The following is a 72089-nucleotide window of genomic DNA, read 5'->3' on the forward strand; positions in this document are numbered from 1 at the left end:
CCTCCTACTCCTCTTGCTCTCTGTCCATTGTTGGCATCCATTGTTCAAAACAGGTAATCTGACCTTTGACCTATTTATAGAACCATACTACAGTAAAGCAGTGATTGGTTAGTGATCAGTTAAGCTATTAGTGTTTCCACATGTGAGGAGTGTGTGTGTGTGACCTGGTGAATAAGTGTAGCATTTTGATTGGTTGTGTTTGGAAAAGGAAAGCAAGTCACTTCCTGTTAGATTTTTGTGTTTTAGGTAGAGAATTGTGTGTAGTGTTTTGAAAAAAGTGTTTTATGCAGTTGACAACTGAGTCAAAGGCTGAGAAATAGCTTATGGTTTTGGATATTTGGTGTGTAGTTTTGCACTTTGAGTGAGAGGTTTCAAAAATCGTGTGACATGAAAAGATTTTGTGTGTAAGCAGTTGGAAAAAACTGTAAGTCGGTTAGGACATCTACTTTGTGCATGACACAAGTCATTTTTCCAACAATTGTTTACAGACAGATTATTTCACTTATAAATTCACTGTATCACAATTCCACTGGGTCAGAAGTTTACATACATTAAGTTGACTGTGCCTTTAAACAGCTTGGAAAATTCCAGAAAATTATGTCATGGCTTTAGAAGCTTCTGATAGGCTAATTGACATAATTTGAGTCAATTGGAAATGTACCTGTGGATGTATTTCAAGGCCTACCTTCAAACTCAGTGCCTCTTTGCTTGACATCATGGGAAAATCAAAAGAAATCAGCCAAGACCTCAGAAAAAAAGTTGTAGACCTCCACAAGTCTGGTTCATCCTTGGGAGCAATTTCCAAATGCCTGAAGTTACCACGTTCATCTGTACAAACAATAGTATGCATGTATAAACACCATGGGACCACACAGCCGTCATACCGCTCATGAAGGAGACATGTTCTGTCTCCTAGAGATGAACGTACTTTGGTGCAAAAAGTGAAAACCAGAACAACAGCAACAGACCTTGTGAAGATACTGGAGGAAACAGGTACAAAAGTATTTTTATCCACAGTAAAACGAGTCCTATATCAACATAACCTGGAAGGCTGCTCAGCAAGGAAGAAGCAACTGCTCCAAAACCACCGTATAGAAGCCAGACTACGGTTTGCAACTGCACATGGGGACAAAGACCGTACTTTTTGGAGAAATGTCCTCTGGTCTGATAAAAGAAAAATAGAACTGTTTGGACATAATGACCATCATTATGTTTGGAGGAAAAAGGGGGAGGCTTGCAAGCTGAAGAACCCCATCCCAACCGTGAAGCACGGGGGTGGCAGCCTCATGTTGTGGGGGTGCTTTGCTGCAGGAGGGACTGGTGCACTTCACAAAATAGATGGCATCATGAGGAGGGGAAATGATGTGGATATATTGAAGCAACATCTCAAGACATCAGTGAGGAAGTTAAAGCTTGGTCACAAATGGGTCTTCCAAATCAACAATGACCCCAAGTTTACCCCAAGTTGTTTCAAAATAGCTTAAGGACAAAAACTCAGTTTTTCACAATTCCTTACACTTAATTCCGACACTTAATCCTAGTAAAAATTCCCTGTCTTAGGTCAGTTAGGATCACCACTTTATTTTAAGAATGTGAAATGTCAGAATAATAGTCGAGAGAATTATTTATTTCAGATTTTATATCTTTCATCACATTCCCAGTGGGTCAGAAGTTTACATACACTCAATTAGTATTTGGTAGCGTTGCCTTTAAATTGTTTAACATGGGTCAAACGTTTTGGGTAGCCTTCCACAAGCTTCCCACAATAAGTTGGGTGAATTTTGGCCCATTCCTCCTGACAGAGCTGGTGTAACCGAGTCAGGTTTGTAAGGCCTCCTTGCTCACACACTTTTCAAGTCCTGCACAAATTTTCTACAGGATTGAGGTCAGGGCTTTGTGATGGCCACTCCAATACCTTGACTTTGTTGTCCTTAAGCCATTTTGCTACAACTTTGGAAGTATGCTTGGGGTCATTGTCCATTTGGAAGACCCATTTGCGACCAAGCTTTAACTTCCTGACTGATGTCTTGAGATGTTGCTTCAATATATCCACATAATTTTCCTACCTCATGATGCCAACTATTTTTTGAAGTGCACCAGTCCCTCCTACAGCAAAGCACCCCCACAACATGATTCTGCTATCCCCGTGCTTCACGGTTGGGATGGTGTTCTTCGGCTTGCAAGCCTCCCCCTTTTCGCTCCAAACATAATGATGGTCATTATGGCCAAACGGTTCTATTTTTCTTTCATCAGACCAGAGGACATTTCTCCAAAAAGTACGGTCTTTGTCCCCATGTGCAGTTGCAAACCGTAGTCTGGCTTTTTTTATGGCGGTTTTGGAGCAGTGGCTTCTTCCTTACTGAGCAGCCTTTCAGGTTATGTCGATATAGGACTTGTTTTACTGTGGATATAGATACTTTTGTACCTGTTTCCTCCAGCATCTTCACAAGGTCCGTTGCTGTTGTTCTGGGATTGATTTTCACTTTTTGCACCAAAGTACGTTCATCTCTAGGAGACAGAACGCATCTCCTTCCTGAGCGGTATGACGGCTGTGTGGTCCCATGGTGTTTATACATGCGTACTATTGTTTGTACAGATGAACGTGGTACCTTCAGGTGTTTGGAAATTGCTCCCAAGGATGAACCAGACTTGTGGAGGTCTACAATTGTTTTTCTGAGGTCTTGGCTGATTTCTTTAGATTTTCCCATGATGTCAAACAAAGAGGCACTGAGTTTGAAGGTAGGACTTGAAATACATCCACAGGTACACCACCAATTGACGCAAATGATGTAAATTAGCCTATCAGAAGCTTCGAAAGCCATGACATCATTTTCTGGAATTTTCCAAGCTGTTTAAAGGCACAGTCAACTTAGCCTATGTAAACTTCTGACCCAGTGGAATTGTGATACACTGAATTATAAGTGAAATAATCTGTCTGTAAACAATTTTTGGAAAAATTACTTGTGTCATGCACAAAGTAGATGTCCTAACCGACTTGCCAAAACTATAGTTTGTTAACAAGAAATTTGTGGTGGTTGAAAAACAAGTTTTAATGACTCCAACCTAAGTATATGTAAACTTCCGACTTTAGCTGTAAGTGTCCACAGTGGTCTGTGTGTGGGGACTATGAGGAGTACTGCGTCTCAGCTGGAGGAGACACTTAATAAAGAGATGGAGAAGTGATGCTGAGCTGAAGAGGATGCAGCAGTGTGCAGTGGATGTGACTCTGGACCTGATAAAGCACATCCATTCCTCATCTTGGCCTCGGACAGGAAACAAGTGAGATATGGAGACAAAAAGCAGAATCTCCCTGCTAACCCAGAGTGGTTTGGAGATGCAACCCATGTTTAAGGGAGGGAGGGGTTCTCCTCAGGGAGTTTCTACTATGAGGTGCACGTGAAAGGGAAGACTGTGTGGGTTTTAGGAGTGGCTAAAGAGTCCATCAACAGAAACTCTACTAAGACAATGTGCCCTGAAAATGGATACTGGACTGTGGAGCTGATAAATGGGAATTATTTTCCTAATGCTGAGCTTCATGTCCCCCTCTCCCCGAGAGAGAAGCCCCAGCAGGTGGGGGTGTTTGTGGATTATGAGGAGGGTGAGGTCTCCTTTTACAATGTGGAGGCCAGGTCTCATATCTACTCTTTCACTGGCTGTGCCTTTACTGAGAAACTCTATCCACTCTTCTCTACAGGAAATAATTATTCTGGTGATAACTCAGCTCCACTTGTCATTTCTCCCATCAAGTCGGACAGAGTTTAGTGAACAGGGAATACAGTCACAAGGAAGCCCAAAAAAACCTGTAAATTTGAATTTGTTGATATGTTTAACTTTAATAGAGAATAAGCTGACATACTGTCATTGATAAGATTTTACAATGTCAAATGTTAATATTCTATGATGTTGACCAAATTGGTCCCACTTTAAATCACGTTCAGCTTATAAAGGTTTCATAAAACCTTCAAAATGCCTTCATAAGCGCTAAATACATGTGTTACAAAGCATCTATAACTGTATGTCATGCTTTATAAAGGGTTCATAAATGTGTCATAACTGTGAAATAATCACCAATGTCAAATGTGACATAAATATGTGCTTTATAAAGGGTGACATGTTGTGCTGAAGGATGGCATACGCTCTAAAGTGAAGTCATGTTAGTCACATTACATCTAATCTCATTCCCAGACACTTCCGCCCAAATGAACGGAAGGTCTGGTGGATCAACGCATCAAACTTTGCCATCATTAGTTAGGGTTAGGTTTATCACATTTTAATTACATCAGTAAAACAGACCAAAGAACCAAGACCGAAAATCTCTGAAATCAGTCATTCTATCTTTGAATAAATAAATAATTATATTGTTTAATTTCTCAGTGTGAACAATATAGCAAAACACTGTTTTATGATGTCAACCCATATCAGACAATCTCTTTACTTTCTCTCTACTCACCTCAGCGTCTGTTGACGCTGTTCTTTCTCTTCCTCTGATCAGAAAAAGGCTCCAGTGACTGGAGACTACAGTAGGTAACAGTATAGCTGTATAGGTAGATTCTTTAAAGTGTGAAAGTTCGATCCTGTTCATAACATTCAGGTTTTCAGTTAAGTTTCACTTCAGCAAAGTAACATTCATAAGCTCCTCCCTACCCTGTACTGTTTACTGTGAGAGAGAGACAGAGAGACAGAGAGAGACAGAGAAAATCCACTACATTCTTAGATTTTTTCCAGACCTCAAAAGTTATCCCCTGATGTGGTTTAAGCATTGTCAGGAACACATCAAATCTAATTTAAATAAAATCAAATCAAATGTTATTTGTCACATGCGCCGAATACAACAGGTTTTCACCTTATAGTGAAATACTGAATACAACAGGTTTTCACCTTATAGTGAAATACTGAATACAACAGGTTTTCACCTTATAGTGAAATACTGAATACAACAGGTTTTCACCTTATAGTGAAATACTGAATACAACAGGTGTAGACCTTACAGTAAATGCTGAATACAACAGGTACAGTGAAATGTTACTTACAAGCCCCTGACCAACAGTGCAGTTTGAAGACAAATACCTAAAAAAATAAGAAATAAAGTAACATATAATTAAAGAGCAGTAAAGTAACAATACTGAGGCTATATACAGGGGGTACCGGTACAGAGTCAATGTGGAGGCTATATACAGGGGGTACCTGTGCAGAGTCAATGTGGAGGCTATATACAGGGGGTACCGGTACAGAGTCAATGTGGAGGCTATATACAGGGGGTGCCTGTACAGAGTCAATGTGGAGGCTATATACAGGGGGTACCAGTACAGTCAATGTGCGGGGGCACCGGTGTCCAGGTAATTGAGGTAATATGTACATGTGGGTAGAGTTATTAAAGTGACTTATGCATAGATAATAACAGAGTAGCAGAAGCATAAAAGGGGGGGGTGCAAATAGTCTGTGTAGCCATTTGATTAGATGTTCAGGAGTCTTATGGCTTGGGGGTAGAAGCTGTTTAGAAGCCTCTTGGACCTAGACTTGGCGCTCCGGTACCGCTTGCCATGCGGTTCGTTTTTCTATTTAAAATAGTGTGGAAGAAGGTGTGAAAACCCCCAAAATGGGGAAATCCGAAACATGGAAAAACAAAACGGAGAAAATGACGTTTGGTGAAAAAACAGAAGTAAAACTGATTCTAAAACGTCCTACCAGCGTTTTTTGCTGTGCATGACTGCACTTTAGAGTGTGTGTCATCCTGCAGCACAGCATTCTGGGGAAGGTTGAGGTCAGGTCCAATATTGACTATGCACCCAAGAGGGGAAGAGGTTTGGCCATCCAATAAATGTTTTAGAGTAATATAATATATACAATTTAGCAGATGCTTTTATCCAAAGCGACTTAGTCATGCGTGAATACATTTTTACATATGGGTGGTCCTGGGAATCTAACCCACTATCCTGGCGTTGCAATGCTCTACCAAGATGCATGACAGGTTTATAAATGCTTTGTGAAGCATCAATTCAATAGGATTTAAAAGGCCTTTATTAAGTGGTGCTTATGTCACCCTTTATAAAGCACAGGTTTGTGTCATATTTGACATAGTGGGTTATGTCACATTTGACATTGGTGATTATGTCACACAGTTATGCCACATTTATGAACACTTTATAAAGCATGACACAGTTATAGAGGATTTGTAACATGTATGTAGTGTTTATTAAGACTTTATGAAGACTTTACAAGCTGCACTTCATTTAAAGTGGGGACCTTTTGTTTTGACTGTGACCATGTGCTGCTTTTTTTGTTTCCTGCAGGATTTATAGCTACTCATACAGAACCCTTATTCTTCCTCACATTCTGTAGATGTCACGACTCCTACCGAAGGTGGATCCCCTTCCTGTTCGGGTAGCGCTCGGCGGTCGTCGTCACCAGCCTACTAGCTGCCACTTTCCCCCTTTGTTTATTGGTTTCACCTGTTTTGTGTGTAGGCTGATTAGTCGGGCTATGTTAGCCAGTAGGCCCGCCTGCTCTTTGTGCGGGATTGTTTTGTGTTGCTCTGAGCACGTTCGATGTTGACGTGTTTCGTGGGTGGGTTTTTCTCCGGACTGTTTGAGTCCCCCTGTTTGGGGCATTTGTTTTGTGTGCGCCCTGTGTTTCGTGGGGTGGCTTATGTTCGCTGGTGTGCAATAAATAGCACTAGCCTGTACTCTCTGCGCCTGACTTCGCACCCACTACGCCCAGAGCGTTACAGTAGAGCACATTTGATTTCAACACAAACAGAGGGAGAAGGTTGTATATGTGATACTGATAATGACCCATTACAGAGAACACTACTTGGACTTTGGAATACATTTCATTCAAGGTTCCATAAAGTCCAATAAAGTTATGAACTAACGTATTGAATAGATCATTTCAAAAGTATGTATTTACACGGTAAGACCAGTACATGAACAGCTCACAGTGTGTTATAGAGAAGATAGACCGAATGGGTGAGCCAAGCTGTTAAATATGGACACTATTCCTTTAAGAGCAGAGTATCAGCCCTGCGCTCAGTAAACAGTAGGGAGGGAAGGGCTTATGAACTTCATTTTGCAGAAGCGAAACACTAAACTAGAAACCTGAATGTTAAATAGGATCGATTTATTACACATTATATAATTCATCCACACAGCTACAACTTCAGTAGTTTCCAGTCAATGAACATTTTCCTGATCGTAAGTAGAGAACAAACAGTCAACACACTGAGGTGAGTAGAGTGTAAGAATTATACTAGAACTTTCTTTTCTAAAAGCTTGATGTGTAGTAGGCCTAGTCCCATTTAGAATCAGAGTGGAAGACATAGGCTATGTTCACACAGGCTGCCCGATCTTTTTTCACTAATTCATCTTTTGAACAATCAGATCGGCTCTGACAAAGATCTGATGTGAAAAGATCTGATGTGATAGGTCAAAAGACCAAATGGTGAAACAAATATCAGACCTGGGCTCCCTGTGTGAATGCAGACTCTCCTCTCTAACACGTTGGCTCAACATTTCCAAACAGTCCCATTACAACTCAGAATGTTGAATACATTTAATTTGGATTTACTTTACCTGTAGTCAACTGATTGTGTCCTTATGTCAGAGGTAATCTGGAGACTAAATATCCACAGGGAAATGTTACTAGCCCAACTTTCAGTACGCTGGTCGGTATGGTTCTGTCAGAGGTTTGTAGTTTCAATACTGACACAATTCGTACACAACGTAAACACTTGCACAATATGTGAACAATGGCTGAGCGCAACAGAACCACAGACTGAACGTTGATGACTTCCAGCTGATTGCGAGGAAACAATGTTCGGTAGACTACGTTCCGGTACGTTCAGCTATTGTTAACATATTGTGCATCACGTGCAATGCATCAGGAGATTGAGAATGCATACAGACCGGCTCCCTGTAACGGCAGCCTTCCTCCTCTTCGTCTGAAGAGGAGGTGTAGCAGGGATCGGACCAAGACGCAGCGTAGCTCGTGTTCAACATGATTTAATAGACGAGACGAAAACGTGAACACTTACAAATAACAAAATAGGCAAACCGATACAGTCCTAGCTGGTGCAGCAAAACACAACGACAGGAAACAACCACCCACAATCCCCAACACAAAACAAGCCACCTAAATATGATTCCCAATCAGAGACAACACAAAACACCTGCTTCTGATTGGGAACCATATTAGGCCAAACATAGAAACAGACAAACTAGACACACAACATAGAATGCCCACCCAGCTCACGTCCTGACCAACACTAAAACAAGCAAAACACACAAGAACTATGGTCAGAACGTGACACTCCCCATAAAGCTGGGTTAATAACACTTTCCTGTGGACATTTTATCTCATCCCCTACCATCAAAAGGACCAACAGAATGGACAACCGTTAAAGTACGTTTTAAATATAGTTTTATTCAACATTCTTCTCATTTAACATTCTGGATTGTAGAGACTCTTGCATATTTTTTAGTGCGATTTCATTCAGACTGAATAGCCATGGGGTAACCATGGTAACAGTCGATGTTTTAGGCAAGATGTGAGGTGATAAACAGTGTATAGAAATTGTTTTATATCAGGTATTCATATAAACACTCAGAAGACATTTTTGTTTAATAAATAAATAACAGATAAAGAAAACAATATATTTTTATTACATTTTTTATTCAGAGAGACCATCAATCATATATTTATATTTTGGTCTGTTTCCAGCTATGGCTTCCTCCAGCATTGTCCTGTCTGAAGAGCAGTTCCAGTGCTCTATCTGTCTGGATGTGTTCACTGAGCCAGTCTCCATCCCATGTGGACACAACTACTGCAAGGCCTGTATCAGAGGATACTGGGACAGCACTGACCTGTGCCAGTGTCCAATGTGTAAAAAGACATTTGATAAGAGACCTGATCTCTTTGTTAATACTTTCATTTCTGAAATGGCTGCTCAGCTCAAGAAGTTGGCTCCAGTTATGATCACACCCACCACCCCAGGAAAAGCTCAAACCACAACCCTCGCCAAACCTGGAGAAGTACCATGTGATGTCTGTACTGGGGGGGAGCACAATGCCCTGAAGTCCTGTCTGGTGTGTCTGGCCTCTTACTGTGAGACTCACCTGGAGCCTCATCAGAGAGTTGCTTCTTTAAAGAAACACAAGCTGATCGACCCTGTGGAGAACCTGGAAGACAGGGTGTGTAAGAAGCATGAGAGACCCCTGGAGCTGTTCTGTAGGAGAGACCAGATGTGTGTGTGTCAGTTCTGCACTGAGACAGACCACAAGACTCACAAGACTGTCCCCATAGAGGAAGAGTATAGAGAGAGGAAGACTCAGATGAGGAAGACTAAGAGTAAAGTTCAGGAGATGATCCAGGAGAGACTGCTGAAGGTTAAGGAGATCAAACATGCAGTAGAGCTCAGCAAGAGTAATGCAGAAAAACAGATAGCAGACAGTGTGGAGGTCTTCACGGTTTTAGTGCGCTGTATTGAGAGAAGCCAGGCTGAGCTCATAGAGGTGGTTGAGGAGAAGCAGAAAGTATCAGAGAAGCGGGCAGAAAGGTTCGTTGAAGAGCTGGAGCAGGAAATAACTGAGTTAAAGAGAAGAACCCCTGAGATAGAGCACATTTTAGATATTAAAGATCTCCTCCTGCTCCTCCAGACCTCCCCATCTAGCTGCACTCTTCCACCTACCAAGAACTGGTCTGAGGTCACTGTTCAAAGCGGTCTTGGTGTGGGGACTCTGAGGAGAGCTGTGTCTCAGGTGGAGGAGACATTAAATAAAATTAGGGAGAAGTTGTGTGATGCTGAGCTGAAGAGGATGCAGCAGTGTGCAGTGGATGTGACTCTGGACCCTGATACAGCACATCCAGGCCTCATCTTGGCTGCGGACAGGAAACAAGTGAGATATGGAGACATAATGGAGATTCTCCATGACAACCAAAAGAGATTTGTTAATAATCCCCGTGTTTTAGGGAGGGAGGGGTTCTCCTCAGGAAGATTCTACTATGAGGTGCAGGTGGAGGGGAAGTCTAGGTGGGTTTTAGGAGTGGCTAGAGAGTCCATCAACAGGAAGGATTGTGATGTATCACCGAGTCCTGTAGATGGATACTGGACTGTGGGGCAGTGGAATATGAATCAATACAAGGCTTACGCTGGGCCTTGGGTCAACCTCTCCCTGAGAGAGAAGCCCCAGCAGGTGGGGGTGTTTGTGGATTATGAGGAGGGTGAGGTCTCCTTTTATGATGTGGAGGCCAGGTCTCATATCTACTCTTTCACTGACTGCACCTTCACTGAGAGACTCTACCCATTCTTCTCTACAGGTTCAAATACCTCTGGTGATAACTCAGCTCCACTTATCATCTTTACAATGAAGTCTGACTGAGCTTAGTGAAGATGGAACTCAGTCACAGGGATTCCCAGCAATATGCCTCATTTAATGTGTTGACATTTCTTCTTGCGATAGAGAATTTGAGTGTTACTACTTATCAGTTGATCAGATTTTATAATGAAGAATGGATCTCTTATGTCCTAGTACTATATTACAATGTACATTAAAAAACTATTTCCTGTGAGTCTTTGTACTGTTTTTTTAAAAATAACTACTCCTACAGACCACTTATTCCTCCTCTCACTTTCAGTGAGATCACATTTCAAACACCCACAGCATACACAGATGAAGAGGGAGTTTCAAATGGTGCAGTGATACTGATAATGACTCCAAGCTAAAAGTACAATGCTTCTTGGACTTAACCTATCCAACCTCTAGGATAACCTAGAAAGTCCCATACAGTGATCCATAAAGTAATAACTCTCTCTGTCTTCTCCTCTTCCCCCTCTCTCACCCCTCTCTCTCTCTCTCTCTCTCTCTCTCTCTCTCTCTCTCTCTCTCTCTCTCTCTCTCTCTCTCTCTCTCTCTCTCTCTCTCTCTCTCTCTCTCTCTCTCTCTCTCTCTCTCTCTCTCTCTCTCTCTCTCTCTCTCTCTCTCTCTCTCTCTCTCTCTCTCTCTCTCTCAGTGGGATGAGGTCAGTGTCCTGGATGACCGGGGGAGACTCATCCGGACCTTTGAGGTCTGCAACGTCAATCAGAACCCCCGTCTCCAGGACAACTGGCTGGCCACGCCCTTCCTCTTCCGCTTCTCGGCACCACGAGTCTTTGTGACGCTGCGTTTCTCCATGCGGGACTGTGCCAGCCTGCGCTCGCCCTCACCCTCCTGCCGCGAGACACTCACCCTCTACTACAAACAGGCCGACTCACAGAGAGAGCTGGAGAGGACATGGGCTGCAGAGGTAGGGCAGAAAGACTACACTTCCCGTCATGCCATTAATACCCCACCTTCTTATTGTAGGTGTAATGCCACATTCACATGCTCGTCTGAACATCCTTTCCCCTAGTTGTGATGTCAGAAACACCACTTTGTTTCATTCATGTGTTTTTTGGTCGGAACAATGATTCAACCAGATAAGATTTTAGCCAACTTGATAAGCTGACGTTGCTAAAGTAAAGTTAGCTAGCTCGCTTAACATTGACACTATGGTCAATAGTAGTTACATTATCCATATTGATAAGGTTGTAGTTGTAGTTATGACATAACAACCATTCCTGGACTTGAATCAGAAAGCGAGCCACCGCTGGACGGTACCAGAAAAGATGTTCTATAGATTGTGTTTCCTCGTGTCTACACAAGGCTGACTGTTCAATGCCCCATATATTGAACATTCTTTTGTAGCAAGTATTTTATAATAGTTTACATTAAAATGAACAAATGTATGTGTCGATTGTTGTTGTATATATCAGTTCCTAGACCCGATGCCAAGGTATTGGGACATGAAAAACGGACTTGAATTTTATATGATATTGCTGTCAAACCTTTTAACTTTAAGTGAAACTGATTCATTTTTCGATTTATACTAATCATTAATCATTTAAGCCATTTACTTCCCGTGGTATTTATAGTTTCTAAGAACATCTGTTAAGACGTTGAGCATAAAGACTACATTTCCCAATATCCCATTTTGGTAATATGTAGTTCCGCATACTCCACAAAACGGGCTCCAAAAACGAGGAAATAATGTTGCTTTGGTTTGCCATAACATTCCTCTCATTCTCATCCCCCTCAATATCATAAAATAATCTACATTTCCCATCACACATCAGTACTTTGTAGTTCCTACCCTCAGGGCTTGTGGTTTCCAGTGGAGAGCAGTTACAGAGCTGTTTTCGATAGAGTGCTGAGCTCTTGTTGCGTCAGCGTGTCGTGTGCTGCTCTCACAGAGGGAAGGATGCAGTATTTGTGGATGAATACATTTCTCCTTGGGGAAAGTTAGATACTGTTTAAAAATGCAAATAAGATGAGTGAAGTGTAGAGGAACGTAGAGTGTGGAGCAGTAGGAAGGCCAGGAGTCTGAGTCTCTGGGGAAAGTTAGCATGGTTATCTTGAAACTGGGGAGAATTAGATTAGATTAAAACACAGACTGTCACTGGTCCGCGACTGTTTATTTTTGACTAAATGTGTACCCTCAGAGCTAACTGTTGCATACTCTTAAATACTTTAATCAACTGTTACATGCTCTTTATCTTATCCTTCTCCCTAATCCCTTGCGTTTTCATTTCCACAAGGAAATTGATTACATGATCCCTCTCTCTCATCCCTCTCTCCTCCCTCTCTTACTCCCATCCCCCTTTCCCATCGCTGTCCAGCCGTCCAGTGGAGAGAAGGACACGAGGGAGGGCTGGGTGAAGATTGACACCATAGCAGCAGATAAGAGTTTCACCAAGGTGGAGCCCAGCCTGCCTCACCAGTACCAACCAGACCGCTACCGTCGGGTCAACATCAAGACCCGCAGCTTCGCTCCACTCACACGCAATGGGTACTGTACGAGAACATTTGAAACAAATTCATGAAAAATTCCCATATACAAACCATGCTCATCACTTGTGAAAAAAAGTCATTTTCCACCTTGTAGGCAATAGTGTATGGTAACTAACTCACCTAAACCCACACTGTCATCTATCTAGTGGTCCTTCAAGCCTGATAATAAGTTAACATGTTATGACCCTTGACCCCGGTTTCAGATTCGTCCTGGCCATCGTCGACAGCGGCGCATGCGTCTCTTTGATGGGTGTGTCCATCTTCTACCGCCGCTGCCCAGCAACCAACCGCTATCTTGCTTCCTATCTGGCCACACCCTCAGGGGCGGAGCCTACCGCCCTGGTCCCTGTGACTGGGACTTGTGTTCCCCACAGCCAAGCACAGGGAGGCTCCGCCCCCCGCATGCACTGCAACGCAGAAGGTGAATGGATGGTGCCGGTGGGTGGGTGCATCTGTGAAGAGGGATATGAGCCCAATCAAAACGGATCTGCCTGCTTAGGTGAGTTCAACAAGTCTGGTATACGTTTTAAAACTTAAAACACACACACTTAAATATCAAACAATATTTAACAATATCTAAAGTTTTCGCCTTCCTGTCAGTTTCGCTTTCCCCTGTCCTGTCAGTTCTCCTGTCCCCCTCCTGTCAATTGTCCTGTCCCCCCCTGCTGTCAGTTCTCCTGTCTCCTGTCCTGTCAGTTCTCCTGTCCCCCTCCTGTCAATTCTCCTGTCCCCCCTCCTGTCAGTTTTCCTGTCCCCTGTCCTGTCAGTTCTCCTGTCCCCTGTCCTGTCAGTTCTCCTGTCCCCTGTCCTGTCAGTTCTCCTGTCCCCTGTCCTGTCAGTTCTCCTGTCCCTGTCCTGTCAGTTCTCTTGTCCACGCTCCTGTCAGTTTTCCTGTCCCATCTCCTGTCAATTTTCCTGTCCCCTGTTCTGTCAGTTCTCCTGTCCCCCCTCCTGTCAATTCTCCTGTCCCCCGTCCTGTCAGTTCTCCTTTCCCCTGTCCTGTCAGTTCTCCTGTCCCCCCTCCGGTCAGTTGTCCTGTCCCCCCTCCTGTCAGTTCTCCTGTCCCCTGTCCTGTCAGTTCTCCTGTCCCAGTCCTGTCAGTTCTCTTCTCCACCCTCCTGTCAGTTCTCCTGTCCCCTGTCCTGTCAGTTCTCCTGTCCCCCTTCCTGTCAGTTCTCCTGTCCCCTGTCCTATCAATTCTCCTGTCCCCTTTCCTGTCAGTTCTCCTGTCCCAGTCCTGTCAGTTCTCTTCTCCACCCTCCTGTCAGTTCTCCTGTCCCCCTTCCTGTCAGTTCTCCTGTCCCCTGTCCTGTCAGTTCTCCTGTCCCCTGTCCTGTCAGTTCTCCTGTCCCCCTTCCTGTCAGTTCTCCTGTCCCCCCTCCTGTCAGTTCTCCTGTCTCCTGTCCTGTCAGTTCTCCTGTCCCCTGTCCTGTCAGTTCTCCTGTCCCCCCTCCTGTCAGTTCTCCTGTCCCCTGTCCTGTCAGTTCTCCTGTCCCCCTTCCTGTCAGTTCTCCTGTCCCCCCTCCTGTCAGTTCTCCTGTCTCCTGTCCTGTCAGTTCTCCTGTCCCCTGTCCTGTCAGTTCTCCTGTCCCCTGTCCTGTCAGTTCTCCTGTCCCCCCTCCTGTCAGTTCTCCTGTCCCCTGTCCTGTCAGTTCTCCTGTCACCCTTCCTGTCAGTTCTCCTGTCACCCTTCCTGTCAGTTCTCCTGTCCCCTGTCCTGTCAGTTCTCCTGTCCCCCCTCCTGTCAGTTCTCCTGTCTCCTGTCCTGTCAGTTCTCCTGTCCCCTGTCCTGTCAGTTCTCCTGTCCCCTGTCCTGTCAGTTCTCCTGTCCCCCCTCCTGTCAGTTCTCCTGTCCCCTGTCCTGTCAGTTCTCCTGTCCCCCTTCCTGTCAGTTCTCCTGTCCCCTGTCCTGTCAGTTCTCCTGTCCCCCTCCTGTCAATTCTCCTGTCCCCCCTCCTGTCAGTTCTCCTGTCCCCTGTCCTGTCAGTTCTCCTGTCCCCTGTCCTGTCAGTTCTCCTGTCCCCTGTCCTGTCAGTTCTCCTGTCCCCTGTCCTGTCAGTTCTCCTGTCCCCTGTCCTGTCAGTTATCCTGTCCCCCTTCCTGTCAGTTCTCCTGTCCCCCCTCCTGTCAGTTCTCCTGTCCCCCTCCTGTCAATTCTCCTGTCCCCCCTCCTGTCAGTTCTCCTGTCCCCTGTCCTGTCAGTTCTCCTGTCCCCTGTCCTGTCAGTTATCCTGTCCCCCTTCCTGTCAGTTCTCCTGTCCCCCCTCCTGTCAGTTCTCCTGTCCCCCTCCTGTCAATTCTCCTGTCCCCCCTCCTGTCAGTTCTCCTGTCCCCTGTCCTGTCAGTTCTCCTGTCCCCCTTCCTGTCAGTTCTCCTGTCTCCCCTCCTGTCAGTTCTCCTGTCCCCCTTCCTGTCAGTTCTCCTGTCCCCCTTCCTGTCAGTTCTCCTGTCTCCTGTCCTGTCAGTTCTCCTGTCCCCCTGTCCTGTCAGTTCTCCTGTCCCCCTGTCCTGTCAGTTCTCCTGTCTCCCCTCCTGTCAGTTCTCCTGTCCCCCTTCCTGTCAGTTCTCCTGTCCCCCTTCCTGTCAGTTCTCCTGTCCCCCTTCCTGTCAGTTCTCCTGTCTCCCCTCCGGTCAGTTCTCCTGTCCTGTCAGTTCTCCTGTCCTGTCAGTTCTCCTGTCCCCTGACCTGTCAGTTCTCCTGTCCCACTTCCTGTCAGTTCTCTTGTCCCCTGACCTGTCAGTTCTCTTGTCCCCCTTCCTGTCAGTTCTCTTGTCCCCTGACCTGTCAGTTCTCTTGTCCCCCTTCCTGTCAGTTCTCTTGTCCCCTGTCCTGTCAGTTCTCCTGTCTCCCCTGACCTGTCAGTTCTCCTGTCTCCCCTGACCTGTCAGTTCTCCTGTCTCCCCTGACCTGTCAGTTCTCCTGTCTCCCCTGACCTGTCAGTTCTCCTATCTCCCCTGACCTGTCAGTTCTCCTGTCTCCCCTCCTGTCAGTTCTCCTGTCTCCTGTGTCACTAACTGTCTGGATCAATATGGGATGGAACTGCTGCCGTCACTCTGATCACTGGCCCAGCTTGACTGAGAGGACGGGGGAGGAGGGCAGGGATGGACAATGGCCCTGTGCTGTGTGTGTGTGTTCGTTGGGGGGGGGTTATGGGCAAATGTTTTATGAGACTGTGTCGACAACATCCTACATAAATGAAAAGGTGTTTATGTCTGGGAGCATAAGTAGGAGATGAGGGCTTTGTGTTGTGGTCTCTGTGTTGGTGGTGTTTTAACTGAAGAAGCAGGAAGGGAGCAGAACTCAGGGGAATAAGAGACAGCTTGTCAGACCAAGAGCTCAACTACTGCTTCAACAAGCCTCACTTGACCCAGTGTGTTAGCACAGAGGAGGAAAGGAACACACACACACACACACACACACACACACACACACACACACACACACACACACACACACACACACACACACACACACACACACACACACACACACACACACACACACACACACACACACACACACACACACACACACACACACTACTACAGGGACATGGACACTACACCACAGTCTGGGTCAGTGTGCCTCCTGAAGAAGTAAAGTGTTCAATCTTCACCAGGTGGGGGTCAACGAGAAAGATATGTTTTGGAGAAATCTCAAGAAAGACACCGTGGAAAATCGAGAGGGAGGAGGGAAAGAGAGAGGGAGGGAGGGATGTGACACATTTAGGTCATAGTGATGTAATGGCCACTCGTCTGTGAACAAGTGACAGAAACCACAGCGGGAGAGAGAGAGAGAGGGAAAGAGAGAGGGAAAGAGAGAGGGAGAGAGGGGATAAGTGGACACAAGTTAATGACTGAAGGAATTGAGCAAGCAGAAAGTCTGAGGAAAGTAAGGACACAGAGAGAGGGGGAAGGGGTATTGACTGAGATGTGGAGAGCGGGAGCCTGTGTGGTGCTGTGTGTGTGTGCTTGTATGTTTGTTTGTTCCTACACCCTTAGATAAACGGGTTCCAAAAGGGTTTTCGGCTGTCCCCATAGGAGAACCCTTTTTGTTTCAAGGGAGAAACCTTTTTGGTTCCACGTAGAACCATTTTCGGTTCCATGTAGAACCCTCTGTGGAAAGGGTCCTACATGGAACCCTAAAGGGTTCTACCTGGAACCAAAGGTCTCTACTTGCAACCAATCAGGGTTCTTCAAAGGGTTCTCCTATGAGGACAGCCAAATAACCATTTTGGGGTTTTCTAAGTGTGTGTGTGTGTGTGTGTGTGTGTGTGTGTGTGTGTGTGTGTGTGTGTGTGTGTGTGTGTGTGTGTGTGTGTGTGTGTGTGTGTGTGTGTGTGTGTGTGTGTGTGTGTGTGTGTGTGTGTGTGTGTGTGTGTGTGCGTGCGTGCTATCCCTGGACTGTTGACAGTTGAAGGTAAAGGTCCAGTCCAGCAGTTCTCTGTGGGGCTATCTGTTACCCTCTCCTCCACAGGCCAGTGCTGGTCAGGGGCCTCCCAGTCCCAAGCTAGCTAACAGCTTCGTTAATACTGCCGCTCTGAACCAAGTCAACTGCAAAATGTCTTCATGCTCTAATGGCTTACATCTGGGCTCTCCCCACCACTCACATGGTTTATCCCACTTGGATTGATATTTACTGAGAAATAACCACTCTGTGGCTCTGTGGCTTGGCCTCCCAGATGGGGCTAAACAGATCATAAGGAGTGGGAGCCCCACCCACACAGGGATTTTTGTGTTCTAATTATTCTGTGATTATGTTTATTTGATCAGGTCATTGACTAATGATGTGGATGTGACATCATGCCATTGTTGTCCCTGTTTGGTTGTTTGGATGAAAAAAACTAATAGCTGAGATGGTTGCTGAGCCGTGGTCGCCGTGGTCGCTGAGGGTTTTTATTCTACATTGTCTCTGAGGCTCCGGTATAAATATCTGTGTAGACACCAAGAACTCAGCTGTGCGGCTCTAAGTGGGTTCCAGGCACATTCAAGATCGGAAATGATGAATGATATGTTCATTCAGCAAACTCTGTAATCCAAATGGATTTGCAGTTCAGCTATTCATTAGTAGTGACCTGTGCTGGAATTAAACCCATAACCGCTTGGAGTTACAAGCACCATCCACGCTCTAACCAGCTCAGCCATCAGAACCACTAACTCCTCTCAGATCCTCTAGTGATGACAGGGAACAGAGCAGGAGAATGAGAGAGGAGGAGGAGAGGAGGAGAATGAGTTAATAATAAACACACATTAACAAAGCAGTGGACACTGACATCATCCCACTGAGAGAGAGAGAGAGAGAGAGAGAGAGAGAGAGAGAGAGAGAGAGAGAGAGAGAGAGAGAGAGAGAGAGAGAGAGAGAGAGAGAGAGAGAGAGAGAGAGAGAGAGAGAGAGAGAGAGACAGAGAGAGACAGAGAGAGAGAGAGAGAGAGAGAGAGAGAGAGAGAGAGAGAGAGAGAGAGAGAGAGAGAGAGAGAGAGAGAGAGAGAGAATGCTCAGCAGAAGCACGACTGAGCATGAGACACAGTTACACCTGTTCACCCAGACATGAAACAGCCATTTTACATCATGGGGCTCATCAGTTTCACGTCAAACAGTTCCTTTAACAATGATGATATATATTCCTTAAGACAGTTCCCTTAAGGGGAGCACGTGATGCCGCGGAGCTGAGCAGACGTTGACAAACCGAGCTCTTCAAAGTTATTATATTATTACCTAAATAACAATGTTGAAACAATATTCTAACATCGGCTGATAAATTGTCAATTACTTACCTTCCCAAAGAGCCATGGACCTCCGACCGAGAGGCAAGAAGGACGACCAAAACGTTGTTGATTCCCAAGATAACGATAACGCTACAGCTAGCAAGATTAGCATTAGCCCTCATAACTCAGACGACAGTTCCAGACTGTTGCTCTCGGCAGGCTCGCAACATGCTGGCTACTCTCCTCCGGGAAATTCAGGATGGTAACAAAGGTCTTTCTATGAAAATTGATAAGAAAACGGCTGAACTCCATTCTTCCATTGACGACCTGAAATCCTCCATGAATGATCTCCTTTTGAGAACGACTGAGGCTGAGTTGCGCATTAGCACAGTTGAAGATACCATCCCTCGACATGACCAGGTTCTGATACAACTGCAGAAGGACAATGTCTACCTCAAAAACAAGGTAGACCAGATGGAGAACCAGAGTAGACGTAGTAATATCCGTGTGGTGGGATTGAAAGAGGACAGCGAGGGCCGTGACCCGGTCCGTTTCTTCACTCAATGGATCCCGGATGTCCTAGGCATAACCAACTTCACCAAGCCACTGGAAATCGAACGCGCCCACAGAACATCAGCGCCGAAACTCCGGCCAGATGAGCCCCCACGGGCCGTCCTGATCAGGTTCCTCCGTTTCCAAGACAGAGAGAATATACTGCAACTCGCAAGAGCCAAAGGGGACATCACCATCGATGGCAAGAGGTTCAGCCTTTTCCCGGATATGAGCGCGGATCTCGCTAGACGTTGCAAGCAGTTCAGACCTGCCGCCAAAGCACTGAAGGAGAAGAACATCACCGGCTACCTCATCCACCCTGCGCGGATGAAAGTTCAGTACAAAGGCCGAAGCCATCTCTTCAACACACCGGAGAAGTGTTCACTTTTCTCAAAGAACTGAACAACGTCTGAGCCAGGACGGTCTCTCTGGGGGATAAGATGCAGTTTGTTTGTTTTCTCTTATCCGGACTGAACCGCTGATATCCTCCGGTCGCTATAATTGATTTGTACATTTTCAACTAACCGTATCTTTCCGGGGTGAGTTCTATTACATTTACAGGAGAGTATATTTTGGTTTAGTCCATATCCACTGGGCAAAGCAAATAAGTGGGTTTAGGCCCACTGCTTTCCCCCTCATTTATGTTAATCTTTCAAAAAGAGACTCAAGCAGCCGGCAGTAAATATTCAACCATAAATGTCTATTCACAACGTTTGTTTTCAATTTAGAGAGCTCGCAGGTTTTAGTTTACTCCAAGGTTTAGCTAGTAAGAGCAAGATGGAAAGCGAGCAGCAACGTATCTCTACAAGTGTATTCATGTTTGATTGTTGGGATTGTTGTTTTAGTCTGACAATCGGGGTGGGTGGGATTCATTATTTTTCCCCCTTTTTTTTATGTTTATTGTTTCCTTCCTAAAGAGACACATAGGTCACTTCTGTGTTCAAACCAAAGTTGAAACATTTCCTAACTATCTACATATGATAGATTTCCATTCAGTTACATATTTGAAACCCAACCTATGCTTAATCCACTAAAATATGTCACATTCAACTTAAAAGGTCTTAACAGCCCGATTAAAAGGAAAAGAGTCTATACATACCTTAAGAAAGTAAAGGCTGACATTGTGTTTTTACAAGAAACACATCTTACAGCCAGTGAACACAAGAAATTGAAGAGGGAATGGGTAGGACAAGTTTTTGCGTCCTCTTTTAACTCCAAAGCAAGAGGAACTGCAATTTTGATAAGTAGACACATCCGCTTCTGCGTCAACAACACCATCTCTGATCCCTCTGGCAGGTTTGTTTTGGTGCAGGGGCATATGTTTTCAGAGTCTTGGATCCTATTGAATATTTATGCTCCTAACTTCGATGACCATATGTTTATTCAGAATGTCTTCCTTCAGGTTGCTCAAGCACCACCAGGATGGCTACTGGTTGGAGGAGATTTTAATTTTTGTTTAGATACAGCTCTTGATAGGTCCTCTGAAAAACCCTCACTTCTTACCAAAGCCGGCAAGCTCACCATGTCATTCATGAAAGATCTCAATTTACTAGACATCTGGAGACAGTTGCACCCACAGGATAGGGACTACTCTTTTTATTCACACCCACACAAGACACACACACACGCATAGATAACTTTTTACTATCGACACAGCTGTTTCATAGAGTGTTAGATGTCGAGTATCTCCCCAGATTGCTTAGTGACCATTCTCCTCTGGTATTATCAATCTCCATTCCTACTAAGGTAAATGGAGCATATAGATGGAGACTAAATTCTACACTCCTAAAGCAACCTGAATTTTGTGCATTCATCAAGAGGCAGATCAATATTTTTACTTGACAAACAAACCTCCGCTCCTGACTGTTTCATTCTTTGGGACACTTGAAGGCCTATCTGAGGGGACAGATCATTTCCTATACTAAAGGGCTGAAGAGAAAACACAGTGCGGAACTGAGTGCCCTTGAATCTGAAATCTCCGAGCTAGAGAAAACCTCCCAAAGAGGCCCGACTAAAGATCTATACAGGCTTTTGGTAAATAAAAAACTGAATATAATATTCTGAACACATATCAAGCAGGCCATCACTAAATCAAAACAGCGTTATTACGAGCTTGGAGAGAAAGCTCACAAAGTATTGGCATGGCAACTGAAAGCAGAGGAAAGTAAGAGGACAATTAATGCTATAAAACTCTTACTAATGAGATATCTTTCGACCCTACTGAAATTAATAATACTTTTAAGAAATACTATGAAGACCTCTACACTTCCCAATCAAGCGATGATCTATCAGAGATCGACTCCTTCTCTCCTCTCTCAACCTCCCATGCCTGTCAGGGGAAGAAGCGAGCACCTGAGTGAACACTTCTCAGTTCCTGAATTGTTGGAGGCCATTAATCCTTCCTTCAATAAATCTCCTGGGGAGGATGCTTCCCTCCAGAGTTCTATAAGAATTTAGGGAGCGTTGGTCCCCTACCTTATGAGGTACTTAAAAAAGCCAGGGAAGACAACTGCTTTCCAGAGTCTTTCTCTCAAGCAGTGATTACTGTAATCCACAAGAAGGAAAAACCCACTAAAGTGCGCCTCCTATAGACCAATTTCTCTCCTTAACACAGATTGTAAACTGGTCACCAAGATGCTATCTAAGAGACTGGAGTCATGTCTTCCCCTGTTGGTCAACCCAGATCAGACTGGCTTCATAATTTAGATTGTCCTCCAATAATCTCAGAAGGTTCTTTGATATAATCACCTTGCTAACGAAAACAAAATACCTAGTTGTCGCAGTCTCCCTCGACGCTGAAAAGGCCTTTGTTAGGGTTGAATGGCCATACCTCTTTCGCGTCTTGGAAAAGTTTGGTTTAGGTACCGTGTTTGTAAATTTGATAAAATCACTCTACAAATCTCCTAAAGCTAGGATTGATACCAATGGGATTACTTCCTCCTCTTTCCCTCTCTATAGGGGAACAGACAAAGGTTGCCCAATCAGCCCCCACTCTTTGCTCGCCATCGAACCGTTGGCTGAGGCTATTAGAACGTGCCTTGACATACATGGCTTTGAGGTGGGCCCCCATACCCATAAATTATCCCTCTTTGCGGAAGACCTTATCTTATTTCTAACAAACCCAGAACACTCCCTCTCTCACTTGCAGATCCTACTACAGTGTTATAGTTCTTTCTCTGGATATAAGGTCAATTTTGATAAAGCGAAATCTTACCGTTGTCTGTCTTTGACCATCATACCATCACACAAGTTTCCTTTTAAATGGTCGCCTATGGGCTTCACATAATTGGGCATAATGGTGGATAGTAATCTGAACAACCTCTTAAACTCAATCTGGCCAGTTTTGTTGCAAAAGGTGGAGGGTGACCTTTGTAAATGGATGGACTTGCCTCTCACTCTACTGGGTAAAATCAATGTAATTAAAATGAATGTCCTGCCCAGATTTCTATATCTGTTTCAATCTCTCCCTATCCCTGTGCCCGCGCATTCTTTTCCTCTCCGACAAGCAGACCAACGGTTTATCTGGCACGGCAAAACCCCTAGGGTTGGCCTGGATAACATGACCCTTGATTACAGTCAAGGGGGCTTAAACCTCCCCAATTTTAGAATGTACTACTGGGCAGCACAGTCTAGGTTTCTGGCTCAGAGGTTTGACAAGGGTCCCTCTCCCTCATGGTTGAACATTGAAAAGCTTGAGGTAAATGATGACACTGGGGCAGATTGTTTTACAAATGGGACAGAAATCTATAAAAACCATCACAACAACCTTTAATCATACATTCTGTCCTGCATGGTGCAAACTGCATGAGCTGTTCGGACGAGGGGGATTCCTTTCCCCTAAAACCCCTTTATGGAACAATAGATTGATTCCTATGTTTTTCCAGAATAGTAACTTTAGACCTGGTCTGATAAGGGGATCACTCTTCTGGAACATTGTTACGAGGGGAGTTCTTATGTCTTTTGATCAGCTGAAACAGAAATACCACTGCCTAACGGACTTCTTTAGCTACCTACAACTACGAAACTTTATTAGGGTGTCTCTCAAGGGAAAATGGAACCTACCTAAGATGTCACCTATTGAACAACTCTGCACGCAGACCAACCACTGTTCAGACCATTTCCCGTGTTTACGATGCTCTTATGTCAGGACTAACACTGCCTGGGCTAGATAAACCCTGACTTAGATGGGAAAAGATCTGGGTATTGATCTTGATGAGGGTCTATGGATGTGACCTATGCAGGGATGGTGTTACATCCACATTGAACTCCAGATACAGACTGATCCAGTTTAATTTCCTCCATCAGCTCTATATCACCCCATCTAGACTGCACAAGTTCAACCCTGATATCTCCTCCCTATGTTTGATGTGGCTCAGATGAAGGAACATTCTCTATCCACTTGGCAGTGTTCAAAACTACACGTTTTCTGGCAGGGGGTATGCGATACCATATCACATTCACGGGTTGCATTCCCTTTAGACCGGGAGGTCTGTCTACAGGGCAACTTTACTAACACCAATCTTAGGCAAAGCCATACTATAAGCTAACAGAAATATTGCTAGCTATTGCCAAGAAATGTTTGCCTTGAAATGGAAATTGGATTCCTCCCTGCCAGTTGCAATGTGGCTATCAGAAGTTAATAGTTGTATCCACTGGAGAAAATTACTTACGCTTGAGGAATAAGTTAAAGACATTTTACAGAATTTGGCAACCTTTTATTGACTATATGGAGAACTCCCCCACATCACATTGAATGAATCTCTATATTTCCATATAATGTTTCACACGTAATGTATAATATGTAGCCTACGGCAGGTGACCATATGATCCAATGTCTCATTTTGTAGCCTACGGCAGGTGACCATATGATCCAATGTCTCATTTCTTTTTTATTGTATGTTTCTATATATAATTATAATTTGTTTTATTTTTTCTTTCTTTGTTACGCTCGTCTGTTACTGTCACTTTGTCCTATTGTTGTCTAATATCTTTTCACTTTTGTCTTGAATGTTGTTATTTGGAAAATGCAAAAAAAAAAAAAAAAAAAAGACAGTTCCCTTAACACTGATGATATATATTCCTTAACACTGATGATATATATTCCTTAACACAGTTCCCTTAACACTGATGATATACTGTATATTCCTTAACACTGATGATATATATTCCTTAACACAGTTCCCTTAACACTGATGATATACTGTATATTCCTTAACACTGATGATATATATTCCTTAACACTGATGATATATATTCCTTAAGACAGTTCCCTTAACAATGATGATATATATTCCTTAACACAGTTCCCTCAACACTGATGGTATACTTTATATTCCTTAACACTGATGATATATATTCCTTAACACTGATGATATATAATCCTTAAGACAGTTCCCTTAACACTGATGATATACACTGCTCAAAAAATAAAGGGAACACTTAAACAACACAATGTAACTCCAAGTCAATCACACTTCTGTGAAATCAAACTGTCCACTTAGGAAGCAACACTGATTGACAATAAATTTCACATGCTGTTGTGCAAATGGAATAGACAACAGGTGGAAATTATAGCCAATTAGCAAGACACCCCCATAAAGGAGTGGTTCTGCAGGTGGTGACCACAGACCACTTCTGAGTTCCTATGCTTCCTGGCTGATGTTTTGGTCACTTTTGAATGCTGGCGGTGCTTTCACTCTAGTGGTAGACATAGACGGAGTCTACAACCCACACAAGTGGCTCAGGTAGTGCAGCTCATCCAGGATGGCACATCAATGCGAGCTGTGGCAAGAAGGTTTGCTGTGTCTGTCACGTAGTGTCCAGAGCATGGAGGCGCTACCAGGAGACAGGCCAGTACATCAGGAGACGTGGAGGAGGCCGTAGGAGGGCAACAACCCAGCAGCAGGACCGCTACCTCCGCCTTTGTGCAAGGAGGAGCAGGAGGAGCACTGCCAGAGCCCTGCAAAATGACTCCACAGGCCACAAATGTGCATGTGTCTGCTCAAACGGTCAGAACAGACTCCATGGGGGTGGTATGAGGGCCCGACGTCCACAGGTGGGGGTTGTGCTTACAGCCCAACACCGTGCAGGACGTTGACATTTGCCAGAGAACACCAAGATGGCAAATTCCCACTGGCGCCCTGTGCTCTTCACAGATGAAGCAGGTTCACACTGAGCATGTGACAGACTTGACAGAGTCTGGAGACGCGTGGAGAACGTTCTGCTGCCGCAACATCCTCCAGCTGACCGTTTTGCGGTGGGTCAGTCATGGTGTGGGGTGGCATTTCTTTGGGGGGCCGCACAGCCCTTCATGTGCTCGCCAGAGGTAGCCTGACTGCCATTAGGTACCGAGATGAGATCCTCAGACCCCTTGTGAGACCATATGCTGGTGCGGTTGGCCCTGGGTTCCTCCTAAATGCTAGACCTCATGTGGCTGGAATGTGTCAGCAGTTCCTGCAAGAGGAAGGCATTGATGCTATGGACTGGCCCGCCCGTTCCCCAGACCTGAATCCAATTGAGCACATCTGGGACATCAGTCTCGCTCCATCCACCAACGCCACGTTCACCACAGACTGTCCAGGAGTTGGCGGATGCTTTAGTCCAGGTCTGGGAGGAGATCCCTTAGGAGACCATCCGCCACCTCATCAGGAGCATGCCAGCGTTGTAGGGAGGTCATACAGGCACGTGGAGGCCACACACACTATGAGCCTCATTTGACTTGTTTTAAGGACATTACATCAAAGTTGGATCAGCCTGTAGTGTGGTTTCCCACTTATGACTCCAAATCCAGACCTCCATGGGTTGATAAATTTGATTTCCATTGATAATTTTTGTGTGATTTTGTTGTCAGCACATCAACTATGTAAAAAAAAGTATTTAATACGAATATTTCATTCATTCAGATCTAGGATGTGTTATTTTAGTGTTCCCTTTATTTTTTTGAGCAGTGTATATTCCTTAAGACAGTTCCCTTAATAATGATGATATATATTCCTTAACACAGTTCCCTTAACACTGATGATATATATTCCTTAACACAGTTCCCTTAACACTGATGATATATATTCCTCAACACAGTTCCCTTAACAATGATGATATATTTCTTTCATCACATTCCCAGTGGGTCAGAAGTTTGCATACACTCAGTTAGTATTTGGTAGCATTGCCTTTAAATTGTTTAACTTGGGTCAAGCGTTTCGGGTAGCCTTCCACAAGCTTCCCACAATAAGTTGGGTGAATTTGTCCCATTCCTCCTGACAGAGCTGTGTAACTGAGTCAGTTGTAGGCCTGCTTGCTCGCACATGCTTTTTCAGTTCTGCCCACACATTTTCTCTAGGATTGAGGTCAGGGCTTTGTGATGGCCACTCCGATACCTTGACTTTGTTGTCCTTAAGCCATTTTGACACAACTTTGGATGTATGCTTGGGGTCATTGTCCCTTTGGAAGACTCATTTGCGACCAAGCTTTAACTTCCTGACTGATGTCTTGAGATGTTGCTTCAATATATCCACATAATTTTCCTGCCTAATGAAGCCATCTATTTTGTAAAGTGCACCAGTCCCTCCTGCAGCAAAGCACCCTCACATCATGATGCTGCCACCCCCATGCTTCACAATTGGAATGGTGTTCTTCAGCTTGCAAGCATCCCCCTTTTTCCTCCAAACATAAGGATGGCCAAACAGTTATATTTTTGTTTCTTTAGACCAGAGGATATTTCTCCAAAAAGTACAATCTTCCCCATGTGCAGTTGCAACCGTAGTCTGGCTTTTTTTTGGCGGTTTTAGAGCAGTGGCTTCTTCCTTGCTGAGCGGCCTTTCAGGTTATGTCGATATAGGACTCGTTTTACTGTGGATATAGATACTTTTGTACCTGTTTCCTCCATCTTCACAAGGTCCTTTGCTGTTGTTCTGGGATTGATTTGCACTTTTTGCACCAAAGTACGTGCATCTCAAGGAGACAGAACACTTCTCCTTCTTGAGCGGCATGACGGCTGCGTGGTGCCATGGTGTTTATACTTGCGTACTATTGTTTGTACAGATGAATGTGGTACCTTCAGGCATTTGAAAATTGCTCCCAAGGATGAACCAGACTTGGAGGAGGTCTACAATTGTTTTTCTGAGATCTTGGCTGATTTCTTTAGATTTTCCCATGATGTCAAGCAAAGAGGCACTGAGTTTAAAGGTAGGCATTGAAATACATCCACAGGTACACCTCCAATTGACTCAAATGATGTCAATTAGCCTATCCGAAACTTCTAAAGCTATTACGTAATTTTCTGGAATTTTCCAAGCTGTTTAAAGGCACAGTCAACTTAGTGTATGTAAACTTCTGACCCACTGGAATTGTGGTTCCATGTAAAACCTTTTCCACGGAGGGTTCTATATGGAACCTAAAAGGGTTCTACCTGGAACCAAAGAGGGTTCTACCTGGAACCAAAAAGGCTTCTCCTATGGGTACAGCCGAAGAACCCTTTTGGAACCCTTTTTTCTAAGAGTGTACCTTAGCTGTTTGATCTGCGTTATGTTACATCTATTTTTTTTCTTTTTAAAATGTATTCTTTACTTAACTCGTCAAGTCAGTTAAGAAGGAGAGAGGGAGAGAGGGAGGAGAGGATAGAGATAGACAGACGGGAGAGAGAGAGGAGAGGATAGAGAGTAGAAGAGAGAGGAGGAGAGGATAGAGAGAGACAGACGGGAGAGAGGGGGAGGATAGAGATAGAATGAGAGAGGGAGGAGAGGATAGAGATAGACGACGGAGAGAGGGATGAGAGAAAGAGATAGAAGATGGGATGAGATGGGAGAATGGATAGAGATAGACAGATGGAGAGAGGATGAGAGGATAGAGATAGACAGATGGATAGAGGGAGTGAGAGGATAAGAGAGAGAGGAAGGAAGAAGGGAGGGAGGAGGATGAAATAGACAAAGGGAAGAGGGAGGAGAGATAAGAAGAGACAGACGGGAGTAGAGGGAGAAGGATAGAGATAGACAGGGAGAGAGAGAGACGATAGAAAGAGAAAGGGAGAGATGAAGGATAAGAGAGACAGAAGGGAGAGAGAGAGGAGAGGATAGAAAGAGACAGAAGGGAGAGAGAGAGGAGAGGATAGAAAGAGAGAAGGGAGAGAGAGGAGAGGATAGAAATACGAGGAAGAGGAGGAGAGGATAAGAAGAAGACAGAACGGGAAGAGGGAGGAGAGGATGAGATAGAAGAGAGAAGAGAGGATGAGGATAGAAAGAGAGAAGGGGATAGAGGAGGATAGAGAGAGACAGAAGGAGAAGAGAGGGAGATAGAAAGAGACAGAAGGGAGAGAGGGAGGAGAGGATAGAGAGAGACAGAGGGAGAGGGAGGAGGATAGAGATAGACGACGGGACAGAGGTAGTGAGATGGATAGAGAAGACAGAAGGTATAGAGGGAGAGAGGATAGAGAGAGACAGAAGGGAGAGAGGGGGAGATGATAGAGAGAGACAGACGGGAGAGAGAGAGAGAGGATAGAGAGAGACAGAAGGGAGAGAGGGAGAGGGATATAGAGAGACAGACGGAGAGAGGGGGGGAGGAGACAGAGAGAGAAGAAGGGAGAGATGAGAGGAGAGGATGGAGAAGAACAGACAGGAGAGAGGAGGAGAGGATAGAGATAACAGACGGGAGAGAGAGAGAGAGAGGGAGAAGAGATGAGATATACAGACGGAGAGAGAGGAGAGGATAGAGAGACAGAAGGGAAGAGAGAGGAGGGATGAAGAGAGAAGGGAGAGAGAGGATGATTACGAGAGAGACAGAAGGGAGAGAGAGAGGAGAGGATAGAAAGAGACAGAAGGAGAAGAGAGAGAGATAGAAAGAGAGAAGGAGAGATGGAGAATAGAGAGAGACAGAAGGGAGAGAAGAGATAGAAGATGAGAGACAGAAGGAGAAGGGAGGAGACGGATAGAAGAGACAGAGGAGAGAGGGATGAGAGGATAGAAAGAGACAGAAGGGAGAGAGAGGAGAGATAGAAATAAGAGAAGGGATAGAGAGAAGAGGTAGGATAGAGAGAGAGGAGAGGAGAGGAGAAGTAGAAAAGAGACGGAGAGAGGGAGGAGAGGATAGAGAGAGACAAGGGGAGAGAGAGGAGAGAGGATAAAAGGACAGAAGGAGGGAGAGAGAGGAGAGGATAGAAAGAGACAGACGGAGAGAGAGGAGAGATAGAGAAGACAGATAGGAGAGTAGGGAGGAGAGATAGAAGAGCAGAAGGAGAGAGGGGAAGAGGATATAGAGAGAGACGACGGGAGAGAGAGGGGAAGGAAGAGAGAGTACAGAGGGAAGAGGAGAGAGGATAGAGAGAGACAGAAGGGCGGAGAGGGGAGGAGACGATAGAAAGGAGAGACTAGGAAGAGGAGAGGATAGAGATAGAAGGGAGAGAGGTAGGAGAGGATATAGAGAGACAGAAGGGAGAGAGGGAGGAGAGGATAGAGAGAGACAGAAGGGAGATGGGGAGGAGAGGATAGAAAGAGACAGACGGGAGAGAGGGAGGAGAGGAAGATAGAAAAGAGACAGACGAGGAGAGAGGGAGGAGAGGATAGAAAGAGACAGAAGGAGAGGCGAGGTATGATAGAGAGAGGAAGGAGAGAGAGGAGAGAAGGATAGAGATAATAGACGGGGAGAGGGAGGAGAGATAGAGATAGAAGGGAAGAGGGAGAGAGGATGAGATAGAGAGAGAGGTAGAGAGGATATAGAGAGACAGAAGGGAGAGAGGAGGAGAGGATAGAGAAAACAGAAGGGAGATGGGAGGAGCGGATAGAAAGAGACAGACGGGAGAGAGGGAGGATGGATAGAGATAGAAGGGAGAGAGGGAGGAGAGGATAGAGATAGAAGGGAGAGAGGGGGGAGAGGATAGAAGGGAGAGAGGGAGAGAGGGAGGAGAGGATTGAAAGAGACAGACGGGAGAGAGTGAGGAGAGGATAGAGATAGACAGAAGATAGAGAGGGCGGAGAGGATAGAAAGAGAGACGGGAGAGAGAGGAGAGTATAGAGATAGAAGAGAGAGAGGGAGGAGAGGATAGAGAGAGACAGAAGAGAGAGAGGGCAGAGAGGATAGAAAGAGAGACGGGAGAGAGGAGAGGAGAAGGATGAGATAGAAGGAAGAGGAGGAGAGGATAGAGAGAGCAGAAGAGAGAGAAGGAGAGAGATAACGAAATGAGACAGACGGGAGAGAGGGAGGAGAGGATAGAAAGAGACAGAAGGGAGAGAGGGAGGAGAGGATAGAGAGAGACAGAAGGGAGATAGGGAGGAGAGGATAGAAAGAGACAGAAGGGAACAAGATATTTGCCCATGGAACCATGTGTATTCATGTCTCCTGTGTGTGGATTCATCTGCGCTAGGACAAGTGTGTGTGTGTGTGTGTGTGTGTGTGTGTGTGTGTGTGTGTGTGTGTGTGTGTGTGTGTGTGTGTGTGTGTGTGTGTGTGTGTGTGTGTGTGTGTGTGTGTGTGTCAGATTAGAATGCTGGGAGCAAGAGAGAATGAGCACATGAGAGAGAGAGAGAGAGAGAGAGAGAGAGAGAGAGAGAGAGAGAGAGAGAGAGAGAGAGAGAGAGAGAGAGAGAGAGAGAGATGAGAGGAGACAAAGGAGAGGAGAGCGAGAGGGATAGAAGAGACAGAAGGTAGAGAGAGAGAAGGATAGAAAGAGAGAAGGAGAGAGGAGAGAGTATAGAGAGACAGAAGGGAGAGAAGAGAAGAGAAGATAGAAAGAGACAAGAAGGGAGAAAGGAAAGATGAGAGAACAGAGAGAAGAGGGGGGAAGACGAATGAAAAAAAGAGAAGAGACAGAAGGGAGAAGGGGAAAGAGAGAGATAGAAAGAGAGAGAGGAGAGGAGAGAGAGAGAGGAGAATATAGAAAAACAGAAGGGAGAGAGAGGAAGGATAGAGAGAGACAGAGGGAGAGAGAGGGAAAGGATAGAAAAGGACAGAAGGGAGGAGAGAAGGAGAGGATAGAAGAGACAGACGGAGAGAGAGGAAGAGAATAGAGAGACAGAAGGGAGAGAGGGAGGAGAGGGATAGAGAGAGAGAAGCTGAGAGAGGAGGTAGAGAGAGCAGAGAGAGTGGAGGAGCGAGAGAGAGAGACGAGATGGGAGAGAGGTGAGGAGAGATAGAGGAGAGACAGAGTAGAGAGAGAGGGAGAGAGAAGAAACGAACAGACAGAGAAAGGGGAGAGATAGAGATAGACAGAGACGGAGAGAGGGAGGAGAGGATGCAGAGAGACAGAAGGAAAGAGGGAGGAGAGGATAGAAAGAGACAGACGGGAGAGAGTGAGGAGAGGATAGAGATAGACAGATAGTAGAGAGGGAGGAGAGGATAGAAGAGACAGACGGTGAGAAGGGAGGATAGATAGAGAGACAGGAAGAGAGGGAGGTTATATAGAGAGAGAGAAGAGGAGAGAGGGAGGAGAGGATAGAGATGAGATATGAGAGGGGAGAGGGAGGAGAGGATAGAGTAGAAGGGATGAGGGGGAGAGAGGATCGAGATGGAAGGGAGAGAGGTATGAGAGATATGAGAGCAGAAGGAGAGAGTGAGAGGATAGGAGAGAGAGAGGGAGATGGGGGAGATAGGAATAGAAGGGAGAAGGTGAGAGAGGAGGATTGATAAGAGAGGAGAGGGAGAGTAGGAGAGGACAGGATAGGATGAGATAGAGATAGGGGGGAGAGGATAGAAGGGAAGGGAGAGGAGAAGTAAGATATGAGGAGAAGGATTGAAGAAGACGACGGTAGAGAGTGAGGAGGAGGATAGATATGACAGAAGATTAGAGAGTGGGGGAGGATAGAAGAGAGAGGAGGAGAGAGAGGAGAGTATAGAGATAGAAGAGAGAGAGGGAGGAGAGGATAGAGAGAGACAGAAGAGAGAGAGGGCAGAGAGGATAGAAAGAGAGACGGGAGAGAGAGAGGAGAGGATAGAGATAGAAGGGAGAGAGGGAGGAGAGGATAGAGAGAGACAGAAGAGAGAGAAGGAGGAGAGGATAGAAAGAGACAGACGGGAGAGGGGAGGAGAGGATAGAAAGACAGAAGGAGAAGCGAGGAGAGGTAGAGAGACGCAGAAGGGAGATAGGGAGGAGAGGATAGAGGACAGAAGGACAAGATATTGCCCATGGAACCATTTGTATTCATGTCTCCTGTGTGTGTGATCATCTGCGCTAGGACAATTTTGTGTGGTGTGTGTGTGTTGTGTGTGTTGTGTGTGTGTGTGTTGTGTGTGTGTGTGTTGTGTGTGTGTGTGTGTTGTGTGTGTGTGTGTTGTGTGTGTGTGTGTGTGTGTGTGTGTGTGTGTGTTGTGTGTGTGTGGTGTGTCAGAGTAGAATGCTGGGAGCAAAGAGAGAATGACACATGAGAGAGAGAGAGAGAGAGCGAGAGAGAGAGAGAAGAGAGAGAGAGAGAGAGAGAGACGAGAAGAGAGAGAGAGAGAGAGAGAGAGAGAGAGAGAGAGAGAGAGGAGAGAGAGAGACAGAAGGGAGAGATGAGAGGAGAGATAGAAAGAGACAGGAATGAGAGAGAGGAGAGGATAGAAGAGAGAAGGGAGAGAAGGAAGGATAGAGAGAGAACAGAAGTGTATGAGAGAGAAGAGAATAGAAAGAGACAGAAGGGAGAAGGGAGGAGGGAAGAGAGAAATGGAGAGAGAGGAGCATGAAGAACGAGAGAGAGAGGAGAGGATAGAAAGAGAGACAGAAGGTATAGAGAGAGAGAGAGAGGATAGAAGAGAGAGAATGAAGCGACAGAGAGGATATAGAGAGGAGGAGAGAAGGGACGAGGGAGATGGAGGCGAAAGAGACAGAAGAACAGAGAGGGGAGGAGAGAAGGAGAGAGACTAGCGAAAGGAGGAGAACAGAAACGCTACGGCAGGGAGTGAGGAGAGAGGATAGAAAGAGACCGACGTAGCAATGAGGATGGAGGAAGAGGAAGAGGGGGGACATTGAGGAGAGAAGGTAGAGAGGAGGAAAGAATAGAGAGAGACAAGACGACAAGAAGGAGCACACGGGGGAGAGAGAAAGGTGGAAGAGGGCCAGGAATCGAAGGATTGAGGTATTGCGTAACGGCTGATGAAGCGGTGGAGAGGTTAGGAGGAGGATAGAGAGACGAGAAGGAGAGAGGGGAGGAGAGGATGAAGAGCGACAAGAGGACGGAGAGGAGAGGGAGAGGTAGAGATAGACAGTACGGGAGAGAGGGAGGAGAGGATAGAGAGAGACAGAAAGGGAGAAGGAGGAGAGGATAGAAAGAGACAGACGTGGAGAGAGGGAGGAGAGGATAGATAGAGACAGAACGGGAGAGAGGGAGGAGAGGATAGAAGAACCGACAGCGTAGTGAGGTGGCGGAGGATAGAAAAGAGACAGAAGGGATGAGAGCGGAGTTATATAGAGAGAGAGAAGAGGAGAGAGGGAGGAGAAGGATAGAGATAGATAGGAAGGGGGAGAGGGATGGAGCGGATAGAGCTATCGGGGAGAAGAGGGAGGCTAGGATAGAATAGAAGGAGAGAGGAGAGGATATAGGAGCAGATAGGAGAACAGAAGGGAGACTGAAGTAGGAGGGCAGAAGATAGGAGGGGGGAGGATAGAGAGGGAGAGAGGGGAGAGAGTGGAGGAATATCTGTGATTGATATGCTGGAAGTAGAAGAAGAAGACGGGAGAGAGTGAGGATGAGGATGAAAGACGCTAGAGTGGAGGCAGTAAGAAGCATAGTAGGAGGGGGAGAGGATAGAAACGAAGAGACAGGGAGAGCGAGAGGAGAGTATAGAGATAGAAGTAGAGAGAGGAGGAGAGGATAGTAGAGAAGACGCGAAGAATGGAGGGAGGGGATCGAGAAGGAAGGATTCTAGAATAGAACGAGGAGACGGGGAGAGAGAGGAGAGGAGTCAGAGATAGAGGAGAGGAGGGATGGATTAGAGAGAGAGGTAAGGAGGTACAGAAGAGAGAGAAGGAGGAGGAGGATAGAAAGAGACGAGGGAGTGAGAGAGGGGAGAGGAGTATAAGGAGACAGAAGGTGAGAGGATTGACGAGGGAGAGAGATAGGTGGAGACAGAAGGGAGATGAGGGAGGGAGTAGATAAGAAAGAGCAGGAAGGGAACAAGATATGTTGCCCATGGAAACCATGTGGTCTTCATGTGCTCCTGTGTGTGGATTCATCTGCGACTAGGGGCGGCAAGTGTGTGTGGTGTGTGTTGTGTGTGTGTGTGGTGTGTGTGTGTGTGTGTGTGTGTGTGTGTGTGTTGTGTGTGTGTTGTTGTGTGTGTGTGTGTGTGTGTGTGTGTGTGGGTGTTGTGTGTTGTGTGTGTCAGTGTAGAATGCCGGGAGCAAGAGATAGAATGAGCACATGAGAGAGTAGAGAGAGAGAGAGAGAGAGAGAGAGAGAGAGAGAGAGAGGAGAGAGAGAGAGAGAGAGAGAGAGAGGAGAGAGAGAGAGAGAGACGAGAGAGAGAGAGAGAGTAGAGAGAGAGAGAGCAGAGAGAGAGAGAGGACGAGAGAGGAGAGAAGAGAGAGAGAGATGTGTGAAGGAGAGAAGAAGAGAGAGCGTGGAGAGGGGGAATGGAAAGAGGAGGTATAGGATAGTTCAGTGAAAGGGAATGCGGAGAGATGAGAATATTGAAAGGAGTGGGATGTGTCGTGAAAGAACGAAGTAGAAGGGTGGAAGAAAAGAGGACTAGATGGATTGGTGAGGAGAATGAAGAGGAAACAAGAGGGGGGAAGATGAGAGATAACTGAGATCAGCAATCCATATAGTACACTTTCTTCGGCCATCCATCCATCTCTCGCTGCGCCTCTCCTCTCCTCTCATCTCTCCCTGGTGTCTCTTATTAATTCTTTTTGGTTCTTTCCAATCTATTCTCATTTTATCTTTCTCTCTCTTTCATTGTGTCCCTCTCTTATTTCCTCATCTGCCACATCATTTCAGTCCATCCTTTTTCCTTCTACACCCCCCCCCCCCCCCCCACTATCTCTAATTCTTTAATCGCCGTCAGTGTTTATGCATTGCAGTGTCCATGCTGTTTGTTAATGGGTGTTTTTATTAACATCATTCTCCTCCCCCATCTTCTGATAACCTTCAGACCTACCTCTCTCTCTCCATCCCTGTTCCTCACCCTCCTATTCCCCTACGTAATAGTGAGTGGTAATGTAAAACCATGCGGGCCTCCTCCTCCCTCAGTATAGTAGAGTGGTAATGTAAAGAACATGCGGGGCCTCCTCCTTCCCTCAGTATAGTGAGTGGTAATGTAAAGACATGGCGGGCCTCCTTCCCTCAGTATAGTGAGTTGGTATGTAAAAGACAATGCGGCGCCTCCTTCCCTCACAGTAAGTGAGTGTGAAGTAAAGACATGCGGGCCTCCTCCTTCCCCCAGTATAGTGAGTGTTAATGTAAAGACATGCGCGCCTCCTCCTTCCCTCAGTATAGTGAGTTGTAATGTAAAGACATGCGGGCCTCCTCCTTCCCTCAGTATAGTGTTTGGTAATGCAAAGACATGAGGGCCTCCTCCTTCCCTCAGTATAGTGAGTGGTAATGTAAAGACATGCACACCTCCTCCTTCCCTCAGTATAGTTAGTGGTAATGTAAAGACATGCGGGCCTCCTCCTTCCCTCAGGATAGTGAGTGGTAATGTAAAGACATGTGGGCCTCTTTCCCTCAGTATAGTGAGTGGTAAACGTAAAGACATGCGGGCCTCCTTCTTCCCTCAGTATAGTGAGTGGTAATGTAAAGACATCCGGGCCTCCTCCTTCCCTCAGTATAGTGAGTGGTAATGTAAAAACATGCGGGCCTCCTTCCCTCAGTATAGTGAGTGGTAAACGTAAAGACATGCGGGCCTCCTTCTTCCCTCAGTATAGTGAGTGGTAATGTAAAGACATGCGGGCCTCCTCCTTCCCTCAGTATAGTGAGTGGTAATGTAAAGACATGCGGGCCTCCTTCCCTCAGTATAGTGAGTGGTAATGCAAAGACATGCGGGCCTCCTTCCCTCAGTATAGTGAGTGGTAATGCAAAGACATTCGGGCCTTCTCCTTCCCTCAGTATAGTGAGTGGTAATGTAAAGACATGCGCGCCTCCTCCTTCCCTCAGTATAGTGAGTGGTAATGTAAAGACATGTGGGCCTCCTCCTTCCCTCAGTATAGTGAGTGGTAATGTAAAGACTTGCGGGCCTCCTCCTTCCCTCAGTATAGTGAGTGGTAATGTAAAGACATGCGGGCCTCCTCCTTCCCTCAGTATAGTGAGTGGTAATGTAAAGACATGTGGGCCTCCTCCTTCCCTCAGTATAGTGAGTGGTAATGTAAAGACATGCGGGCCTCCTCCTTCCCTCAGTATAGTGAGTGGTAATGTAAAGACATGCGCGCCTCCTCCTTCCCTCAGTATAGTGAGTGGTAATGTAAAGACATGCGGGCCTCCTCCTTCCCTCAGTATAGTGAGAGGTAATGTAAAGACATGTGGGCCTCCTCCTTCCCTCAGTATAGTGAGTGGTAATGTAAAGACATGCACACCTCCTCCTTCCCTCAGTATAGTGAGTGGTAATGTAAAGACATGTGGGCCTCTTCCTTCCCTCAGTATAGTGAGTGGTAATGTAAAGACATGCGGGCCTCCTCCTTCCCTCAGTATAGTGAGTGGTAATGTAAAGACATGCAGGCCTCCTCCTTCCCTCAGGATAGTGAGTGGTAATGTAAAGACATGCAGGCCTCCTCCTTCCCTCAGGATAGTGAGTGGTAATGTAAAGACATGTGGGCCTCTTTCCCTCAGTATAGTGAGTGGTAAACGTAAAGACATGCGGGCCTCCTTCTTCCCTCAGTATAGTGAGTGGTAATGTAAAGACATGCGGGCCTCCTTCCCTCAGTATAGTGAGTGGTAATGCAAAGACATGCGGGCCTCCTTCCCTCAGTATAGTGAGTGGTAATGCAAAGACATTCGGGCCTTCTCCTTCCCTCAGTATAGTGAGTGGTAATGTAAAGACATGCGCGCCTCCTCCTTCCCTCAGTATAGTGAGTGGTAATGTAAAGGCATGCGGGCCTCCTCCTTCCCTCAGTATAGTGAGTGGTAATGTAAAGACATGTGGGCCTCCTCCTTCCCTCAGTATAGTGAGTGGTAATGTAAAGACATGCGGGCCTCCTCCTTCCCTCAGTATAGTGAGTGGTAATGTAAAGACATGCGCGCCTCCTCCTTCCCTCAGTATAGTGAGTGGTAATGTAAAGACATGCGGGCCTCCTCCTTCCCTCAGTATAGTGAGTGGTAATGTAAAGACATGTGGGCCTCCTCCTTCCCTCAGTATAGTGAGTGGTAATGTAAAGACATGCACACCTCCTCCTTCCCTCAGTATAGTGAGTGGTAATGTAAAGACATGCGCGCCTCCTCCTTCCCTCAGTATAGTGAGTGGTAATGTAAAGACATGCGGGCCTCCTCCTTCCCTCAGTATAGTGAGTGGTAATGTAAAGACATGCAGGCCTCCTCCTTCCCTCAGGATAGTGAGTGGTAATGTAAAGACATGTGGGCCTCTTTCCCTCAGTATCATGAGTGGTAAACGTAAAGACATGCGGGCCTCCTTCTTCCCTCAGTATAGTGAGTGGTAATGTAAAGACATCCGGGCCTCCTCCTTCCCTCAGTATAGTGAGTGGTAATGTAAAAACATGCGGGCCTCCTTCCCTCAGTATAGTGAGTGGTAAACGTAAAGACATGCGGGCCTCCTTCTTCCCTCAGTATAGTGAGTGGTAATGTAAAGACATGCGGGCCTCCTTCCCTCAGTATAGTGAGTGGTAATGTAAAGACATGCGGGCCTCCTCCTTCCCACAGTATAGTGAGTGGTAATGTAAAGACATGCGGGCCTCCTTCCCTCAGTATAGTGAGTGGTAATGCAAAGACATGCGGGCCTCCTTCCCTCAGTATAGTGAGTGGTAATGCAAAGACATGCGGGCCTTCTCCTTCCCTCAGTATAGTGAGTGGTAATGTAAAGACATGCGCGCCTCCTCCTTCCCTCAGTATAGTGAGTGGTAATGTAAAGACATGCGGGCCTCCTCCTTCCCTCAGTATAGTGAGTGGTAATGTAAAGACTTGCGGGCCTCCTCCTTCCCTCAGTATAGTGAGTGGTAATGTAAAGGCATGCGGGCCTCCTCCTTCCCTCAGTATAGTGAGTGGTAATGTAAAGCCATGCGGGCCTCCTCCTTCCCTCAGTATAGTGAGTGGTAATGTAAAGACATGCGGGCCTCCTCCTTCCCTCAGTATAGTGAGTGGTAATGTAAAGACATGCGCGCCTCCTCCTTCCCTCAGTATAGTGAGTGGTAATGTAAAGACATGCGGGCCTCCTCCTTCCCTCAGTATAGTGAGTGGTAATGTAAAGACATGCGGGCCTCCTTCCCTCAGTATAGTGAGTGGTAATGCAAAGACATGCGGGCCTCCTTCCCTCAGTATAGTGAGTGGTAATGCAAAGACATGCGGGCCTTCTCCTTCCCTCAGTATAGTGAGTGGTAATGTAAAGACATGCGTGCCTCCTCCTTCCCTCAGTATAGTGAGTGGTAATGTAAAGACATGCGGGCCTCCTCCTTCCCTCAGTATAGTGAGTGGTAATGTAAAGACTTGCGGGCCTCCTCCTTCCCTCAGTATAGTGAGTGGTAATGTAAAGACATGCAGGCCTCCTCCTTCCCTCAGTATAGTGAGTGGTAATGTAAAGACATGTGGGCCTCCTCCTTCCCTCAGTATAGTGAGTGGTAATGTAAAGACATGCGGGCCTCCTCCTTCCCTCAGTATAGTGAGTGGTAATGTAAAGACATGCGCGCCTCCTCCTTCCCTCAGTATAGTGAGTGGTAATGTAAAGACATGCGGGCCTCCTCCTTCCCTCAGTATAGTGAGTGGTAATGTAAAGACATGTGGGCCTCCTCCTTCCCTCAGTATAGTGAGTGGTAATGTAAAGACATGCACACCTCCTCCTTCCCTCAGTATAGTGAGTGGTAATGTAAAGACATCCGGGCCTCCTCCTTCCCTCAGTATAGTGAGTGGTAATGTAAAAACATGCGGGCCTCCTTCCCTCAGTATAGTGAGTGGTAAACGTAAAGACATGCGGGCCTCCTTCTTCCCTCAGTATAGTGAGTGGTAATGTAAAGACATGCGGGCCTCCTCCTTCCCACAGTATAGTGAGAGGTAATGCAAAGACATGCGGGCCTCCTTCCCTCAGTATAGTGAGTGGTAAACGTAAAGACATGCGGGCCTCCTTCTTCCCTCAGTATAGTGAGTGGTAATGTAAAGACATGCGGGCCTCCTTCACTCAGTATAGTGAGTGGTAATGCAAAGACATGCGGGCCTCCTTCCCTCAGTATAGTGAGTGGTAATGCAAAGACATGCGGGCCTCCTTCCCTCAGTATAGTGAGTGGTAATGCAAAGACATGCGGGCCTTCTCCTTCCCTCAGTATAGTGAGTGGTAATGTAAAGACATGCGCGCCTCCTCCTTCCCTCAGTATAGTGAGTGGTAATGTAAAGACATGCGGGCCTCCTCCTTCCCTCAGTATAGTGAGTGGTAATGTAAAGACTTGCGGGCCTCCTCCTTCCCTCAGTATAGTGAGTGGTAATGTAAAGGCATGCGGGCCTCCTCCTTCCCTCAGTATAGTGAGTGGTAATGTAAAGCCATGCGGGCCTCCTCCTTCCCTCAGTATAGTGAGTGGTAATGTAAAGACATGCGGGCCTCCTCCTTCCCTCAGTATAGTGAGTGGTAATGTAAAGACATGCGCGCCTCCTCCTTCCCTCAGTATAGTGAGTGGTAATGTAAAGACATGCGGGCCTCCTCCTTCCATCAGTATAGTGTTTGGTAATGCAAAGACATGAGGGCCTCCTCCTTCCCTCAGTATAGTGAGTGGTAATGTAAAGACATGCACACCTCCTCCTTCCCTCAGTATAGTGAGTGGTAATGTAAAGACATGTGGGCCTCTTCCTTCCCTCAGTATAGTGAGTGGTAATGTAAAGACATGCGGGCCTCCTCCTTCCCTCAGTATAGTGAGTGGTAATGTAAAGACATGCAGGCCTCCTCCTTCCCTCAGGATAGTGAGTGGTAATGTAAAGACATGTGGGCCTCTTTCCCTCAGTATAGTGAGTGGTAAACGTAAAGACATGCGGGCCTCCTTCTTCCCTCAGTATAGTGAGTGGTAATGTAAAGACATCCGGGCCTCCTCCTTCCCTCAGTATAGTGAGTGGTAATGTAAAAACATGCGGGCCTCCTTCCCTCAGTATAGTGAGTGGTAAACGTAAAGACATGCGGGCCTCCTTCTTCCCTCAGTATAGTGAGTGGTAATGTAAAGACATGCGGGCCTCCTCCTTCCCTCAGTATAGTGAGTGGTAATGTAAAGACATGCGGGCCTCCTTCCCTCAGTATAGTGAGTGGTAATGCAAAGACATGCGGGCCTCCTTCCCTCAGTATAGTGAGTGGTAATGCAAAGACATTCGGGCCTTCTCCTTCCCTCAGTATAGTGAGTGGTAATGTAAAGACATGCGGGCCTCCTCCTTCCCTCAGTATAGTGAGTGGTAATGTAAAGACATGCGGGCCTCCTTCCCTCAGTATAGTGAGTGGTAATGTAAAGACATGCGGGCCTCCTCCTTCCCTCAGTATAGTGAGTGGTAATGTAAAGACATGCGGGCCTCCTCCTTCCCTCAGTATAGTGAGTGGTAATGCAAAGACATGCGGGCCTCCAGTTCATAATATACATAAGCTGTATTAACCGTCCATTGTGTGGAAACAGAGGGAGGGTGGATGGAGGGAGGGAGAGGGGGATGCAGACAGAGGAAGGGGCAGAGGGCAGGAGAGGGAGCATTAATAGAAGCAGTAATAGAAGCTGTGTGATTAGCTGAGAGGGGCGGAAGGGAGGGCAAATAGAAAGTGCGGGTTATTGTTGGCAATAGAAACAGCGGGGGAAGTTTTGTAGTGAAGTCGTGTTCCGTGTCACAGCCGTATAGAACACATCTGGTAATGTGTGCCAGAGGCATGAAAGATGGATGGAACAATTCCCCTTTCTCTCCACTCCTCTACCAGTACTTCTTCTATCTCTCTCTTTCTCTCTTTCTGTGTCTCACATTCCACCCTCTTTTCCCACTATAACTACACCACCTTCCTTATCATCTCTCTCCATCTCTCTAACGGACCCAATCATCCTCTCTCTCTTTCTGATTCCCTCTCCTCCAGTCTCACTCCACCCCTCCCCACCTTCTCTCTTTTTCTAATGCCTCTCCTCCTCTCTCCTCCAGTCTCACTCCACCCCTCCCCACCTACTCTCTCTTTCTAATGCCTCTCCTCCTCTCTCCTCCACTCTCACTCCACCCCTCCCCACCTTCTCTCTCTTTCTAATGCCTCTCCTCCTCTCTCCTCCAGTCTCACTCCACCCCTCCCCACCTACTCTCTCTTTCTAATGCCTCTCCTCCTCTCTCCTCCACTCTCACTCCACCCCTCCCCACCTTCTCTCTCTTTCTAATGCCTCTCCTCCTCTCTCCTCCAGTCTCACTCCATCCCTCCCCACCTTCTCTCTCTTTCTAACGCCTCTCCTCCCCTCTCCTCCACTCTCACTCCATCCCTCCCCACCGTCTCTCTCTTTCTAACGCCTCTCCTCCTCTCTCCTCCACTCTCACTCCATCCCTCCCCACCTTCTCTCTTTCTAAGAGGAGGAGAGAGGAGCAGAGTGGAGGAGAGAGGAGAGAGGAGGAGAGGCGTTAGAAAGAGAGAGTAGGTGGGGAGGGATGGAGTGAGACTGGAGGAGAGAGGAGGAGAGGGCTTTCCTCTTTCCTCCTCTCCTCCTCCCTCTTCCTCTCTCCTCCTCTCTGCTCCGCTCTGCTCCTCTCACCTCCTCTTTCCTCTTCTCTGCTCCTCTCTCCTCCTCTCTCCTCCTCTCTGCTCCTCTCCCCTCCTCTCTGCTCCTCTCTCCTACTCTCTATTCCTCTCTGCTCCTCTCTCCTCCTCTCTCCTCCTCTCTCCTCCTCTTTCCTCCTCTCTCCTCCTCTTTTCTCCTCTCTGCCCATCTCTCCTCCTTTCTTCTCCTCTCTGCCCTTCTCTCCTCCTCTCTCCTTCTCTCTCCTCCTCTCTGCTCCTCCCTGCTCCTCTCTCCTCCTCTCTCGTCTGCCCTCTCTCTTCCCCTTTCTTCTTTCCTCTTTTCAACTATCAAGTTCTCTCGCTCTCCCTCTTTGTCCCTCTTTCTCCATCTCTCTCTTTCTCCCTCTCTCATCTATCTCTCTCTCTTTCTCCCTCTCTCTCCCTCTTTCTCCATCTCTCTATCTCACTCTCTCTCATTCTCCCTCTCTCTATCTTTCCACCCCTCTCCGACTTCACGCCTGTGTCTGAGAGTAGATCTGTGCTCTTCCAGACAAGTGAGAACACAGTAAGCCTTTTATCTGTTTAAACATCTCCCCTGTCTCTCCACGTCTCCTCTATTCCCTCTCTCTTTTACTGTCTCCCTGTACACATGCATTCTCTCAAACACACCCACAGATGCGCGCACATACCCACACGCGCACACTCACACACACCTCTTGTCAACCTTTGGAGGTGGTACATGCTGGTGAAAAGGTTATCTAAATAAGGTCAGAGGACGTGAGAGGTGTTCACCGCAGCAGAGCACTCAGACCACCATGTCCAAGGACCGTCACACACACACAATGACAGATACACACACACACACACACACACACACGCACAATGACAGATACACACACACACACGCACAATGACAGATACACACACACACACACACACACACACACACAATGACAGATACACACACACACACACACGCACAATGACAGATACACACACACACACACACAATGACAGATACACACACACACACACACACACCACAATGACAGATACACACACACACACAATGACAGATACACACACACACAATGACAGATACACACACACACACACACGCACAATGACAGATACACACACACACACAATGACAGATACACACACACACACACACACACACACGCACAATGACAGATACACACACACACACACAATGACAGATACACACACACACACACACACACACAATGACAGATACACACACACACACACACACACACACACACACACACAATGACAGATACACGCACACACACACCCACAATGACAGATACACACACACACACACACACACACACACACACACACACACACACACACACACACACACACACACACACACACACACACACACACACACACACACACACACACACACACACACAATGACAGATAAACACACTTTTTTTCTTTCTCTCTCTTTATCTCGCTCTGTGTCTGTCTCATAAACCCCAGTAGTTATCACCTAACATAATGAACAGACCATGCTAAAAGTGTTCAGAGAATATTTTCAAGAATGATACGGTCTCATATGACTGATAACACTCTCTCTCTATCTCTCTCTCTTACTCTCGCTCTCTCTCTCTATCTCTCCTCATCTCTCCACATCTGTAACAGCAGTTAGACACTTATTAGACAGAGACATGCACTCTTCAAGTCTGGAACAGCATTCACAGACATACTTATTGTAGGTGTTCTGTTACTCTCTGACTCGTACAGACTCTCTCTACACACAGACTGAATCAGAACGGTAGAGACACTCAGGGCCTGACTCTGCTTGAGAAGACATGTCGTTCACTGTGCAGTGTGCACACTCCTAGGCAGAATCAGACACTGTCCTAGGCAATCTCAAACACTCAGGGCCCAGCCCTATACTTAAACACTGCCTTACTGTAAGTACATTCTTCCCTATGATCATGTGTGAACTTGAGTTGATGTTTTAATGTGTTGATCCTGGCACTAGTACTGACCCAAAGAGGTCACTATCTCTCTCTCTCTCTCACTTTCTCTCTCCGCAGCATGTCCAGTGGGGTACTTTAAGTCGGTGTTGGGTTCGGTTCCGTGTTCAGTGTGTCCGTCTAACAGCAGAACCAGTCAGGAGGGATCGCGTGTGTGTGAGTGTCGCAGCGGCTTCTACAGAGCACCCGCCGACGTCAACTCCTCCACCTGCACAAGTGAGCTATTTGTGTGTGTGTGTGTGTGTGTGTGTGCGTGCGTGCGTGCGTGCGTGCGTGCGTGCGTGCGTGCGTGCGTGCGTGCGTGCGTGCGTGCGTGCGTGCGTAATCAGATTAGCTACATGCACTAGCAGCATTATGTAACAAATAGATCTGTCTGATTAAAAAGCTTTCACCTTTCTTGAGATGATGTAACATATATATTTGAGTCATTTAGCCGATGCTTTTACCCAGATATGAGTATCTACTTCAGCACATATAATATGCACAGTGCTTTCAGAAAGTATTCACACCCCCTGACTTATTCCACATTTTGTTGTGTTACAGCCTGAATTGAATGGATTCAATAGATTTTTTCTCTCACCCATCTATACACAATACCCCATAATGACAAAGGGAATTTTTGTAAATGTATTGAAAATTAAATACAGAAATATCTCATTTACATAAGTATTTGAACCCCTGAGTCAATGCATGTTAGAAACACATTTGGCAGCGATTACAGCTGAGTCTTTGCACACCTGGGTTGTACAATATTTGCACATTATTCTTTTTTAAATTCTTCAAGCGCTGTCAAGTTGGTTGTTGATCATTGCTAGACAGACATTTTCAAGTCTTGCCATAGATTTTCAAGCCGATTTAAGTCAAAACTGTAACTAGGCCACTCAGGAACATTCACTGTGTTCTTGGTAAGCAACTCCAGTGTTAGAAACACCTTCCTAATATTGAGTTGAACCCCCCTTTGCCCTCAGAACAGACTCAATTCGTCGGGGCATGGACTCTACAAGGTGTTGAAAGCGTTCCACAGGGATGCTGGGCCATGTTGACTCCAATGCTTCCCACAGTTGTCATGTTGGCTGGATATTATTGGGTGGTGGACCATTGTTGATACACACGGGAAACTGTTAAAGTGTGAAAAAACTCAGCAGCGTTGCAGTTCTTGAAAAACTAAAACCTACCATACCCCCTTCAAAGGCACTTAAATCTTTTGTCTTGCCCATTCACCCTCTGAATGGCACACTTACACAATCCATGCATCAATTGTCTCAAGGCTTAAAAATCCTTCTTTACACTGATTGAAGTGGATTTAACAAGTGACATCAGTGATGTGTTGTGTTGGATTTGCCCCAAACATAACACTTTGTATTCAGAACATAAAGTTTTTTTTGTTTGTTGCAGTATTACTTTAGTGCCTTGTTGCAAACAGGATGCATGTTTTGGAATATTTGTATTCTGTACTGGCTTCCTTCTTTTCACTCTGTCATTTAGATTAGTATTGTGGAGTAACTACAATGTTGTTGATCCATCCTCAGTTTTTTCCTGTCACAGCCATTAAACTCCGTAACTGTTGTAAAGTCACCATTGGCCTCATGGTAAAAATCCCTGAGTGGTTTCTTTCTTCTCTGGCAGCTGAGTTAGGCAAGAACGCCTGTATTTTGGAAGTGTAATTAATAACTTCACAATGCTCAAAGGGATATTCAATGTCTGCTTTTTTATTTTTACACATCTACCAATAGCTTCACTTCTTTGCGTGGCATTGGAAAACCTCCCTGGTCTTTGTGGTTGAATCTGTGTTTGAAATTCACTGCTCAACTGAGGGACCTTACAGATAATTGTATGTACGGGTCACAGTGATGAGGTAGTCATTTTAGAAATCATGATAAACACTATTATTGCTCACAGAGTCCATGCAACTTATTATGTGACTTGTTAAGCAAACTTCTTACTCCTGAACTTACTTAGGCTTGCCATAACAAAGGGGTTGAATATTTATTGACTCAAGACATTTCAGCTTTTCATTTTGTATTAATTTGTAAAAATGTCTAAAATCATAATTCAACTTTGACATTATGGGCTATTGTGTATAGCCCAGTGACTCAATTGTATCTATTTTAAATTCATGCTGAAACACAACAACATGTGGAAAAGGTCAAGGGGTGAACTTTCTGAAGGCACTCATCCCTTTAATTCAGCCTTTTCTTTCCTTCTCTATTTCTCCCTCCCTTACTCTCTCTCCTTCCTTCCCTCTTTCTCCCTCCTTTATTCTCTCTCCTTCCTTCCCTCTTTCTCCCTCCCTTACTCTCTCTCCTTCCTTCCCTCTTTCTCCCTCCCTTACTCTTTCTCCTTCCTTCCTTCTTATCCATCTCTCACTTCCTCTCTTCCTAGATTACATTTAAATGATTAGATTATTGTTCACTAACATATATTGTGCCTTACTTTCTAAGCCCCATTTGTCTCCCCAGTCCCCATCCCTCTCTCTCTGTCTCTCTCTGTCTCCCCAGTCCCCATCCCTCTCTCTCTGTCTCTCTCTGACTCCCCAGTCCCCATCCCTTTCTCTCTCTGTCTCTCTCTGACATTACTCATTCTATCTGTCCCTGAGATATGATTATGTGTGAACTGGAATTGATGAATGCTGTTTTAATGTGTTGATGCTGGCACTAGTACTGACCCAAAGAGGTTCAAAATGTTTCATCTCTCACTCCACCTCCCCTCTCTCTCTCCTCCAGGCTCTCCCTCTGCTCCGACCTCTGTCTCCTGGGAGTATGAGAGTGGTGATGGTGGGGTGTCTTTGCGTTGGCGCCCCCCACTGGACATGGGTGGTCGTAGCGAGGTGTGGTATGGGGTGGTGTGTAGGATTTGTCCCTCGGCCACCGTCACCGCCCCGGGGGCGTGCTCCTGGTGTGGAGAGGCGGTCACCTTCACCCCATCCCAGACTGGCATCAAGCAAACCAAGGTCACCCTCAACAACCTGCTCACCAGAGTCACCTACCTTATACAGGTATGACTACAACTCCCATGAGCACTAGATTTACATACCTCTTACAGGTAGGACTATAACTCCCATGAGTACTAGAGTTAACTATCTCATACAGGTAGAACTAAAACTATAGACACTACATTTCCCATCACCTACCTCATACAGGTATAAAACTTGTGCATTAGAGTCACCTACCTCATATAGATACTGGATTAAATGTACATCCACTTAGTTAACCTAACCTTGTCTTACTTTTTCCTGCTGTTGATTGACAGGTGCAAGCGGTCAATGATGTCTCAGCTCTGAGTCCTTTCCCACCTCAATTCACCAGCATCAATTTCACTACTAGCCAATCAGGTGAGAGCATGAGTCAGGCTTAAAGGGCCCTTCTGCCACTTTTCATCTCCAGCACCAAACCAGTGTCTACATAAGTGAAAACAGCGTTTCTATGATCTGTGGTTAAAAGGCTTCTCTGTAACATCACACTGTAGGATTAAAAGTCATTTTCAAATCCTGCAAGAAGTTTCTAGTCTTGCTCCCCACGTCACCGTGAATCTCATAGTGTTTGAAAATCACTTTTTTTGCTGTAACTTTTGATGTCATCGGGTAGAACTTTTTAGCGTCATATTTTTTCAACAAAACTTAGAAATGCGCCGTTTTCACATATGTTGACACTGGTATTGTACTGGAGATAATGAAAATGCGATTGAAAAGTTGTGAAGTTGCCCTTTAAGGAGAGTGACAAGAGAGTAAAGGAATAAACTTTCAGTTTGTAATTTTTGTGTGTGTGTGTGTGTGTGTGTGTGTGTGTGTGTGTGTGTGTGTGTGTGTGTGTGTGTGTGTGTGTGTGTGTGTGTGTGTGTGTGTGTGTGTGTGTGTGTGTGTGTGTGTGTGTGTGTGTGTGTGTGTGTGTGTGTGTACTTCATGTCTGTCTGTCAGTCTACATCAGTTTCTTTGAGTATGGGTGTCTATCTCTCTCTCTTTTCTGCTCTCCATCTTTTCCGGTCCTGCTCTCTGGACTCGATATCCTGTCAGCTCACATTATGCTCAGAAGAGAGATATAGAGAGGAGATATAGAGAGGGACGGAGAGGGAGGGAGAGAGTTTACAGACAGACAGTTTAGACAGACAGTTTATAGACAGACAGTTTATAGACAGACAGAGAGAAACTTGTAACTTTTATTTAGCTATTTCCCTCCTTTTGAAAATAAAGAATTTCTTATAGCCAATTAGATTTGAACAAATAACATTTTGAAGCCCCCATACGGGCAGAGATCTGCTAATAATAATGGTATTATTAGGTTGTTATAACTTCTGTTTGTGTTGCCTTCTGTGAGTTAGAGAAAGCATTTGGGGTTGTGAAATGACATTAATTCTAATAGATACGACCATTGTAACGACAGAGTCATACTGAACCTGTTCCCAGCCGTGGTGGCACAGCTAAGTCTGGCAGGCAAGTCCACACCACAGATAAAACAATGAGACAGATATTTCAATGGATGTATAAATGTGAAGCATCTGGTTGGTGTTTCAACTCACTACCAAATATGGTGATGAGAGTAAGCCCAGTGGCCGACATTCTGATCATTTTCTCATTGATTAAACATTTGATCTCCATACAGTTATCTGTTTCCAAAACTATAATCTGTAACAAACAGAGTGGACTGCGTTTTTTATACTTTACCCTTTGCCAACATTTCTAAAAATGTTGTTGTTTAGAAGGAGTACAAGGGCTAATTGAGTTATTGCAGACGAGCACTTCATAGTAGGCGTTCCCTAACGGAAATATGCAAATTAATGAATTAATTTTATTTATTTTTTATTTAACTAGGCAAGTCAGTTAAGAACAAATTATTATTTACAATGACGGCCTACCAAAAGGCAAAAGACATCCTGTGGGGACGGTGGCCTGGGATTAAAATAAATAAATAACATAAAAATATAGGACAAAACACATCACAACAAGAGAGACAACACAACACTACATAAAGAGAGACCTAAGAAAACAACATAACAAGGCAGCAACACATGACAACACAGCATGGTAGCATCACAACATGACAACAACATGGTAGCAACACAACATGGTAGCAGCACAAAAATGCTATAACGCTCCAATAGGATCTCACTAGCTTGTGCTTAGCTCTGCCCACCTCCTTGCTTGTTCTTCCCACTATGATTCATTTTCTCCCATTGGAAACGACAGGCTCTGGTCTATCTTGGGTCAGTTATACAAATCTTTGGCCAGACAGCACTCTACAGAGCTGGCTCATTCACTAGTCTGTGTCATGCTGCCCCCATCTGGTCAATACAGAAGTTACATGATCTGGCAAGGCCAGCTTATGTTCTCCCTCCTGTTCCTCTTTCTTCCTCCCTCTTTCTTTACAAAACTCATACATCTCTCTCACCATCTCTCTCTCTCCCAGTGCCCTCTCTGGTCCCTAGCCTGCACCAGTTGAGTCGAGCCCCAGACTCCATCACCCTGTCCTGGCCACAGCCTGACAGACCCAATGGAGACATACTGGAGTACCAGCTCAGATACTACGACAAGGTATAGGCTACACACACATATATGTAGACACAAGTACATACACCCAGAGACTGAACCATTCTCCCTCCCTCTCTCCCCCTCTCTCCCTCCCTCCCCCTCTCTCCCAGGGTTCAGATGAGGACAGTGCAGTGAGTGTGTTCAGTGAGACCAACACAGTGACTGTCAACTATCTGGCTCCTGGCTCCATCTACGCCTTCCAGATCAGGGCCCGCAACGAGAGGGGCTATGGCCCCTACAGTCATACTATCTACTTCACTACATTGGCCCTGGGTAACTCACACACAACACACACAAATGCACGCACCACACACACACTCACAATCAATAACACCCTCTAAATCGCTCTCTGCTTCTCACTTTTTCTTTCTCAGAGGGGAGTTCTAAGCAGATCCAGAATCGGCTCCCTCTATTGGTCGGATCTGTGATGGGCGGGGCAGCCTTCCTCCTGGTCGTTGTGGCGATAGTGGTCGTTTTTGTGTTCCGCAGGTGAGTGGGTCCTTAACTCCTACCCACACATACATGATCATGTCACACTCATGTCACACACACACACACAGTGCAATGTTCTGAAACACTGGTTTGTTGTCTTTACTCAGTAAGAGGAGGGAGAGCCCCTACAGTGACAGACTCCAGAGGTACATCAGCCACAAAGGTGAGTCAGGGTGTATGATGGCTACTATTATCATTCTGTCTGTAATATTCTCTGTCTGTATATTTGGTATATGCTACTTCTATGGTGTTGTTGACATGTTGGTGCAGAGGATGCCTCTGCAGTGTGTTATAGAGGAGAATGGAAGTAGTGACCGTGTCTAATGCCCATTACCATCATAACCCCAAGGGCTTGTGGGAGAAAGAGGGGGAGAGGGGAGGGAAAGACAGAGAAGAAGAGAGAGTGACATCTGTAGAGAGACAGAGAGAAAAAGACATGGGCAATGAAAGGGAGAGGGATAAGGAGGGAGAAAGATGAGGAGAGGAAGAAATACATGTTCTGCTTGTTCAAACGCAGCATGTTTTTATTGAGGGTGACATTATTCCTCTGGGCTCAGTGTTCTGCCATCATGCAGCATGTCACGCAGCATGGCTTGACCCAGACATGTCAAAGTCTAGGGCCAAATACTGTACATCAACACACTGTACAGGCCCTATTTTGTAATTGTACTGGTTCACTACAGCCATCCCTGCTCTGTGTGTTCCCTCTGTCAGGGGGGGTGAAGTACTACGTGGACCCTTCCACCTATGAGGACCCCAGTGAGGCGGTCAAGGAGTTTGCCCGTGAGATCGACCCCTCTCACCTCAAGATAGAAGAGGTGATTGGTGCAGGTAGGGGTCCTGGTTTGATCCATGCTTACAGGGATAGTTCTGTAAAAAGCTTGTCAGGTGTTTTCATAGCTCATAAGTTGGGCCAGGAGTCAAGCTGGATCCAAACTCAACTCATAATATCTCTCTCTCTCTCCCACCAGCCCAGTTTGGGGAGGTGTCTCGGGGGCGCTACCGGCCCCTGGGTCGTAGGGAGGTGCTGGTGGCGGTGAAGACGCTGCGCTGGGGCGTGACAGACAGAGAGAAGGCGGTGTTTATGACCGAGGCAGGGGTGCTGGGTCAGTTTGACCACCCCAACGTGCTGAAGCTGGAGGGGGTGGTCACCCACAACCCACCAGAGAGGATCATCACTGAGTTCATGGAGAATGGACCACTGGATGCCTTCCTCAGGGTGAGCGCTACAACATCTACACCATGTTAGACCAAGAACTACAACTCCCATCTACACAATGTTAGACTAAGAACTACAACTCCCATCTACACAATAACTAACTCCTCAGGGTGAGACTGAGAAAACAGTACATTATTTTACAATAACTGACCATAATCTATCTCTCTCTCTATCTCTCCATTTCTCTCACCCCCCAGGAGAATGAGGACCAGTTCAGTGTTCTCCAGCTGGTAGGGATGGTGAGGGGTGTTGGGGCTGGGATGAGGTACCTCTCTGAGAGGAACTTTGTCCACCGGGACCTGGCTGCCAGGAACGTGCTAGTCAACTCTAACCTGGTGTGTAAGGTGTCTGACTTTGGCCTGTCACGTCTCATGAGGGGTCTGGACCACAACATGCCCACCTACACTGCCTCACTGGTACATGCTGCTGGGAAATTGAGTTTTCCTGTTGATATGCTTCTGTGTTTGCTTAATGATGTTTAGTCTTGTATTTCCACTCTAAAAGACTACTTATGTTAATAGAAGATCACAACATTCACAGTCCTCAACCACTCACCCTTCTCTCTCCTCTCAGGGCAGTAAGATTCCTGTCAGGTGGACAGCCCCGGAGGCCTTCCAGCATCGGAAGTTCAGTTCAGCTAGTGATGTCTGGAGCTTCGGAGTGCTCATGTGGGAAGTGATGTCATATGGCGAGCGGCCATACTGGGACATGAGCAATCAGGAAGTGAGTTGTGGGAGGGTTAAGCGAGAGCCAAACAGAGACTAAACACACTGACAGCTGAACAGAATGGTTAATCATCTCTAAGTCCCTCTGTACTGATGGGACCTCTCTATATAGGGCAGCTTGTTAACATCCAGATGGTTACTAATACCCTTCCTCCTTCTTTCTCTCTCTCTCTCTCCCCCTCTCTCTGCCTCTCTCTCTCTCTCCCCCTCTCGCTCTCTCTCTTCTTGCTCTTCCTCCCTTTGCCTCTCTGTCTCCCTCTCCTTGCCCCTGTCCGCCTTCTTTCTCCCCTCCCCTACCTCCTCTCTCTTCCCTCCCTATACTACAGGTAATGAAGGTGGTAGCAGACCAGTACCGTCTCCCAGCCCCCCATAACTGTCCTCCAGCGCTCCACTCCCTGATGCTGCAGTGTTGGCAGGCTGAGAGGGGCGACCGGCTAGGCTTCGACTCCCTCCTCTCCTCCCTGGACAGACTCATACGACACCCTGCCTCCCTCAAGGCAGAGCATCCCCGGTGAGACTACACCTCCCATCTGCCTTTTCTTCCATATTTTACACAGCAGACGTAACGGATCACATTCACAAACAGTGATCTTAGGAGAGCATGTATTATGTTATCATGTAAATGTATTGAATCATTGCTATGTTAGGCCAATCATTTTCAATCTCGATCTTTCCCTCTCCAACTCAAGCTCCACCCAGCCACTGCTGAGCCCCACCCCCACAGACCTGTCGTCAGTGGCGACGGTCAGTGAGTGGCTGACAGCGTTGAGGATGGACAGGTATAAGGACCAGTTTGAGAGGGCACATCTGGACACACTGGACCGAGTCAGCAGGGTAACCATGGAGTGAGTCCTGGGCTTCCATTTCAATATCAATAAAGTTATTTTCATAAAATTATAATTATAAGCAATGGATACTCTCTCTCTCCTTCTCTCCTTCCCTCAGGGATGTGCAGAACCTGGGGGTGAACCTGTTGGGACACCAGAGGAAGATCACCAATGCAGCCCAGCAGCTCAGAACTCACCTCACCCAGGGCCAGGTGGAGGTCTAGAACCCACCTATCACCTGAGAGCTTCACAGGAAGTAACAGAGAGGTGCACTATTGGAGCTGTAGTCCAAGGCAAAGCAAGATCTGGGAGGAGAGTTGCTGAGGAGGAACAGGAAGATTTGAAGGGGAAAAGTCTTAAAAAATGTGTTTTATTTCACTTGTTTGCTGTTGTTACCATTCTAACTCTCTTTTTGCCAGTCTCTACTTCTCTCTTCCTCCTCTCTTTCCCTCACTCCTCCCACGTTGTCTCACTACTGTCCCTCCCTCTTTCACTCGTGTCACCACCCTCAATAAATGAAAACAGTGAACATTTATTTTTTACCTAAACATAGGGATCTCCCGTCACAAGCAATTGCATAGACAATCAAAAGTGATTTTACTGATTCATGTTGATATCATGAACACTGTTCATGATTATTTGTTAAGCTACATCACATCATATGTACTGAAATCAGAAAATGGCAACCCTTGTTGACTAAACATTAGCCAATGGTTTTTCCCATCAGTCACTAGCCTGGTCACTTTTATGGGGATTATTCCATTAGACTCAAGAAATGGGGTTGTAGTTTACATCGTGGCAGAATGGAGTCACCCACCATTGAGCAGCACCCTCCTCTGTGTATATTTCACAGTTCACATTCCTTTTTTTATAGATAAAGTCACTGGGTCATTTGAGCATTGTGAATGTGAAATGACTATGTGATCTGATTGCCCATCGAAGTAAGGAAGGCGATGTTATGCTTCGTGAGTATTCTGGGTCTGTTTGTGTTAATGTTCATGTGTGTATGCTGTATGCTGTATGAGGAGTGTGTGTGTGTGTGTGTGTGTGTGTGTGTGTGTGTGTGTGTGTGTGTGTGTGTGTGTGTGTGTGTGTGTGTGTGTGTGTGTGTGTGTGTGTGTGTGTGTGTGTGTGTGTGTGTGTGTGTGTGTGTGTGTGTGTGTGTGTGTGTGTGTGTGTGTGTGCCCGTGCGTGCGTGAAGAAATCCCCATCAACTGAGGAGGGTCACCATTCTGTGTCGCTCCTCCTAGAACTATCCGCCGTCCGGCTAACAAAATCACACAGTTTCCCTTCAACAATAAATCCATAGCACTTACAGTACAATAAAACATATCAACATTTGTAACATGACAGTTTAATTCACACAGTAATATTAATTTAATCCATCTTCACACCTCCAATGGTGTCCACGCTCCCAGGGTTCTGTGGGAACGTCCCTCCCTGGAGAAAGCCTCAGATGAGGTGTGTTTGACCCCTTTGACAACTCACAGATTGTCAGCCATCCAAACAAACAGTGTCATAAATCGGGATCTTGTCATCACTCGGACCTCGGCGCCTACAAGTCTCCAGTCGCGAGTTTCACCTTCTCTCATTCTTCGATTTTGTGTGTGTGTGTGTGTGTGTGTGTGTGTGTGTGTGTGTGTGTGTGTGTGTGTGTGTGTGTGTGTGTGTGTGTGTGTGTGTGTGTGTGTGTGTGTGTGTGTGTGTGTGTGTGTGTGTGTGTGTGTGTGTGTGTGTGTGTGTGTAAGAGTGTATGCACTTGAGTAAGTGTGTTTTATTTTGATGTGTTCACCACTATTCCACTATTGTGCAAATTTGTAAAATAAAGAATATGATTTTATTTAAATCACTGCATTAAGCCTGTTATGTGTCTGACGCATAAAAACAGTTTAATCACCAGGGGCACTGGCGATTTTAGCATGTAAATCTTGGTGGGGCAAACTCAAAAACAAATTGCCAACAAAGCCACTACACAACACTAAGCAATACATGAATTGCACTATAACAGTGAAAAACGGTGCCCACAAACTGCTGTGGCACTGTTTCTTTTCAGCACCATGCACGGGATCCTTACGACCGTTACACCTGGCTATCAGAGGAGCCTTGTCTGGCAGCGAAACAGTTCATTCAGCCTCATTCACTGCCTTTTTAAAAAACATAGCTGTTATGGCTGACTTGCTTAAACAAATGTGGTTTCTACTGACAATTGAGATGTAGAAACTATGGCATAAGGGAACGGTGAGCGGATAAGGGGCTATCCGTAATTTCGACTAAGACATTAATGAGCGAGCGACGACGGGCGTAGTCAATATAACTATTTTTTTAAATGTAGAGCGACAGAATTCAGAACATGGGCCATTCTTACAGTATTCTCCCTGTACAAGTCAGAACTGTAGGATAAATAAATGGGGCATATAAGCAGACAATGAAAGCTCTTACAATATTTGATGAAGACATTTCTCTAAAACAGGCTATAGGCTACATGTGCACCACCAAGTCAGAACAGTAGACTAAGTTATGAGGGGAAAAGGGACCCCATTATTAGGGTGAGTCACATTGGCTACTAACAGCTTACTACACAACATACACTTAGTATTACTTTCTTAGCTACAGTATACATATCTCCCTGGCATATTACATCATTTATGCAACAGCATACAATACATTTTTGGACAGGAAGGTGGCATCACTTGAACAGGAAGGTGGCATAGCGGTCCTTCTTGTGGGCTATTTTTTTTATGAAGCTTTGTCATCAAAGTCTGGCATTCTTTACGGTGCTTTCAAGACAACTGGGAATTTGGAAAAAACAAGGTCGAATCATGACGTCAGTGATCTTCAGGTCGGAGCTCTAGAAAGAGGCCAGAGTTCCCAACTTGGAATTCCCAGTTAGATGACCGCTCAAAATGTATTTTTTGAGTTCCCAGTTGTGTTGAACTCACTGAAGTCTGATATTTCCCAGTTCTGAGTTTCCAGTTGTTTTGAACGTGGCAGAAGTCATGCTGGATTGACAGCATGGACAATGTATTTGATATTTTCTGGCCCATGGTGTTGCGTGTGAATGTTAATCCTTTTAAGCTTGGAAAAGATACCCTTAAACCGAGACTTGGACCACACACCCTCTCCACCGAATAGCAGGCAGGGAAGCAAAATAGGGATTGCTTTGCAACGCTTGCAGTTAGCCACTGATTCCTTCCAAACCACTCATTGTTGAACTTGAGATTTCCAACTTGTTGTGTAATGTTAATGTCCAATGGCCGATGAGCACCGATACGTTTTATCTATAATTTCTCTTCATATGACAAGGATTGAAAAGGATTTGCCAGTAGATTGTCGACGTGATTCATGATGATGACTGCTTGTCTAGCTTGCAAGCTAAGATTTTGAAAGTATGATGTTGACATGATCAGTCCAATCAAAGCTACGGTAGATATAACGTGATTTGACATAATTGTATCTGTGGCCAATGACCTTGAGCATTCTTGGATGGGAACTTCTAATGTAAATCTATGGCAGCACCCAAGGGGCTTGAAATTTCGAACTCTCCCTGTAGATTTTGCAGTGTCCCCATGAGTGACAGAACACTGAGCCCATCACGGTGCAACTAGAGAAGATTACCAACCCCTACGCTCTGTATTTTCCGCTAGCAGCACCTCCACCACAGAAAGCACTAAGCTTGGCTGAAACACCTGCGTTTTGGAGCTGCCTTACTCAAGAAAGCAAAAAAGAGACCATGTTTGTATGCAGCTTTATTAACTCAATAAATGTTTTACATTGTTTGCAAACTGATATATGTACATTTCTTCTTTGCTAAACAGGCTCTACCCCACTTGCCCTGAATGATGGCTTGCCACTGACCAGGGGCCTCATTTATAAACATTGCACATGCACAAAATATGTCCAAAACTTGTGTGCCAGTTTTTACGCAAAAGTTGGCATTTAGAAAAACTGAAATTGAGGGGAGAATGTGTATATCCCCCCGCAAACTTTAGACCATGCGTACGCACGTTTCTAGTGGTTGAAGTATTGCATTGCAAGAAGGCTAAAGTAGCCTAGTAGCCTTGTGCAAATGGTATCATGACTCAGGATATGACCTAGATGCAGACACAGGAGGAGACATAGGTCTGTGAGATGAAGGTTTAATCCTAGACAGATTAAAAGTAGGATGTATACGGAGGGTACGGGGCAACAGAAGATGAACAGCAGAGCGGCTAAGGACTTTAGAGATGGGAATGGACCAGTAAAATGGGGGGAATGTTTACGAGACTCCACCCGGAGGGGCAGATCCGGCGTAGACAGCCATACCCTCTGCCCGAGATGATAGCGGGGAGCCGGGGTCCGGTGGCGAGTTCTCTTCCAGGTACACCAACAACGGTGGAAGAACATCGGGGCCAAGGGTATGTTGACCTCTTCCTCTTGCTCAGAGAAGAGCGGGGGCTGATAACCCACGGAGCACTCGAAGGGCGAGAGCCCAGTGGCCGAGCAAGGAAGGATGTTCCCGAGCGGACTCTACCCACACGAGTTGCTGGCTCCAGGTGTTGGGGTTGGCCGAGACGAGGCACCGAAGAGTTGTCTCCAGGTCCTGATTGGCACGCTCCGACTGGCCATTGGATTGAGGATGAAACCCGGAGGACAGGCTGGCCAACAACCCAATGAGGGTGCAGACGCCTTCTAGAATCGGGACGAGAACTGAGGACCACGATCAGAGACTATGCCGGTAACTTGGGGAGGGGGATGAAATGGGCAGCTTTAGAAAACCTATCCACCACTGTAAGGATGGTGGTGTTGCCATCAGACAGAGGGAGACCAGTGACAAAGTCCAGGGATATATGGGACCATGGGCGATGAGGAACAGGGAGTGGTTGAAGGAGGCCAGCCGGAGCTTGCCGCTGAGTCTTATTCTGAGCACACACCGTGCATTTGGCGACAAATGCGGAGACGTCAGAAACCATAGTGGACCACCAAAAGCGTTGTCGGAGGAAGGCCAGGGTTTGGCGGGAGCCGTGATGGCAGGTTAACTTAGAGGAATGAGCCTACTCCAGGACTGGAGACCGAGCCGAATCTGGGACGAACATCCGGTTAGCCGGGCCTCCCCCAGACCAGGCCCTCAATACCCCAGACTACTGTAGCTGCTAGACAGGAGGTAGGGAGGATGGTCTCAGAGTCAGATGGTGTGGCAGCGGAACTGTACAGGCGACAGAGAGCGTCAGGCTTCACATTCTTGGACCCTGGCGGTAGGAGATGGTAAAATTAAATTGTGGGAATAACAGAGCCAAACGGGCCTGCCTAGAGTTGAGGCGCTTGGCGGTGTGGAGATATTTTAAAATCTTATGGTCGGTCCACACCAAGACTGGATGTTCCTTCCCTTCAAGCCAGTGCCTCCACTCCTCCAATGTCATCTTGACCACCAGAAGTTCCCAATTTCCTATGTCATAGTTCCTCGCAGTGGGATTGTGACATTGGGACAGGAAGGCACAGGGATGCAGCTTTTGGTCCATGGCAGACCGCTGGGACAGGACGGCCCCCACTCCAACATCAGAAGCGTCAACCTCTACCACGAACTGACGGGACGGGTCAGGATGGATGAGGAAGGGGCTGTGGTGAACCGATGCTTCAGATCAGAAAACACCCAGCCAGCAGCTGGGGACCAAGTGAACGGAACCTTGGGAGAGGTGAGAGCAGTGGGAGGGGGAGCCAGGATGCTGTAGTCCTGAATGAAGCGACGGTATAAATGTGCAAATCCCAGAAAACATTGAAACTGCATTCTGGACGTGGGTTGAGGTCAACCAACCACTGCTTTCACCTTGTCAGGATCCATCTGAATGTTCCCCGCTGCAATGACGTATCCCAGAAAAGAGACAGTGGAACGATGGAATTCACACTTCTCAGCCTTTAGGACTTGCCGCTGTAGGACTTGCCGTACGTGGAGGACATGCTCTTGAACCAAACGGGAAAAGACAAGGATGTCGTGGAGGTAAACAAACACAAATCAGTTTAACATGTCACAGAGCACATCATTGACCAGAGCCTGGAACACTGCAGGAGCGCTGGTCAATCCGAATGGCATCACCAGATACTCGTAGTGCCCGCTAGCTGTGTTAAAGGCTGTTTTCCATTCATCTCCTTCCCGTATCCGAACCAGATGGTAGGCTTTCCGAAGGTCCAACTTCGAAAGTACAGTCGCCCCCTGGAGAGGCTCGAATGCCAAGGAGAGGAGTGGTAGCGGGTAACGGTTCTTTACTGTGATATCATTGAGGCCCCGGTTGTCGATACACGGGTGCAGGGTTTTTTCCTTCTTCTCCACAAAGAAGAACCCTGCGCCGGCAGGAGAGGACGAAGGACGAATGCTCCCAGCAGCCAGAGAGCCCTCAATGTACTCTTCCATGGCCTTGGTCTCCGGACCAGACAGGGAGTAGAGCCGCCCCCGAGGAGGTGTAGTACCAGGGAGGAAGTCAATGGCGCAATCATAGAGTCGATGCGGAGGAAGACATGTGGTGCGTGCCTTGTTGAAAAGCTCCCAGAGGTCCTGATACTCCACAGGGATGGTGGAGAGATCCAAGGCTTTACCCAAGCCCACTGGAGGACGTCCAGGGGCAGGCTGTGCTGCCTTGAGGCAATGTGTGTGGCAGAACGGGCTCCACCCCAGGATAGAACCCATAGCCCAGTCGATCAGGGGGTTGTGCCTCTGGAGCCATGACAATCCCAAAACCAGCAGCACCCGTTCAATGCTCTGGCTTCCATGGGAAAGGAGAGGGGTTGTGTGAAGATCCCCAGCACCAATACCAGGGCAGTTTCCATAAAACTCTCGTCGGCCCCAGAGTCCAGGAGCACCCAGAGAGATTTAGACCGGTCACCCCCACAACAGGATAGCATGGAGAGGAGTACGAGTAAAGGGAGATGAGAGACTCCCTGTATGGCCCACCAGCGTACTCGTACCTACTGATGGGCATGGGCTTTTTATTTGATAGGTGGAAATGTAATGTCCCAAAGTTCCACAATACAGACAGCTTTTAGAGCTCAGTCTGAGTGAATGTTCCTCAGGGGATCATTTAGCCTTGCCCAGTTGCATGGGCGCCGGAGGAGACGAGTCGACAGTCCTTGACGATTCCTAAGGGAACTCGGGTAACTTTGGATTCTCTCGGGAGTGTAGGTGTTGGGGACTTCAGGGATTCTTCGGAGGCAAGGAAAAAACCGAAGACAAACGAGGGTGGTCGGGAACAGACTGCCTCTCCCAACCTGCGTTCACGTAGCCGCCCATCTTTCCTTATGGTCTGGGCTATGAGGGAGTTGAGGTCCATGGGTAGCTCCCAGGCTGCGAGCTCGTCTTTAATTCTCTCCGATAATCCATGAAGGAAGGTGTCGAATAAGGACTCCGGATTCCATGCACTCTCTGCGGCCAACGTGCAAAAGTCCAACACGTAGTCCGCCACACTATGGGAATCCTGACTCAGTTGCTCCAGTAAGGTGTGGAAGGTTTGGTCATGGCATTTTGCGACAGTATGGAATCCTTCCATAAGGTTCCGTAGCAACTCCTCGTGTCTTCAGTTGGTGGCTGCTTGTGAGGAGACAGTGTTGCAGAGCTGGTCTGAGTCTGCTTGGTCAGTCATGGCCAGTTTGTACTATCACAACTCAGGATATGACCCAGATGCAGACACAGGAGGCGGATAGTACAGGTCTCAGAATATTTAATATACAAGGCGACAGGCCATGGCAGGTCAAGGGGTGGCAGAGTTCTGTAATCCAGGGCAGAGTCAAAGAGGTACAGAACGGCAGTCAGGCTCAGGGTCAGGGCAGGCAGAATGGTCAGAACCGGGAAGACTAGAAAACAGCAACTAGAAAGACTCGAAAACGGGAAAACACGCTGGTAAGACTTGATGGGAAAAGACGAACTGGTAACAGACAAACAGAAAACACTGGTATAAATACACAGGAGATAATGGGGACAAATGGGAGACACCTGGTGGGGGGTGGAGACAAGCACAAGACAGGTGATACAGATCAGGGTGTGACAATTGGGGAATATATAATGGCACTCTTATTCATGACAAAAAACAGGTAGCCAAATATAACAAGATGCAATCATTTGCCAGTAGTGAAAGGAGCAAAAATCTATTTATTTTATCTTTGCTATATAAAATAATTAGAAATAAGTATCTATTTCCTTTAATTTATTTCATTTCCATGATCATTGAAGAATACATTCCTCACTTTTTCTGACTGTGATGGTTTCATACTCTCGAAAAAGCCTATAGACTTAGGCAGTAGTGGTGCATGGATAAAATCACTGGGGAAGTCAAGGAAAAAAGTCATATTGTTGTTACAATTGCGTTGTTTGCTCTATAAACTGTTAGACAGTTGCAGTTATGCCTTGCAACTGTGATATATAGGCCTAAGGCCGAGACAGTAAGAGGACACAGTGGCAGAATAAATTCAACCACACCTTTGTTTCATCACTAAACCGGAGAGCAACATCTCTCCGATGAAGTGCACAAAGCATATTGCATGCAACAAAAAGTTACATGACCTACAGCATGGTCGCAAGTAACTGTTTTCAGCCTACTAAACAACTATTGATTTAGAACCACAAATAGTTACCTCAAGTAGCAAAGAAAACAGTAGCTGCCTCCACTATACCAGCACCATTTCAACCTAAACATCTCAACATCATCAAATTACCTATGCTTAGCCTAATACAGTGACAACTAAAAGATACCAAAAACAAATTAGTCCATTCAATGTAAGCTAAATGCGATGTGGCTGTCCATGGTACTGATTCCTGTGTGTGTGTGTGTGTGTGTGTGTGTGTGTGTGTGTGTGTGTGTGTGTGTGTGTGTGTGTGTGTGTGTGTGTGTGTGTGTGTGTGTGTGTGTGTGTGTGTGTGTGTGTGTGTGTGTGTGTGTGTGCAAGTAGAAAAAACAGGGATAGTCACCCTAATTAATGTTGCCGAAACGGTCTATGACTGTCATACAGTACACACTTTTTGTTTCTGTTGTCCTAGGCTACCTGGCTATAATGCTTGCTCGCTAGCCTAACTTCCTTTCAGACAACGATGAGCCAGCTACTTAACAGTAGCCTACTACATCTAGCTACATATTGAACTTCCATCCTCTCAGGCCAGGGGCACAATGTATGAATTTATGGTTGGATCAGAATTGCTGTTATAATCATTGGCCAGTACGAAGAATTACGTAAAACCACAAGTCCAAATCCCTATCCCTATCCATGGCTAATTTAGGAAAGGGACAATTTTAGCTAGCTAGCCAGCCACCGGAGGACAACGAAATGCAACAATTCAATTTTTTTCTGTCAATGACGTTTGGCTTCTAATGTGATGTAATTAGTGTGAAGCAAAATTCAAACTGGCTTCCCTCAACACTTTTTTTTGGTGTGCCAGGACCATTCACAGTTGAGCTCACTCAGTTTAGCTCAACACTGATTGGCTATTATTTTATTTAAAAAAGGGATGCCAAATGCTAGCTGTCTACACTTGCATTCAATGCTCCGGGTGGCAACAATAGCATACTCTCTTTGACCAAACAGCATTAGATAGATGGGCTACACATACAGAGAGAGAGGGGTGCTGTTTCGCACGCTAAGATGTTTTCTCCAGTGAGATACATTTAGTCTCTTGCAAATTGAAGGAAAATTCAGAAACACAGAAAGACAAAAGATAAATTATTTCGTTTTTATAAAACTTTTTTTTTAATTTTTGGGGGAAGCCTGGCTTTCCTTGGCATCCATGAATTCACGCCACTGGGCCTAGGCCTACAACAAGTTAAGATATGTTACAATTCATCCCACCTCTCATTTAATTGGACCCAGTTCACAGTAGTAAATATATAAGCTATTTCAAGTATTTTGCTCTATGCAATATGCGATCCAGTCTGCAACTGCACACTGTGTGCAGTTTAACGGTAGAACAGAAGGTTCACCTTTTCTGATGACGTATATAGGCTACGTCTGAATACTGCAATGTCACATTTCTCCAGTAGACTATTTAATTTATAAACATAATACATTATACATATATCATAACCATTGCAGAATAAATTCCTCACCTTTTCTGGCCATGATGGGTTCATATTCCCGAAGCCATACAACAAATTCCCATGCGCATCATTAATTGGGCCTATTGAATAGGCTATTACAGTTGAAGTCTGAAGTTTACATACACCTTAGCCAAATACATTTAAACTCAGTTTTTCACAATTCCTGAGATTTAATCCTAGTAAAAATTCCCTGTCTTAGGTCAGTTAGGATCACCACTTTATTATAAGAATGTGAAATGTCAGAATAATTGTAGAGAGAATGATTTATTCCGATTTTATTTCTTTCATTGCATTCCCAGTGGGTCAGAAGTTTACATACACTCAATTAGTATTTGGTAGCAATGCTTTTAAATTGTTTAACTTGGGTCAAAAATGTCGGGTAGCCTTCCACAACCTTCCACAACCACTGCCATGAGGTGACCACGCTTTGACCACGCCTGTTCACGTGAGAGGCAGCTCCGTTCCATCGCTCAACTGAAGTCAATGTAATTCTCCGGTTGGAACGTTATTCAAGATGTATGTTAACAACATTCTAAAGATTGATTCAATACATCGTTTGACATGTTTCTACTGACTGTTACGGAACTTTTGGACATTTCGTCACGTTATAGTGGACGCGCTTTGTGACTTTGGAATTGTTTACCAAACGCGCTAACCAAAGTAGCTAATTGGACATAAATAACAGACATTGTCGAACAAATCAAGCATTTATTGTGGACCTGGGATTCCTAGGACTGCATTCTGATGAAGTCATTTATCATGTATTTTCTGGTTTCTGTTGACTCCAACATGGCGGCTAATTTTACTATTGTTCTGAGCTCCGTCTCAGATTATTGCATGGTTTGCTTTTTCCGTAAAGATTTTTTGAAATCTGACACAGCGGTTGCATTAAGGAGAGGTATATCTATAATTCCATGTGTATAACTTGTATTATCATCTGCATTTATGATGAGTTTTTCTGTTGAAACGATGTGGCTATGCACTATCACTGGATGTTTTTGGAACTAGTGAATGTAACGCGCCAATGTAAACTCCGATTTTTTTTATATAAATATGAACTTTATCAAACAAAACATGCATGTATTGTATAACATGAAGTCCTATGAGTGTCATCTGATGAAGATCATCAAAGGTGTAACGATAGTCTATATCGTCCTCCTCATCGGACGAGGAGAGGCGAGAAGGATCGGATCAATATGCAGAGTGGTTGGTTTCCATGGTAATTTAATAACACGAAAACAAATATGCGATACAAAAATAACAAAATGAAACTACCGTGACAGTCCCGTGTGGCGAAACACTAACAAGGAACAAACACCCACCAAACACACGTGAAACCCCGGCTGCCTAAGTATGATTCTCAATCAGGGACAACGATTGACAGCTGCCTCTGATTGAGAATCATACCAGGCCGAACACACAAAACCCCAACATAGAAAACAACACATAGACAACCCACCCAACTCACGCCCTGACCATACTAAATAAATACAAAACAAGGGAAAACAGGTCAGGAACGTGACAAAAGGTTAGTGATTAATTTTAGCTATATTTCTGCTTTTGTGACTGCTATCTTTCGCTGGAAAAATGGCTGTGCTTATTGTGGTTTGGTGTGACCTAACATAATCGTTTGTAGTGCTTTCGCTGAAAAGCATATTTGAAATCGGACACTTTGGTGTGATTAACAACAAGATTACCTTTAAAATGGTATAAAACACATGTATGTCTGAGGAATTTTAATTATGAGATTTCTGTTTTTTGAATTTGGCGCCCTGCACTTTCACTGGCTGTTGTCATATCCCGTTAGCGGGATTGCAGCCATAAGTTTTAAATGCTCATTCATGCGCACACAGTTTTAGGATGGGTCTAATTAATACCGGGAAACATGCTATGTATGGTGTGCGCCAAGTTTATAAATCTCTATCTGTAAATCTTTTAAATGATGTGTGGTTTAATGTAGTGAGGTTTGAAATTATGGATGTACAGTACCAGTCAAAAGTTTGGACACACCTACTCATTCAAAGGTTTTTCTTTATTTTTACTATTTTTGCATTGTAGAATAATAGTGAAGACATCAACTATGAAATAACACATATGGAATCATTTAGTAACCGAAACAGTGTTAAACAAATCAAAATATATTTCATATTTGAGATTCTTCAAAGTAGCCACCCTTAGCCTTGTTGACAGCTTTGCACATTCTTGGCATTCTCTCAACCAGCTTCATGAGGTAGTCACCTGGAACGCATTTCAATTAACAGGTGTGCCTTGTTAAAAGTGAATTTGTGGAATTTCTTTCCTTCTTAGTGTGTTTGAGCCAATCAGTTGTGTTGTGAGAAGGCAGGTATACAAAAGATTGCCCTGTTTGGTAAAATACCAAGTCCATATTATGGCAAGAACAGCTCAAATAAGCAAAGAAAAATGACAGTCCATCATTACTTCAAGAGCTTTGAAAGTTTCTTCAAGTGCTGTTGCAAAAACCATCAAGCGCTATGATGAAGTTGGCTCTCATGAGGACCGCCACAGGAAAGGAAGACCAAGAGTTACCTCTGCTACAGAGGATAAGTTCAGTAGAGTTAACTGCACCTCAGATTGCAACCCAAATAAATGCTTCACAGAGTTCAACAGACACATCACAACATCAACTGTTCAGAGGAGACTGCATGAATCAGGCCTTCATGGTCGAATTGCTGCAAAGAAACCACTAGTAAAGAACAACAATAATAAGAAGAGACTTGCTTGGGCCAAGAAACACGAGCAATGGACATTAGAGCGGTGGAAATCTATCCATTGGTCTGATGAGTCCAAATTTGACGCCATGTCTTTGTGAGACGCAGAGTAGGTGAACTGATGATCTCCGCATGTGTGGTTCCCACCATGAAGCATGGAGCAGGAGGTGTGATGGTGTAGGGGTGCTTTGCTGGTGATACTGCCAGTGATATATTTAGAATTCAATGCACACTTAACCAGCATGGCTACCACAGCATTCTGTAGCAATACACCATCCCATCTGGTTTGCGCTTAGTGGGACTGTCATTTGTTTTTCAACAGGACATTGACCCAACACACCTCCAGGCTGTGTAAGGGCTATTTGACCAAGGAGGAAAGTGATGGAGGGCTGCATCAGATTACCTCCCCTCCAAAATCACCCAACCTCAACCCAATTGAGATGGTTTGGGATGAGTTGGACCGCAGAGTGAAGAAAAAGCAGCCAACAAGTGCTCAGCATATGTGGGAACTTCTTCAAGACTGTTGGAAAAGCATTCCAGGTGCAGCTGGTTGAGAATTTCCAGCGTGTGCAAAGCTGTCATCAAAGCAAAGGGTGGCTACTTTAAAGAATCTAAAATATATTTTGATTTGTTTAACACTTTTTTGGTTAGTACATAATTCCACATGTGTTATTTCATAGTTTTGATGTCTTCACTATTATGTAGAAAATAGTTTTAAAAAATAAAGAAGAACCCTTGAATAAATAGGTGTCCAAACTTTTCACTGGTACTGTTTGTCCATTTTAAAGGGATTACAATTCATGAAATGTTGATGATGGTAGCATGATAAACTAAAGCAAATATACATTTTAATTAACTTTCTTATCTTTTTTTACCTTTTTTATACTCATTTTAACCAAAATACACCAATATCTCATAATTGATAAGTAGATGCAAAAATGTAATTTTAGCCTGTGGTGCCTGACCTTAAAAGGATACTTCAGGATTTTGGCAACAAAGTCCTTTATCTACTTCCCCAGAGTCAGACTAACTAGCATAAGCACAACTGCTAATTAGCGTCAGCGATATGACTGGAAGTCTGTGGTAACAGCTATCATGCTTGTAGCGCTAACACTAGTTAGCATCGGGCTCGCGAAGCTCCCTCTAACTTCCTTCATACTGGATGCAAAGACAAAAATGGTATCCATGAGCTCATCTGACTCTGGGGAAGTAGATAAAGAAATACTTCGGGATGTTGGCAATGAAGCCCTTTAAGTGCAATATATTACCAATCTAGGGTTAGGGTTAAGGTAACCCTAACCCTAAATTAATACATTGCACTTACAGTTGAAATCCTAACTCTAACCCTAACCGTAAACCTATTTGACATAAAACAGAAAAGTGTCCACATTATAACCTTTCCATCAAACAGACTGAACTTCATGTTCCCCCATGTCTGATAGGAATAGACAGATCAGCACATTTCACCTGAATCTGTTGGAGATCTGTTGACTTCAGCATTAGAGAGAGGCCAATACACCTGTCTCCCAGATCTCATGGTGGCATCAGATAGGATCTGACCTGAGGGCCTCTTACACAACCACCAACACATGTCCATTTCACCCGATCATCAAATTAAGATCCAATATCTATATATAAATGACAAAACTAGAGACTTAAAGTAAAAAAGAAAAACTCCTCTCAGTCTCAACCCCTTGTTCTTGTTCTGCAAAATAGTTCCAAGGTTATCATGTGTAGGGGAGACTGGAGTTGGTTGTCGCACTTATTAATCTCATGTATATTTCTCAGCACCAGTATATCTTACAAGACTCTTTTCAATATTAGGATAAAGACTAAGATCTTGGGTTAAAATGAGGGCCGTTTTTACCCTTATTAACTCCAACATGGAGTTATAAATCATCAAACACACTGTCCACTTGTGACAACCAGCCCAATCGCGGGGTTGGTTGTCACAATGTTCGCAAGTAACTTATTCCTTTTGTATCAGGAAATGAAGAAAAATAACAAACAGTCTTAGAAATAGCTAAGCCTTTCTTTGATCGAACAAAATACAGCATTTTATGAAGAATGAGAATAACATATGACATTTTTTGTAAATTTGTGTATGTATGCGTGCATGTGTGTCTATGCATGTATGTGCGTGTGTGTGTGACAGGGAAAATATGTGTGTCAGAGAGAGGCAATACTAATGCTAGTTAAGATATTACTTACCACATGGCTTGACCTAGGAACTCAGAAATTGGTTTGAAACATAGCTCTCCCTTTTCTCTGTTCAACAAACATAATTATTTATGGATACTCCCATAATTCAAGCATTTACAAAGAAAATAACAATATATATTATTTTTTTACTTTCATCTATGAAAAACACATATTCCCCTCACCTCAATGTTTTGTCATGCTAACATGAATTGGCCAGTTGTGACAACCAACCCCTGGTCTCCCCTACTGAGCCAGTCCGAAACCACACACACACACACACACACACACACACACACACACACACACACACACACACACACACACACACACTGCAATGGAACCTTGTTATTGTGCCTAAATAAAGGCATTATGACAATTGGAACCACTGGTCTATATGGCAGCACCCCGGTGTCTCACTGCAAGGCGCTGTAAATAGCTAATATCAAGACAACACAAGATGACTGGCTCAGTCAGAACTATTACCCAGGCCTGTCTGATATAAACCTTAATTGAAACCCTTTAACACTCTGTGGGTAACCAACATGTTACTCATGACCTATACATGGTACACAAACACCTGAATACACACACCAAACCATGGCATTTAGAAAGTGTTTTGGGTGTCTGGGTTGTTATGTATAATAGATGGTCATCAAATATGTGGACATAAAAATACTGTATGACATTCAGTTTAGAATATGTGCTTTACTGTATAAGAGGTTTGGTTGGTAAGAAACCAAATGTACCATCTTTTTGTTAAAATGAAAAACATACTCGGTCATAGATGGGTTAGCAGACAATGTCACGAAAACGATGTGCACGCTTCAATGGGGCAGAAGTCCGTGTTTTGTGGTGATTCTGGATGGCCAGATAGCTAGCAACAATGACAAATTGAAATGCTTATATCATAACACTAGATATTTTAACATCAAAGTTAAGAAACTGCTCATCTCAACCTTGATTCAGTGTAATTTTGATTATGCTGTCGTATTATACTTAGATAACTGTTTGTTCACCCATAGCTTTTTCGCTGGTTAGCTGACGTTAGCTGTCTGGCTAGCGAGAGAAGGTAATCTCGATCTAATTCGCTAGTCTAGATATTTTAAATTGATTATTGTTGGCCCGCCTATGTCCTTTCAACTTGCCGCACACTAGCTGGGGAGACAACCCTACCAAACGGCCCAAAGTAGCCAATGCTATGGCAATATCTACACCTACTCCAGGTTTGCATAAATATTCAAATGCAGAAGAATATTATAGCTGTTATATGGACGGATGCAGCTCACGAGTCCTCGGTACAGCTCAAAACACCCGTCATTCATGTTTTGAGCCCCACATTTTTAGCAAAAAATAAATACAAATAAATGTTTTCTTTTTGGGGGCTTGTGGGTGCATGTTATTTTGGCATTAATACGTGTCAAATATTTTATTTTTACCTTTATTTAACCAGGTAGGCCAGTTGAGAACAAGTTCTCATTTACAACTGCGACCTGGCCAAGATAAAGCAAAGCAGTGTGACACAGACAACAACACAGAGTTAGTTTGCAAATAATGTAAAAAATGATATATATCATTGAGTTAATAAAGCTGCATACAAACATTGTCTCTTTTTTGTTTTCTTGAGTAAGGCAGCTCCAAAATGCAGGTGTTCCAGCCTAGCTCAGTGGTTTCTGTGGTGGTGGGGCAAGCCAGCAGAATATACGGAGCGTTGCACCGTGCTCAGTGTTCTGTCACTCATGGGGACACTACGTCTAAGGGTAGACTTAGAAAATTCTAGCCTCTTGGGTGCTGCCATTGAGTTACATTAGAAGTGCCCATCCAAGAAGGCTCAAGGTCATTGGCTACAGATAAAATGACATCAAATCACGTTATATGTACAGTAGCTTTGATTGGACTGATCATGTCAACATCATACTTTCACAATCTTAGCTAGCAGTCATCATCATGAATCAATTTGACAATCTACTGGCAAATCCTTTTTAATCCTTGTTATAGGAAGAGAAATAATGAAGAGAAATTATAGATAAAACGTATCGGTGCTCATCGGCCATTGGACATAAACATTACACAACAAGTTGGAAATCTCAAATTCAACAATGAGTGGTTTGGAAGGAATCAGTGACAGTGGCTGCGTGGTCCCAAATCTGGGCTTAAAGGGCTCTTTTCCAAGTTTAAAATTATAAACATTCAACATCGGCCATGCTGTCAATGAAGCATGATTTGTGCCGCACACAAAACAACTGTTAACTCGGAACTGCAAAAACTTGACTTCAGTGAGTTCAAGACATCTATGAAGTCAGCAATAAACAAGCTCTGACTGGGAAAATACGTTTTGAACGGTCATCCAACTCGGAATTGTAAATCCGGCCTCTTTCTAGAGCTATGACCTGAAGATCAATGACGTCATCATAATTCAACCTTGTTTTTTTCCCAAGTTCACAGTTGTTTTGAAAGCACCATAAATCCAGAGAATGGCAGACTTTGATGACAAATTTGCCCACGAAGGACCGCCGCGCCACCTTCCTGTTGAAGTGAGCACAGCACACCAAGGTGAATCCAAAAATATATTGTACGCTGCTGCATAAATGATGTAATATGCCAGGGAGATATGTATACTGTAGCTATTGAAAGTAATACTAAATGTATGTTGTGTAAGGAGCTGTTAGTAGCTCATGTTCCTCACCCTAACAATTTGGTCGATTTACCCCTCTTAATTTCGCCTGCTGTTCTGACTTGGTGGTGCACATGTAGCCTATAACCTGTTTTATAGAAATGTATTCATCGAATTTGAAAGAGCTTTCATTTTCTGCTTATATGCCCCATATATTTATCCTACGGTTCTGACTTGGTGTACAGGGAGAACACTATAAGAACGGCCCATGTTCTGAATTCTGTCGCTGTACATTTCAAAAGTGCTAAACAAATAGTTATACTGACTACGTCCGTCCTAGCCCACTCATTAATCTCTTAATAGAAATTACAGATTGCCTCTTATCCGCTTGTTGTCCTCTTATGCCATAGTTTGTACATCTCAATTGTCATTAGAAACCACATTTGTTTAAGCCAGTCAGCCGTATCAGCTATGTTTTTTAAAAAGGCAGTAAATTAGGCTGAATGAACTGTTTCGCTGCCAGACAAGGCTCCGCTGATAGCCAGGTGTAACAGTGGTAAGATGTTGGGACAGCTTTTGTGGGCACCGTTTGTCACCGTTATAGTGCAATTAATGTATTGTTTAGTGTTGTGTTGTGTAGTGGCTTTTCTGGCATGCATCTCACTTTACATTTGTTTTATCCCACCAAGATTTACATGCTAAAATAGCCACTGCAATAACTCAAGCCATGCAACTCTTGCTGTCTTTGTCCCATTCTATTCAATCAGCGTGACTCTTCTGCATTGTAACCAGTAGTGGAAAAAGTACTCAATCGTCAAACTTGAGTAAAAGTCAAAATACCTTCATAGAAAATTACTCAAGTAAAAGTGAAAGTCACCTAGTAAAATAGTACTTGAGAAAAAGTCTACAAGTATTTTGTTTTAAATATACTTAAGTATCAAAAGTTAAAGTATAAATCATTTCAAATTCCTTATATTAAGCAAACCAGACGGCATCATTAAAAAAAAAAAAAAAATTACGGATAGCTAGGGGCACACTCCAAGACTCAGACAGCATTTACAAACAAAGCATGTGTTTTTAGTGAGTCCGCCAGATCAGAGGCAGGGATGTTCTCTTGATAAGTGAGTGAATTGGACAATTTTTCTGTCCTGCTAAGCATTCAAAATGTAACGAGTATTTTGGATGTCAGGGAAAATGTATGGAGTAAAAAGTACATTATTTTCTTTAGGAATGTGGTTAAGTAAAAGTAAAAGTTGTCAAAAATATAAATAGTTAAGTAAAGTACAGACACCCCCAAGAATGACTTAAGTAGTACTTTAAAGTATTTTTACTTAACACCACTGATTGTAACGGTGTATTGTCGATTATTCACTACTTGTTCTAATTCCTATTTTACATCAAATGCTCTCAGCCCTCAGATAAGGTTGTTTCACTCTACAGTATATTTATGTTTTCTCGATTCTGTCATATTCCTGGTTCCCTATGGTTAATTTGTGGTGGTTAATGTTTGGCTGATCGGGGGTTTTTTGTATTTATTTTTTTACCCACCTACACTAAACTATTTTTTACTATTAAAATGTTTCTTTATCATTCAAAGTATTTTAGAATATAAAATATATTTTGGGGGGCATGTAGGCATGTTTTATTTTATTTGTTTATTTTTTATTTAACCTTTATTTAACTAGGCAAGTCAGTTAAGAACAAATGTAAAACCATTGACAGCCAGTACAAATAACTATCACACAATAGGGAAGTGGGAGCTAAAGGTTCATGTTGAACGACAACAAAGACTTTATTGAAGAATCCCTACTGTTGACCAATCACCAATGAAA

At 45.1% G+C, this 72089-nt stretch overlaps 1 protein-coding gene across 3 annotated transcripts; it reads left to right on the top strand.

Moving 5' to 3' along the window:
• The first annotated feature begins 7018 nt into the window (after positions 1-7018).
• On the top strand, positions 7019-53014 carry ephb6 (eph receptor B6). 3 transcript variants are annotated; one of them, XM_038994851.1, is made up of 19 exons: positions 7019-7222; positions 8716-9185; positions 11005-11277; positions 12689-12858; positions 13064-13359; positions 43946-44101; positions 46609-46880; positions 47135-47216; positions 49285-49409; positions 49517-49679; positions 49781-49895; positions 50006-50061; positions 50613-50729; positions 50870-51117; positions 51315-51533; positions 51691-51840; positions 52169-52353; positions 52532-52687; positions 52788-53014. In XM_038994851.1, exons 2-19 carry the CDS (start codon positions 8718-8720, stop codon positions 52891-52893), a joined length of 3357 nt encoding a protein of 1118 aa, XP_038850779.1. In that variant the 5' UTR covers positions 7019-7222; positions 8716-8717; the 3' UTR covers positions 52894-53014. The 3 variants fall into 3 exon arrangements, with proteins under 3 accessions (XP_038850779.1, XP_038850781.1, XP_038850780.1); XM_038994853.1 differs by lacking the exons at positions 43946-44101; positions 46609-46880; positions 47135-47216; ... (9 more) ...; positions 52532-52687; positions 52788-53014 and adding an exon at positions 15852-16255 and having other exon boundaries at positions 7022-7222; XM_038994852.1 differs by lacking the exons at positions 11005-11277; positions 12689-12858; positions 13064-13359; ... (12 more) ...; positions 52532-52687; positions 52788-53014 and having other exon boundaries at positions 7036-7222; positions 8716-10563.
• The last annotated feature ends 19075 nt before the right edge of the window (positions 53015-72089 follow it).

The sequence above is a fragment of the Salvelinus namaycush genome, chromosome 5 (assembly GCF_016432855.1).
Source record: "Salvelinus namaycush isolate Seneca chromosome 5, SaNama_1.0, whole genome shotgun sequence".
In the NCBI taxonomy this organism is placed as follows: Eukaryota; Metazoa; Chordata; class Actinopteri; order Salmoniformes; family Salmonidae; genus Salvelinus; species Salvelinus namaycush.

Coding starts and splice junctions, on each gene's coding strand:
- ephb6 (XM_038994851.1), top strand. CDS start 8,718: ATGGCTTCCTCCAGCATTGTCCTGTCTGAAGAGCAGTTCCAGTGCTCT. Junction 50,062..50,612: donor GAGGTACATCAGCCACAAAG/GTGAGTCAGGGT, acceptor TCCCTCTGTCAG/GGGGGGTGAAGTACTACGTG. Junction 51,118..51,314: donor CACTGGATGCCTTCCTCAGG/GTGAGCGCTACA, acceptor CTCACCCCCCAG/GAGAATGAGGACCAGTTCAG.